The 71,410-nt window shown below is 35.7% G+C and overlaps 7 protein-coding genes across 7 annotated transcripts; 1 reads left to right on the plus strand and 6 right to left on the minus strand.

The window, feature by feature from the left end:
• Nucleotides 1-20,838: 20,838 nt before the first annotated feature.
• Nucleotides 20,839-23,942, minus strand: LOC116108641 (probable glycosyltransferase At5g25310). Its single transcript, XM_031394886.1, has 4 exons — nt 23,602-23,942; nt 23,025-23,197; nt 21,771-22,122; nt 20,839-21,510 (listed from the first exon to the last, which is right to left on the minus strand). The coding sequence occupies exons 1-4, from the start codon at nt 23,920-23,922 to the stop codon at nt 20,845-20,847; spliced, it is 1,512 nt and encodes a 503-aa protein (XP_031250746.1). The 5' UTR covers nt 23,923-23,942; the 3' UTR covers nt 20,839-20,844.
• A 2,086-nt stretch (nt 23,943-26,028) lies between these two features.
• Nucleotides 26,029-29,420, minus strand: LOC116108642 (probable LRR receptor-like serine/threonine-protein kinase At3g47570). Its single transcript, XM_031394888.1, has 5 exons — nt 28,550-29,420; nt 28,004-28,382; nt 27,097-27,316; nt 26,498-26,821; nt 26,029-26,175 (listed from the first exon to the last, which is right to left on the minus strand). Exons 1-5 carry the CDS (start codon nt 29,418-29,420, stop codon nt 26,029-26,031), a joined length of 1,941 nt encoding a protein of 646 aa, XP_031250748.1.
• Nucleotides 29,421-29,603: 183 nt separating this feature from the next.
• Nucleotides 29,604-31,041, minus strand: LOC116108643 (putative receptor-like protein kinase At3g47110). The gene is made up of 2 exons (XM_031394889.1): nt 30,938-31,041; nt 29,604-30,861 (listed from the first exon to the last, which is right to left on the minus strand). Exons 1-2 carry the CDS (start codon nt 31,039-31,041, stop codon nt 29,604-29,606), a joined length of 1,362 nt encoding a protein of 453 aa, XP_031250749.1.
• Nucleotides 31,042-32,467: 1,426 nt separating this feature from the next.
• LOC116108690 (LRR receptor-like serine/threonine-protein kinase EFR) lies at nt 32,468-35,849 on the minus strand. The gene is made up of 3 exons (XM_031394929.1): nt 35,076-35,849; nt 33,113-33,313; nt 32,468-32,945 (listed from the first exon to the last, which is right to left on the minus strand). The coding sequence occupies exons 1-3, from the start codon at nt 35,791-35,793 to the stop codon at nt 32,563-32,565; spliced, it is 1,302 nt and encodes a 433-aa protein (XP_031250789.1). The 5' UTR covers nt 35,794-35,849; the 3' UTR covers nt 32,468-32,562.
• Nucleotides 35,850-40,253: 4,404 nt separating this feature from the next.
• LOC116108644 (exosome complex component RRP41 homolog) lies at nt 40,254-45,724 on the plus strand. Its single transcript, XM_031394890.1, has 10 exons — nt 40,254-40,477; nt 40,572-40,618; nt 43,789-43,851; nt 43,936-43,982; nt 44,062-44,122; nt 44,217-44,255; nt 44,329-44,396; nt 44,822-44,900; nt 44,982-45,018; nt 45,657-45,724. Exons 3-10 carry the CDS (start codon nt 43,798-43,800, stop codon nt 45,722-45,724), a joined length of 453 nt encoding a protein of 150 aa, XP_031250750.1. The 5' UTR covers nt 40,254-40,477; nt 40,572-40,618; nt 43,789-43,797.
• Nucleotides 45,725-48,880: 3,156 nt separating this feature from the next.
• LOC116108645 (probable LRR receptor-like serine/threonine-protein kinase At3g47570) lies at nt 48,881-56,806 on the minus strand. The gene is given in 8 exon segments (XM_031394891.1): nt 48,881-48,976; nt 49,139-49,200; nt 49,203-49,247; nt 49,250-49,320; nt 49,322-49,399; nt 49,817-49,904; nt 49,907-52,134; nt 56,709-56,806. Coding segments are annotated over 8 exon segments (2,766 nt in total).
• An 11,498-nt stretch (nt 56,807-68,304) lies between these two features.
• On the minus strand, nt 68,305-71,038 carry LOC116108646 (probable LRR receptor-like serine/threonine-protein kinase At3g47570). Its single transcript, XM_031394892.1, has 4 exons — nt 70,710-71,038; nt 70,246-70,365; nt 68,970-69,076; nt 68,305-68,717 (listed from the first exon to the last, which is right to left on the minus strand). Exons 1-4 carry the CDS (start codon nt 71,036-71,038, stop codon nt 68,305-68,307), a joined length of 969 nt encoding a protein of 322 aa, XP_031250752.1.
• Between the last annotated feature and the right edge of the window lie 372 nt (nt 71,039-71,410).

A 71,410-nucleotide genomic window follows, 5' to 3' on the forward strand; every position in this document is an offset into this window, starting at 1 on the left:
CTTGCACTCGGTAGCCAGTCTACCTCACCAATCGGTCTCGTTCGGCTTGGTCATACACATCAGCACGAATGTATTCCTTTACCTACAAAACACAAAACTCTATACCCTATGGTAACCCTCCTGAGGCAAGCCTTAGCGAAATGGTTATCCAAGATAGAAGCCATGATCCAACACATCTCCTGCATGCCTACAACCCTCAAGAAGAGCAAACACCAAAGCTTTGTTAACTCACATTTCATCGACACCATAGCCTTCATAGAGATGTCGTGCAAGTTCACATTTTCTAACATGAAGCTCTATGATGGAACCGCTGACCCAAATGACCACATAGCCTCCTACAAGCAGAAGATGTTCGCTGCCACTATACCTTGCGATCTCCGCTAAGTGTGAATGTGTAAAAGCTTTGGCTCTAGACTTATGGGACCAGCCTTTAATGGTATATCAACCTCTCCATCAACTCCATCGCCTCATTCACTAAGCTCATAGACACCTTCGTTGAACAGTTCACCAATAGTAAGAGATTCGAGAAGCTATCTGACGACTTGCGTAGAGTTTATCAGTACCATAAAGAGCCACTTCAAGTAAGAGAAGATCTCCATCTCGTATTGCAATCAGGAGACAAATATCGATGCATTCATAAAGGGTCTCCTCCCCGACATGAGCTCTACAAGGAACTCACCAAGTTCAAATATACCATCATAGAAGACGTGCATGCTCGAGCATGGGTTGAGATCAGACGGGAGGAGGTTGATGTCCATCGACCTATATACACTTCATAGGATAATCGGTACGATGACCGATGCACCAGACAGTCGTAACCTCAACAACAACATTAGGGGACAAGCTGGCACTGGTTCATACCCTCTATCCCCTAGCTTAGTTGGGTCAATATCGAAAATTGATTCTACTTTATTATCTGGTCATATGTAAAAGGGTCTGATCTTAAGTCTTGCTATCAATCGACATATAAAGTTGTAACTTGATCTGACATTATATCAACACAATGTCTCTGTCAACTCTACATTGCAATAAAGAGTTTATTCAACATTCAAGCAATTGAGCCATGACCTTTACCTCGTTGTGATCGAAGTGCAAAAGTCATAAGTCGTACAATTCAACACTAACACTGGGGGGACAAGCTGACGTTGGTACCTACCCATCTATCCCTTATCCTAGCTGACTCTTCAACAAAGTCTGCCCCGCCCCGCCCCGCCCCGTTCCGCCCCGCCCCAACTCATCACCATGCCCACCACTCGTAGAAGTGACTCCAACTCAAAGGCTCATAGGTTCACTCTTGGACTCAGACTTAGAGTCATCACTTGAGCCTTCATTACTCGAGTCTCTATCACTCAACTTTGTACTCGATTCCCTCACTATTCGGGCTATATGGTAACATACACTTACGCTTTTAGTGGGAGTCGTGGTCTCACCCTTAGTTAACTTACTCGACTTAGCTGTTTAAAGCCAAGGTCACCAAGATACCCATGCCAAAAACAACACCGTACCAAGTCTCACCTAGCTCAACTCCCGCGCAAGCTTCACTCAACTCAGCCTTGAGACACTGTGCCTTGAGACATCGTACCAATATACCTTCCACTTGGCCTAAGAATGTACGTGGCCTTCCGCTTGGCCTGACCAGAGGACACTTAAGAAGGATCCACTCTTGGCCTTCCACTCAACTCTGCCCTACCGAGCGAATCTTAGTGAACCAACTCCTCAAACATCCTCTACGATATGGTCACTCATTCATATTCAGAAGATTCAAGACACTTACCTAGTACTCGGCCCACTCGACACGACCGACCTAGTGGGAATAAGTCTTGAATAAAATACATCAACTGCTATTTATCAACACATCCATTCAGCTCGGCTTATCAAGGGTAATCATATCATCAAGTTCTCATGTCGTCGTCCTCACCTTTTTCGACCATGTCTCCATTTGGCCTTAGCTTCATTCAGTCATGTCTCCATTTGGCCTTAGCTTCATTCAGTCATGTCTCCATTCGGCCTTCTCACCATAGGCCTTCTTACTTTTATTCAGCCTTATGTTTTCGTTTGACCTTATTTCTAGTCGGCGTAGCCTATTTCAGACTTGGTTCTACTCAGTCTTGCCTTTCCATTCAGCCTTGGTTCCACTCGGCCTCGCTTCTCCATTAGTCCTTGGTTCCACTCGGCCTCGCCTCTCCATTCGACCTTGGTTCCACTTAGCCTAACCTCTTTATTTGACGGTTCTACTCAGCCTCACCTCTCTATTCGGCCTTGGTTCCACTTGGCCTCGCTTCTCCATTCAACCCTGATTCTCACTCGGCCTCGCTTCTCTATTCGACCTCGGTTCTCACTTGGCCATGAGTATCCATTTGACCTCAATTCTCACTTGGCCATGACTCTCCATTCGACCTTAGTTCTCAATCGACCTTGAGTCCCCATTCGGCCTCAGTTCTCACTTGGCTATGAGTCTCCATTCGACCCCAGTTCTCACTTGGCTATGAGTCTCTATTCGGCCCTAGTTCTCACTTGCCCATAAGTCTCCATTCAACCTTAGTTCTCACTCGGCCAACATTCTCCGCTTAGCCATCCAAGTTGAGCTGACAACGATGTCAAGCTTAAAATGAGCTTTCCGTTGATATCTTATGGGCCCTGTAATTCCTCTTGGATGATGAGATATGTGGGTCAGGTCTCACTGCAGAAGCTCACAGTTTCAAATTCAAGGGAGACCATCGGGAAGCACTATTATTCTTGTACAGTAAACATTACTATCATTTGTACGAGGGAAGGAGAATGAAATAATGCATATGTTAATTATAAATATTTGAGTGATGAACATTTTAGTCTATTTTTCTTTTTTGTTTTATTTGTCAAAATGCCTGTGAAAGTACCTTTAGCCTTTAATATTAACAATATTTTTGATTTTTTTTTCTTGCATAATTGAATTTGACTCACTTTTATGTCAATGATTAGGGTTGTGGTGATATAACGTAAGTCAAGGATATTAGGGAGAAAAAGTGCAGTGGCGGGCTAGGAATGGTTAGTTTGTACTTTTATAACACGTGTTATTGTAGTTTTTTTTCCCCTTAATATATAATATTATTTTCTTCCATGGATTCATGTGGCCTAGGCTGGGGGTTGTAGCTTAGCTCTAGCTCATCATCAACTATTATTCCAACTTTAGTGGCGAGACGTAAACCTCTGGAGGCAGAGGCCCAAACTGTTACACAACAAAAGGATGCTTGTGAGGAGAGAGCTAAGATGCTTGAAGATGCATTGAATTATATTAACAATCTAAAATTAGGGGAAGATTGATATGGTTTTGCTCCTTTTGTTGATGTATTGAACTGGTTGCCATAAAATTTGGTGATTGTGATTACTATAGACTCACTGTTTACATCTTCTAGTATTTATTAATTTATTTATGTTCACAATGCTTTTGAAAGTGGGTATTTGTTTTGATTAATTCATTTGGGTTTTTTTCTTAGGTTCATGGTTACGAAAATTGGTACTTCATTGAAGAAAGTTCTTACAAAGTTCTCATTGAAAGCATTCTTGACTAATAGGAGGAGCAGAGGGTAAATTTTTTTACTTAATTCTTTCTTCATTTCTGTTGCACTGTTTGATTGATGAGAAGAGGTGGGAAAGTTTTGACTTTACTTTTAGTTTTAATTGTTTAGGTAATCGATCATCGTCTTCAACAAATCTTTTTTAATTGGGATTTCGGAATATCAAAATAAAATGAGACATGAAATCGAGAGTTTTTGCTTTGGTTATAGTGTAAGATTTCTCGTTCTGCTTAATTGCCATGGAACCAGTTGAGGACAATAAAAAGTAAAGTAGAGAGAGGAAATCTAGAGGAAATTTTTGCGGCAACAACCGAACAAAAATAGGCAGGCATGAAGACCAAAATTAGAAAAAAGTAAAAAACTAGGTTGGCTTTTTAAAGAAAATTATTGGCCGAAAGCCAATGAAATGAAGTAAAGTTTGTATAATTGAGAAAGGGTTGGTGTATATTATAGACCAAAACATTTTTTTTTCTTTTATTGTTTGAAAATTGAGAATTATTTGACAGTTATTCTTTGTCTAAATTAAAACGACCATGCAAATTTTGATTGGTGGTCTATTTAGTACGGCTTCTTAAATTCGAGACCAATTATAAAATTAATTTTGATGTAAAACTTCAAAAATTGTAACTTATATGAACAATTTTTAAAAGAGCATTTTAATTTTAAATAATTAAAACTGGTCTTAACTAATTAAGAAGTAAAATTCATAAAATAGTACGGGGATATTTTTAAAATTTTAATTTTTTTTTTTTTTTTTGTAAATTTATTGAACAAAAGTAAAATAATTTATTTAAAATCTTATAAACCCTTTTGAGAATTGAGATGAACTACAAAAGTTTGATAAAACAATGTCGGTAGATATGATTTTCTCCACAAAAATTTTTAGAAGCCTTTAGATTATTTTATGATTTTTGGACAGCCTAACACACACTGGCGGTTGTTTAATCAATGTCACACTCAACTCAGCAACATTTTCCAACAAAAAAACTACAGGTTTGCATGTTCTCTCTCAGCTATTTCTGCAAGTTTGCACATTGCTCTCTCAACCAAAAAACTACAGGTTTGCATGTCTAGCATTCATATAGCTCTTATTCATCCTATCTCTCTCTTCTTTTTCTTCTTTATCTTAGGCCTTTTCTTATCTTTTTTCATATAGCTCTTATGCAGTCAATTTATTTCATTTTTCTTAATTGGCCTTTTCTTATTATTATGTTGGTATCTTATTCATTTATTTGCTTTTGGTTTGTTTATTTGTTAGTGCCCAATGGGTATATACTCATTGTATTGGTTTTTTGGATTCCTGTTTGTTTTCTTTTTGGTAACAGCCATGCTTCACATATCGAAAGAGCAAGAGACGTTACTCCCGGTGAAACTCCCTCCTCTAACCCCCCGGCAAAAGCAGATACCAGTAAAGATTTTTTTATTGAAAAACCTGAAACCTAGTTTTGAATCAAGATGAAGTTTCAGGGAATGTACAGTAAAGGAATGAAGCAATGGTCTTGAATCTTTTCTTGTTACGAAAAAATTACAAAAACACTTTTCGATAATGTGTTTTTTAGTCTTTTCCTTTTTATTTTTGTTATAAGATGCTGACGATTTCCCTTTTAGTTTTTGTATCTGAATATTTATTTACATATGTAGTTTAATTCTCTTTATTTTTGGGTTAATTTTAATTTATTTGTGTTTTCTGTTGTGAGATAATTGTTTGCTCTATTTCGAACCATCGATAATTGATTTTTTGTTAATTTATTGAGTTGAGAACTACTAATTCGTTCCTGTCTCCATGTTGCCCTATGTCTTAGTGGCTTTGTTTTGCCTTTTGCTCGAAAACTTGGTACGTTTGTTGTCATCAGGTCATCATTTAATTAATTATTTCTATAATCTGTGCCATGTTTTAACTATGCTTTGATGAGTTGTTAAAAAGTGTTTAACCAGCCAATTCTTTTTAGGCATTTCATTACTTCTAATTCATCATCATTTTTCATTTACATTGATTCAGGTGTTTTTGATTTCATTTTGCTGCATGGAGAAAGTTCGTTGGCCTTACTTTGATCCCGATTTTGATAATCTCCCAGACAAAATATATGGCCCTACGTAAGTAGTCTTATTGCGGAGTCTCTTAGAAATTAATAATTAGATGACAATTGATGTTACTTAGACAAATGTTGTCGTTTTGGGTTGCAGGTGTAGGGTGGTCGCCATTGACAATGAAAGCTTGGAAGAATCCATTGTAGTGAAGGTGGATAGTGTGAATAAGCAGCAGGGCCTCCTTAAAGTGGTCCAAGTTTTGATTGACTTGAATCTCTCCATCACAAAGGGCTACATTTCCTCTAATGTAGGCTGGTTTATGGATGGTAATATATATATATATAATTTTTAAATATAATTGAATAATTATTCTATAAATTTTGAAGGGTTTAATCAAATTTCACTAAACCCTAGCTGATATCTTCTATTCACCCTAGCATTTTATCATCAGAACCTAATTGATCGTGTTTAACTTCTATTATTCAAGTGTTTCACGTCCAAGATCCACATGGCAATAAACTCAAAGACCAGAAACTCATCAATTATATCCAGCAGGCAAAAGAATATCTTTTGACTTACCTTTATGTTGGTGCTTGCTGTTCATAATTTAGGGCAAAGTTTTTTAAGTTGGAAATGAGAATTTTATGTGCATGCAGGCCATAAGTACAACAAGGGAGACGACAATAGGCTCGGCCATGCCAAAGACCTATGCCAATGAAGATGTTTACGAACCCCAACACCCTAGCAAGCACACAACCATTGAAATGTTTGGAACCGATCAATCGAGTCTTTTTTTTTAGATATCAACTGCTCTAGCTCAACATAAAGTTTTGAATTTGAAACCAATGGTCGATTTTTGTCTTTGGGAATATGTGGGTTGCTTCAACAAAGAGATGATCTCCATCCCGTATTGCAATAAGGAGACAACCGTTGACGCATTCAAAAAGGATCTCCTCCAAAATAGTGAGCTCTAAAAGGAACTCACCAAGTTCAAATGCACCACCATGGAAGACGTGCTTACTCAAGCATGGGTTGAGATTAGATGGGAGGATGACGATGTCCATCGACCTAGATACACTTCATAGGACAATCGGTGTGATGACTGATGCACCAGACAACCATAACCTCAACACCAACATTGGGGGACAAGCTAGCGCTGGTTCATGCTCATACATCCTTTAGCTTAGCCGGGTCAACGTCAATAACGATTTTACTTTGTTAGCCAGTCATATGTACAAGGGTTCGATCCTAAGCCTGACTATCAATCAGCATATAAAGTTGTAACTTGATTTGATAGTCCGTCAATAGAATGTCTCTGTCAACTCTACATTGCAATAAAAAGTTTATTCAACATTCAAGCAATTGAGCCATGACCTTTACCTCGCTGTGATCAAAGTGCAATAGTCATCAGTCGTATGACACGACACTAACACTGGGGAAAAGTTGACGCTAATACCTACCCGTCCATCACTCATCTTAGTTAACTCTTCAATGAAGTTCGGCCCACCCTAGCTCACACCTCATAGAAGTGACTCCAACTTGAAGGCTCACAGGTTCACTCTCAGACTTAAACTCATCACTTGAGCTTTCATTACTCGAGTCTCCATCACTTGGTTCTGCACTTGGTTCCTTCACAATTTGGATTACGTGGTAACATACATTTACGCCTTTAGTGGGAGTCATGGTCTCACCCTTAAGTAACATCATATCATACTCATTCCCCTTGGACATGGTTGCTCAGCTTGGCCCTACTGTCCAAGTGCTCCGATTTCTCCCACACCAGTATAATACTTACTCGGCTCAGCTATTTAAGACCCAAGTCACCAAGATACCCATGCCGAAAACAACATCGTACCAAACTTTACTCGGCTCAGCTCCCATGCAAGCTTCACACGGCTCGGCCATGAGACACCATACTAATATACCTTCCACTCAACCTAAGTACGTATGTGGCCCTCTGCTCGACTCGGCCAAAAGACACTTGAGGAGGATCCACTCTTGGCCTTCTATTCGGCTCGACCCTATCGAGTAAATCTTAGTGAACCAATTCCTCGAACATCTTCAGTGATATGGTCACTCATTCACATTCAGAATATTCAAGACACTTATCCAACACTCAGCCTCACTCAACACAGCCAACCGAGTGGGAATAAGTCACAAATAAAATACATCAAGTGTTATTCATCAACACATCCATTCGACTCGGCTTATTAAGGGTAATCATATCATCAAGTTCTCATGTCGTCATCCTCACCTTTATTAGGCCATGTCTCCATTTGGCCTTAACTTCATTCGGCCATGTCTCCATTCGACCTTATGTTTTCATTTGATCTTATCTCTAGTCGGCCTCGTCTCTCTATTCGACCTTGGTTCCACTCAGTCTCGCCTCCCCATTCAGCCTTGGTTCGACTCAGCCTCGCTTCTCCATTCGGCCTTGGTTCGACTCGACCTCGCATCTCCATTCGGCCTTGGTTCCACTCGACCTCACTTTTCCATTCGATCTCGGTTCTCACTTGGCCATGAGGTTCCATTTGACCTTAGTTCTTACTTGGTCATGAGTCTCCATTCGACCTTAGTTCTTAGTCGGCCTCAGTTCTCACTTGGCCATAAGTCTCCATTCGGCCTCAGTTGTCACCCAGCCAATATTCTCCGCTTAGCCATCTGAGCCGAGCCAAGCCAAGCCAATGACGTCAAGCTCAAAACGAGCTTTCTGTTGATATCTTATGGGCCCCGTAACTCCTATTGAATAAAAAATATCGCTATTTTAAGTTGACATGCCCATTTGGCTTGGCCAACATTCTCCACTCGACCATCCAAGGCAAGGTAATGACATCAAGCTCAAAATGAGTTTTTCGTTGATATCTTATGGGCCCTGTAACTCCTCTCTGATCAAAAGATATGACTGTTTTAAGTTGACATGCCCACTCGGCTTAGCCAACATTCTCCACTCAACCATTCGAGCCAAGTGGTCTTCACTCGACCAACATGAGTAAACGAGAGCATAGAAACAATCCAAGGCACAAGGGTTATTTTCTCTACTCGGCCAGATGAACCGAATGGGCTATTATGATTTAGGTCTATAGACATGTTGGTTGAAACAACACTAGACTCGGACGCATCGTGACAACTCAAAACAAATAAAGTTACCAATCTTCCTGGTAAGTTATTGTACCTTTACCTTTAGAAGCATTGGCCATTCAGCTCTACTTGGCATGGTCCATCGGGTGGAAAACCACGAATGCTTCTAGTAGCACCAGCACTTTCACTTGACTCGGCACGTCTCGTCCTCGGACATATCACTACAAGACAATCATCACAATGCCATTGCTAGGTAAACTAAAGACATTTCTCCAAACAAAAGACTCCCTACTCGGCTCCATTCGGTTTCACTAACCAAGTAAGAGTGATCATGAGGATAGGAGGGAGCATAAAGAGTTTGTCACCTTCAGTCGACACGGCCCGACTAGTGACATCAACAATCATTCCCAAGATGATTGAGTTGCCATCTTTAACAACACAATTTTAAGCACCTTGGCATCCCAGCCACTCGGCTCCACTCATTCAAGCCATGATTATCAGAGACCAAAATACTATTAGAGTAGGTGCCCTAGAGCCAATCAATTATTGTAGAACTGACTCTTTGTAATAATGTTCATTGATCAATAAAAGACATTTTATTCTATATCACATAAATCATCATTGTATGTATTGATATATGTCTTTAGAATGGTAGAACCGTGACGAGGGTATCAAGTGTTTCAAATCTTGATAGTGAGAACCCTATGAGCATTTAGCGTGGCCATTCTGGAAACGTTCGTAGCCCTAGTATTATTCTGAAGTAAGGGCACAGATAATACGGTAAGACTATTATAGTATTGAACGACCCTGTCAAAAGGCAGTGACTGATCTCACTTGTTAAGGTTGTTTGGTAACAACCCGGTGTAACACATGGGTGCTTGCTGTAGGCAAGTTCACTAGATTGACCCACCGGAGGAGTCCATATAGATGGTAATCTCAGTGTCTATAGAACAAATCCTCTAACAAATGGTGGTGCATGTGATCCTTAGACTTGAGATCACCAGAGCGCCTTGTGCACCGATTGGTGTAGTTTGACACTAGCCCAATGCAGTTCTATTCAAAGCTGTCAATACAGTAGTGATTGGTTGCATCAAGGAGTATATCAAGACTATGATGGATAGACAGAAGATTCATCACTCCCGGGTACGTGGGAAGTTATCTCACGGTGCAATTCAGTAAATGACAATGACACTAAAACTGTGGTCACAGTGGGATTGAGTTGTTGCTCTATCCAGTATATAATTCAGGTCATTGGTCCAGCAACTGAACACATAATATCGAGAGTAACCGAGGTTGACATTATTTATATGCCCTGGTCTCGTTGAGATAACGGATGATGAAAGGATTGGATTGTACGGTAACCATATCATTGACAGGTAGTTGCTTTGCTCAATCCGAATCTATCGGGTGGCCATGATGCCTTACTAGGGGCCAATCTTGGTCTGTGTGTAGTGAGACGATTAATTGGTGTTAATCGTGATACTACACACTACTGGTATGATGAGGAGCCTACGGGTTACACACATAGAAGATAATTTAAGAGTCAGTTTATAAGAAATGCGTTTTCGTCTTTTTAGGCAAAAATGGTATTTTGGTAATCTCACAGTGCGATTAAATTTGTTGAGGTCGTAGCCTTTACTTAATTTGATATTAAAATTAAATAAGTGAGATTACGTTTAAATATGTGTTCGCATATATTTAAATAAATTATCATTATTGTTAAATGTAATATATATAATATATATATATATATATATCTTATATCTCTCATATATATATATATATATATATATTAATTGAACTTAATTGAGATAATGATAATTAAAATTAAAATATCTAAATGGGGCTGTTTGGATACAAGGGGTGTTTGGGTTGGTGCCCAAGTCTATTCCATGATGGAATAGGGCAAAGTGTGCACTATATAAGTGCAACACTTTTTGAATTAAAGCATGAATTCATTTCAATCATTTGATAAAAAAAACCCAGCCCCCTTTTCTCTCCCACGCTAGTTTTTCCTTTTTGCTTGAAACAAAATTTGCTTGATTTTGTTCTTGGTTCTTAAGGCTAAGGAGGATCTAGAAAATCTCTCTTTAGTTCCTTAGGGTTATCTTCATGTGGACTAACGGTGATTCGATCCTACCCTTGGATCGGTAGCGAAACTTATTCGACGTTAAAGTTGGAGGAGCCTCTAAACGTGGGTATGGTTTCTTAACTTTAAATTGATTTCCTGTAGATTTGTATTTAATGTATAAACTGTTAAATTTATACCCTGATCTTGGTTCTAAGGAATGATCCATGATGTTTATGATTTTTGTTTCCACTGCCATAACTTGGTTGTTTCCTAACAGATACATCACTTGTCTCTACTCAGTCGTACACGGCCATAGTACAAAAGTAAATGATCCTTCACAGACCAGTCACAAGCGAACTTCTTACTTGGTTAGCATCTCCCACTAAGCAACATGAGCCGAAATGAGTGGTGTGGAACACAACATTCACAAGCATCAAACATCGAAAACTTCCCTACTCGACTAGCACCACCCATTCATCAATATGAGATAAGTCGAGTATGAAGCACATCACAAACGTGGAATGATGAGTTCACACAACCTCACCTCGTACTAGTGGTCAATTCGAGTCGATTCGCACTATAGCTAATGTTCAACACTCAAAGCTCACAAGCTACTTACTTTTCATACTCCTCCCAATGTCGTATGGTCAACCATGCTTCCATACCTACCCAACTCCAATTGGTTGATTAAGCTTCCTCCCTTTAACAGTAACTTAGCCTACACTAAGTTCACATACTGAGTCGAGGCATACCACCTCAAATGACTTGATGAACTTGTCTTGCTCAAGGCAAGAACAAACAAGGAATTTTGAAATTCGATACAAACGTCGAATGATTGAACACGACGGCGACACAACATTTCCAACACCAGTTTTGATGTAATGAGCCACTAGCATTGACCTGTCAGTTTGCACTTATATTTGACTCGATCTATTCTTTAAGCTAAGAACCCCTTAACTTAAAGAGTGGGGGACAAACTTTATGGGCCAAAAATCATATTGGGCTTGACGAGGTCCAATAACAAAATAAACTTATTACGGTCCAGTACCTTAACCCAATTATTGTTGGGCTTACGTTTAAATCCACCTTATGAACTGATCATTACATGAGTTAGACTATCCTACAAGTTAAGCTAAATCGAACTTTAGCCCATTAACCCACAACAATCCCAAAATATGAATTAGAATCCTATTTACTTTCTACTTCAGTCAAGATCCTGAATCTTACTTGAATTGGTCACCGGTAACCCTAATCTGGTAAAGGCAAGTAATAACACTTCCTTTCTAATTCAAACACCTTAACCAAGCAGGACTCAGAGTTCTTCTATGACTCCAACCTCTTTGGTTCACTATATAAACATAAGTCAGACCTCTCATTATTCATTCAGAAATCAGCCATAGCTTTAGCTCCTAATTCTTGCTCCCAAGAATCTCCATTTTCCTTGACGTAAAGCTTAGTTCTAACTAACTTTACCACCTTCAGCTATCGCAAAGCTGTGCTCCGACCCTTTTGTGTTAATCTAGTCTTAGCCACATTATGGTAAACCCTTTTTTCCATTGTCAGCTCTCACTAAAATACCTACAACCGTGCTGGCTTGAGCGTTGGAGTACCTACAGTAGACACCACATCGGTGTTACCCAAGCCTTCACATTCTCTTTCTCTCTTTGTGTAGGTCAATAGGTCAATTCGATTGTTAATGGCTCGCTTCTCACAAGATCTATCCCTTCCGAATCAACCGTATATTTTACCGTCTACAATTGGTTCCTATGTGTTGATTCCTAGTTTTTATTTTGAAACTTACTAGGAAGAGGTTTTAAAAGTTATACCTTGTTAATTATACTGGTATAATTGCCTTGTAAATTTTTAGTGAAATTTTGTGCAGGAAGACTGGTAGTAATTATTTTTGGGTTAAGATTGATCTTAGGCCTCGTTTGGATTGAAGGATTTTAAAATCCATGGATTTTGTACAATCCATGGATTCAAAATCCATGTATTTGATAAAATTCATTGTTTGGTTTAAATATAAAATTCATGGATTGTTGATTCAATTTTCCATGCACTCATGTATGGTTAAATGAATACAATTCATGGATTTGATAAATAATTTCCAACTTTACCCTCAATATTCAAAACCAACAAAAATTCAACTTTCATCTAATTGTATAGAAGTTAAATTATATTTGATAGAGAAGTCCAATTATAATAAATGATTTTTTTGTGATTTGGTATAAAAAAAAAAAAAAAAAATTCCAAGTTAATATAATATATTATCAACTATTTAATTCATGATAACTTCAATAGTTGAATAATTTCATATTAAAACATATAACATAACCATACCTATATAGAATATTAGTGTCAATATAATGCACTAACCTCATGTCCAAAAACATACGAAACTTGCTAGAATATTAGCAAGTTTCATTATAGCATATTGGTGTCACAAAGCACTAAGCATTACAAAATAATTAGTAGCAAAAAAACATAATCAATTGCTAGTCATGCATATGGAATCAAAAGAGCCAAAACATATGTCTTCTTTGCTTCATCATCTAAATTGAAGAAGAAATCAGTTTCAATTGGGCATTTGACTATCTTTCTTGCCACAACCAATCTTTGAATGTCAAAAATGTCATCAATCTTTTTCAGCTCCTCATATATCTTCATCGTTCTCGTAGCTGCATCTTGTTCATGTTGAAAACAATCAGTAAGTTTAGAGATATGCTCACTTGCACCTTTCAAGACACCTTCTAGTTTAGATATTTGACAAGAAAAAGATTCCATAAGCATCTCAGTATTAGAAATTTTTTGCTTCTTTTTGGCATTTGGTTGTTGAGAAGTAGATGGGCTAGCTTGGTTTGCACTTCGGTTGCATTCAAAATAAGCAACATGACTTGCCTTATGGTTATTTAGTGAATCATTAGTCATGAATTGTGATTGTATTGCCTTATGGTGTATGAGGAAACATTATGCATAGAATGTAGTCCTTTCATTTGTTCTCCTCTATATATTGTGTGATCCATTGCTTTGCAAAAGGACATATATATGACAAGCTTGAGGGCTATTTGCAATGACATTGCTGATTTAATATTTCATGAAAAACAAAAAGTCACCACCAATAAGTTCTTAACCAGATAATAAAAAGAATTACCATGAAAAATTGAAATAATAAAAAAGATTTTTGCAAACAAGAAATTGAAAATAATTAATTAAAGGAATGGAAACTCACAGGTAGATTATTTGTCTTGTATGCTTTGAAGATGCTACTGATGTAAAAGTGAAGAGCTCAAAAAGAGAGAACGACAAATATATTTCTTCTAATTAGGGTAAAGGGTAATTACTGGGATATTAAATTATTAACAAGGATAGTATTAGAAAATTAAAATATTAACAAAATCCCTCATTTTATAAAAACTGATGGATTTGGCAAAATCCCATCTACCAGGTAAGATTTTAAAACCCTAAAAAAGGAAGGATTCTAGAGGGTGGTGGATTTTCCAAAATCTGTGGATTTCAACTTTGTGAAAAAAAAAAAAAAAACCAAATGAAGGATTTTACCAAATCTATGGATTTAACGAAATCATTCATTTAGAATCCTTTAATCCAAATGAGGCCTTAAGCTAGTTGGAATTTAATACTATTGCACATTCTAACTTTTATTCAATGATTAAGTAAGTGAGTTATTTATATGGGTAGCTCTTCGATGAAGTATTTTGATTATTCATTATTGTCACTTGTTTGCATAAAGTACTTTGTGTTATAATAGTTTTACTTTATTCATATATTAAAAGTAACGAGTTTAAGCAACTTGAACCTAGGTTAAAAAAAAAAAAAAAAAAAAAAACTCATTTGATTATAATAAATGAATGTTAATCCTGTTTGTTTGAAGAATTTGATATTTCAATTCATTGATTTTGCGCTAAAAGTTACAGGCCTTATAAAGGGAGAATACAATCTATGAAATCTCATAATTATGTTGTTCAAGTGAAGCTTAAACGGTGCCGTTGGATACTAATCCAAACACTGCCGTTTCAAGCCAATTCAAGAGTCAATCCTAGCCATTGCTTTAAACCTGATCTGATGGTCTTTATCAACCAAACAGGTCAACCTATTTAAGCAACAAAAATTGCGCAGATTTGAGTTCTTCTTCGATTCTTCACAATAGAGCTTTTGCTAGGGTTATTCAAATCAGCTAAAATTCTTGTAATCTTTTGCGATTTGTGTAATCGTGTGTTGGGGGGTTTTGTTGTCCTTCAATGGTTGAGAAACAGGGTTAGATTTCTCATAGGAAAGGGATTATAATTAAGATTTGAGGGAGTTAGCAGAGTGTGTGATTATTGTGTAATTTGGAGAAGTTGTACATCTTGAATCTCTTGATCTTTAGTGCAGCAAACCCTAAGTTTACTGGAGCTCAACGTGGATGTAGTCCATCCAACATTGGATAGGTGAACCACGGTAAAATTTTGTGTGTGTTGTTTGTGCCCTTTTTCGTTCTTGATTCTTGATTTGCGGTTGTGTGGTTTATTTTGTTGGTTTAGGAAGTTGATAATATCAGGTTTAACATAACAGTGGTATCAGAGCCCGTGTTTGGGGGTTTGTCAATCTTAGGGTTTTTGTTCTTCAAATCTAAGGTTGTCAATTTTTTGGGGTTTCTTATTAATTAGCCTCGGGGTAGTTTAGGGACAGTAAATCCTTAAATTAGCGTTATCAATTTCTTAGATATAGAAATCAATCTTGATTTCTTGTGAGTCTTCTTGGTTTCTTTGGTTAATCAAGAACTCAGACACTTTAAATCACCATGAGTACTACTCGAGTCGAGATCGCCCAATAAGATGGGAAGATTGACTTTAACAGTTGGAAAAAGAAGATGAAGGAGTTGTTATCCCACAATAAGGTGGCACTCGCACTGGAAAAAGACGCGACTAAATGGTCTGAGGAGAAATTGAAGAAGAAGATAGAGATTGATAAGGAAGCTTACAACTTCATCATAATGAATCTCTCCAACAACGTTTTGAGAAAGGTAGATGGTATTAAGACATCGATTGCTTGAATCCCTTTATTCTTTACAGTCTCATCTAATTTACCATATTTGAAAGGTGTGTTATTTCCATATATAATGAATAGTTCTAGGACTGTGGAGGAAAATCTGGACGAGTTCTTGAAAATGACCCTAATTCTGAAGGGTATTGATAAAGAACTCAGTGAATCTAGTTTAGCAATGATCCTGTTGAACTCACTTACAGAAGAATATCAGGTTGTAAAAACTGCGTTGCAATACACTGGTACATTCCCTAGCATTAATTTAATTGTCTTGGGTCTAAAAGCTAGAGAACTAGGACTTAGGGTTCAAAAAAGGAATGGGAATAACTTGTTTGTAAAAGCAAAGGCAGAATCGAGTCAGATGGGTAATAGCACTCACTATAACACTGGTCCTAGGAATAAAAAGAAGGGTAAAAGCACACACAAACCAAAAAGGGAAAGTAGGAAGTGTTTCTATTGCAACAAGATAGGGCACTTAAAAAAGAACTGTTTTGAGTGGATTAAAAAACAGAAACAAAATAATAAAGAGAGTAATTTGGCCACCACTAAAAGCAATATTGAGGAATTTGAAGTTCTAGCTGTGTCTAAGTTTGATAGTGTGCAGGAGTGAGTTCTAGATTCTGGCTCTTAATTCCATATGAGCCTTAACAAAGAGTGGTTCCAGGATTTTGAGACTAATCAGCTTGAGACTCTGTACATTGGAAACAATAATGGTTGTAAGGTCTAGGGGATTGGGAGTATCACTTTAAGGCTTAACAATGGGAAATTGGTCAAACTAACTAGGGTTAGGTATATTCCAAAACTGAAGAGGAACTTGATTTCACTAGGAACTCTAGACGAGTCTGGGTGCTATTACTGGGCTGAAAAGGGCTGCCTTAATGTGTATAAAAATAATAACATTGTTCTAAAGGGAGTAAAGAGTAATGGTCTATACATCCTTTGTAGGAACTATGCCCAGATTACTTTAATTCTGCACTGTTTTCTACTAACTTTACTATTACAGAAAAGTGGCATCTTAGGTTGGGCCACATGAGCCGGAAAGGATTAGATATCCTAAGCAAGCAAGGTTTGTTTGTTAAGGATTCTATTGACACTCTTAATTTCTATTAAACATGCATTATGGGTAAGCAACACAGGGTGAGTTTCCAAATGAGAACTCACCTTGCTACAAACTGTTTAGAATACCTTCTTGCTAACTTGTGGGGTCCTGAAAAGGTGAAATCACATGTGGGAAGTAGCTATTTCCTTTCCATGGTAGATGATTTTAGTAGAAAAGTGTGGGTATGCACCCTCAAGATAAAGGATGAGGCCCTAGATAGGTTTAAGTACTGGAAGTTACTTGTAGAGAACCAGATAGATAAAAAAGTAAAGGCCCTTAGGATTGACAATGGGTTAGAATTCTACAATTCAGAGTTTGATCAATTCTGTAGCAATCATGGGATTCTTAGGCATAGAACTATTAAGAAAACCCCTAAGAAGAATGTAGTTGCTGAGAGGATGAACAATACCTTACTAGAGAAGGTTAGATGCCTACGGTTCACATCAGGGCTACCAAAAACATTTTGGGGGGAAGCTTTGAATACTACTGCATACCTAATCAATAGGAGTTCCTCTAGTGCCATAGCCTTTGTTTGCCCCGAAGAGAAATGGTCTAATAGAAAGCTAAACCTAAGTCACCTTAGGACTTTTGGGTGTGCTGCCTATGCACACACAAATGAAGGGAAATTAGAACCAAGATCTATCAAATATGTGTTCCTAGGATATCAAGAAGGGACAAAGGGGTATAGGTTATGGAATAGAAATGCACCAGGGATAAAAATTATCATTAGTAAAGATGTTATCTTTAATGAAAATTTGTTTCCTTGCAAGTCAACTAACCAGGATGCAGGCACCTCAAGCAATGCTCCTATGAGTTAAGATCAATTAGTTGGTACACAAATTAAGGTGGAGCCTTTAGTAGCTCAATCTGAAGCAAAAGACCCTGATGCAAAGACTAGTACAATAGCCTTGGAACCTGATTATGAAGATGAACTAGTAGAAAACCCTCCAGAACCTTAAGATGGTTCACTAGCTCAGTATCAACTAACCAGAGATAGGACCAAAAGAGAAATCAGACCTCCAGCCAGATACTCTTATGTTGATCTAATATATACTGCACTGGTGGCTAGTTCTGAAGTCCAAAGAACAAAACCAGATAGTTATAAGGAGGCAATTAGATCAAAGGGCAGAGATAAGTGGCATGCTGCCATGGAAGAAGAGATGCACTCCTTGAAGCTGAATGAGACCTAGTCCTTGGTTCCAAATCCTAAAGATTAGAAACTGGTGGAGTGTAGATGGCTTTACAAGGTAAAAGAAGGTATAAATCTCTCTGGCCCTCCTAGGTATAAGGTGAGATTAGTAGCCAAGGGCTACACCCAAAGGGAAGGTATAGATTTTAATGAAATATTTTCCCCTATAGTTAAGTATAAAACTATTAGACTCATGTTATCTGTGGTAGCTCATCAGAATTTAGAATTTGAGTAACTTGATGTTAAGACTGCCTTTTTGCATAGTAACTTAGAGGAGAAAATTTTCATGAGACAACCGGCTGGGTTTATAAATCATAACCTTCCCAATCATGTTTGTTTGTTGCATAAGTCCTTATATGGACTTAAATAGTCCCCTAGGCAGTGGTATAAAAGATTTGATGCTTTTATTGTAAGTGTTGGGTTTAGTAGGAGTAAAAATGATAATTGTTTTTATTATGCCTTGGATAATGACATGCATATATATATATGCTTTTGTAAGTGGATGATATGTTGTTAATTAGCAAATCTAAGTCTAGGATTAATGAACTAAAAGCAAGACTTAATTCTGAGTTTGATATGAAAGACTAAGGATGTGCTAAAAGAATCCTAGGGATGATGATAGAGAGAAATAGAAACGACTATGAGCTGAAAATTCATCAGTCTTCTTACTTACAAAAATTGATCCTGAAATTTGGTATGTTTGGTTCTAAGTTAGTTTTTATGCCCTTAGATGGTCATTTTTTGTTAAGTATATCCTAGGCCCCTTAATCTGATGCTGAAGTAATTAAAATGGAACATGCACCCTATGCCAATGCTATAGGGTCTATTGGTACATGCCAATGCTATGGGGTCTATTATGTATGCAATGATTAGTATCAGACCTGATCTGTCCTTTTCCATTTCACTCCTTAGTAGATTTATGTCAAATCCTAGCACAAAACACTAGTATGCTTTAAAATGGGTATTAAGATATATCAATAGCACTTCACATGTTGGTTTGGAGTATTGTAAAAGAGGAAATTCACTTGATCTTGTGGGATTTGTAGACTCTGATTTTGCATGTGACAGGGACACTAAGAAGTCAACCACTTCCTACTTTTTCATGTTGGGTGGGAATTGTGTAAGCTAGAAATACCAGCTTCAATCAATTGTGGCACTCTTCTCAACTGAGGCAGAGTATCTTGCCGTAGCTAATGCATTCAAGGAAGCTCTTTGGCTTCAAGGAATCTCCTAATTATGTTGTTGAAGTGAAGCTTAAACAGTGTCGTTGGATACTAATCCAAACACTACCGTTTCAAGCCAATTCAAGATTCAATCCTGGCCATTGCTTTCAACCTAATCTGATGGTCTTTATCAACCAAACAGGTCAACCTATTTAAGCAGCAAAAATTGGGTAGATTTGAGTTCTTCTTCGATTCTTCACAATAGAGCTTTTGCTAGGGTTATTCAAATCAGCTAAAATTCTTGTAATCTTTTGCGATCTGTGTAATCGTGTGTTAGGGGGTTTTGTTGTCCTTCAATGGTTGAGAAACAGGGTTAGATTTCTCATAGGAAAGAGATTACAATTAGGATTTGAGGAAGTTAGCAAAGTGTGTAATTATTGTGTAATTTGGAGAAGTTGTACATCTTGAATCTCTTGATCTTTAGTGCAGCGAGCCCCAAGTTTACTGGAGCTCAACGTAGATGTAGTCTATCCAACATTGAATAGGTGAACCACGGTAAAATTTGGTGTGTGTTGTTTGTGCCCTTTTTCGTTCTTGATTCTTGATCTATGGTTGTGTGGTTTATTTTGTTGGGTTAGGAAGTTGATAATATCAGGTTTAACATAACATATGTCAATTACAATATACTAACATAATTATGAGATTATAAGATATAAAAAACATTATGAGTATCCTAAAACTGACAAAATTAGGAGATTATGAAATATTCAAGAAATCTCAACAAACCCAATCATAGAATCGGTTAGAGCTCTCCTAGGATTAAANTTAATAAAGATTATGATGCTTACCAAATTCCAAATTAATCTATATATATGTTCTCGCTTGCTGATGATTAGAGTTGGGCGTGGTTTTAAAATCTAGTAAATTTAATTTCTTTATTTCATTTGTAATTCTATAAAACATCTTTATAGTCGTAACGGTGTAACTAAACTAATTTTATGATTATAGAAATGTTATAACTTAATAGAAGTGTAGTTACAAAAATTATTATTTTAACTTAGCCATTCATAATGCAAGTGATATAAAGATAAAATATGTACTATATTAATAATTAATTAATACAGCATATCAAATTCAATATATAGATATCGATAAAAGGTATAGACATATTTAAAAAAATAGTATATATCTTTTTCTAACTATGTTATTAGATTATAATCTTCTCATAGTTAATAATAACTTTAGACTATAAGCTGAATAGGCCAGCTTTTTGTCAAATTCTTTTTTTTTTTTTTAAAAAAAGAAAGATCAAATAAATCAGCCATTCTTCATATTAAAATTTACATGTTGACAGTTTAATTACAAAGTGATCATTAAAGTATTAGTCTTTTCTATAACTATAAATACTAAAAGAAAAGAATTCATTATCAAATTCCAATAATAAATAAATGGGTATATATATATAGAGTAATAGTTTAATTGCCTTATCAGAAATTAGACCTAACCTAGTATGAGTCTGACAACTTGAAAGCATCAAGTAATGTGAAGAAAAAAGTATATCATAAATTTTGACTAATTTCAAAAGTACAAAAAAAAAAATCTAATTAAGTGGAAGTTAATCGTCAGCTAAGTCTCATATTTAGCCTTCTAAGCCATATGGAATGTAAGATCATATGAAACGCATCAAATCTCTGAGCAGGTTTGTTTAACATAAAATGTTTCCTAACAGCTCTTAAATTCTCCTTCAGTTTCATGTACTTCTCCTCAGAAATTGACGTCAACACCTCCTTCAGTCTTGGAATATCTGATACTTTTACCTGTACCGAGAAAGACTCCCATCTCAAAACATCACTTAATGGCAGCACAAATTTTTTTGACAAAATCACTGGTATACATTCTGCATATATAGACTCCACAACTCTAGGGCTGGCCACTTCATACCCACTTGGACACAGGCAATACTTTGATTGGAGCATAAAGGAATAGTAATCCACTCCTTCGGGGAGGTACTCATAAACCTTCATATCATTGTCACGGCCTTTCCAGTTATCCAAAAGGATGGGGCGGATTGGGCCGTGGACTCCGCCGGCAAAGAATGCCAGATGAGGTCTTGGTTCAGTTAAGGGTGGTGGGTTTTGAAGCTTGGTTGGTAGGTAGCCACCGAAGAGGTGGATTTCGGGGATGCTTACATCTTTTTGAGGGTTAAAACCTTCGGAGGAGTTGGCATTGCAGAGGCCTCGGATGGATCTGCTGTAGAGTTGAGGGTTGGCTTCAGATACCAGAGGACCCTGCAATGTATGTGAATTAAGCTAAGGTAAAATAATGCAAGTCTCTGATCAAGATCATCATTCTTCGACAAAAGGTAAATACTAATGCTAATAATCATGAATACTGGTCTGCCATTCTACTATACAAGGCCATTCATGTTAGCTTGGAAGCTAATTTACTTTAGACATTTATGTAACCAGCAATCTACAAACTTAGAAAAAGAGCTGTTCTAGCCCTAAAAGGAAAGTTTTGATAGAGGGGATGGATGATAGAAACTCACCCAATCATGACAGGCAAGCATGAAGTGATCAGCCCCACTAGTTCTATTCCAAAAGGGATGTCTAGTAGACACAACTTTCACATAATCTGCTACATACTGCTTAAGTGGAACAAGATCATACGTAAGAGGGCGGTATAGGTACTCCACCATTGAAGTCACACTGAAAGGCAAAAAGTAAATGTGAGCACGCTCAGGATCACTTGTCCTGAACCTCGTAGTACCATGCTCCAGCTCGTTTATGAACCTTCCTTCTATTGAGTACATTTCCTTGCATGGCCCATCGTGGGCCATGGGGGGTTCTCCTTCTTTATACACATAAACCTTGAATTTCCTCTCCATCTCCGCATAGCTTCTACAAATTTTAAAAGAAAACGTGTACAAAATAGATGTTACAAAGTGTCGATGTATACTAAGTGACATAATTATTGGCAAAGAGCAAAGGATTTAGCACTCATTTTGCTAATTAAATGCATTTTCATAAAGCTACCGAGGGTCCTCTTTGGGGCACATCTACTCTCTGATTGCATCAGAATTAATTAAAGTCTAAAACTTCTTGCTTTAAGATCATGATAAACGACAAACCCGTTAAAAGTATAGGTTATGGTGAACCAATCAGTCAAATGGCTGACCATTTGATTGGCAGCGAGGAACACCTGTTTGATGTTACAAGTTTCTTGTTTATATTCTCGACAATTCATAATTTTAAACGTGACATTTAATGTGTTAACATACTTTTGAAATTTAAATACTGTAAATTAAAATTTTAATGTTATCTATATGTTACACGTACAGTACAGATAAAGAAATGACACGACTTTCTAAGGACACTTTTGTGGCACGGCAATATGCACCATTAATAAAGACATTGAGAGTAAAGAACGGCCGCTTTTATGCAGTAGCTATGATTCAAACATGGGACTATGGAAGTAATTAATTGACTGTCAAAGTTAATGATAAAGAATATAAAATGAGTGAATGCGCACTATATATCACGCATCATGCTTCTTCAGATCCAAGAAATATTTCATTGCACACCCCAAAAAGGTATACGAGATCTATATAGTTGGCATATACGTGTAACTAATAGCAATAGTGCTGGTAACTTAAATAAAGCAGGTATATACGTGTAACTAATTGCAATATTGGTGGTAACTTAGAAATAAAGCATGTACTCATGTTTTTATTATTGGTTAATTAACTAAACTTTTTTTTTTAGATTAAATAATATTAAATCTAATTAAAGTCTAAACTTACTGATAAAATGCTCCGGGGTTACGATAGATGGCCCTTTGAGGAACAATATCTTCGTTTTTGATAATTGACGGAAACTTTTGCGTCAGCGCTGCTTTACGAATCGAAGCTCGTGATCTTGCAAGCCCTTGATTCAGCTCCTTTCTTTTATCTATCTCGCTCGGTGATGATTTTTTCTGTAATAATAATAATAGTAATAATAATAATTAATATATATGAAAACACGTTGATCATCCTGATTATTCGACAATTTTCAAATTTAAACGAACTGGTTTCTCTGTTGTTTAATTTAGTGAACACTAAACATGAAATATATAGAAAAGCTCAAATAAACTTTGAAAGAGAATATAATTCATTCATCGTACTGATTCATCGGGAGTTTCATTGAGATTCAACTAGCAGTTTTATCTGTGTTAAAACTATTTACATTAACAGTGAAATAAAATAACGCAAACAAATCAACTTATAAGAAAATTAAATTGATCGTCCGGATGCAGTAAAACGGGAGTTTCATTGAGATTCAACAAATCAGTTTTATCCGGATCATATTTCATTGATTCGGTGATGGTTAGAAACTTACTTTAACAGTAGTTGAGTTTGTGAAATGATTCACGGTTACGCTGTCGCTAGATGCAGTTGAGTTTGTGAAATGATTCACGGTTACGCCGTCGCTAGCTGCAGTTGAGTTTGTGAAACGATTCACGATTACACCGTCGCTAGATTCAGTCAAAAGAGCTGCTCGGTTTTGAAGATCAGATAATGAACCGACTCTACGAAATTGACGCATATCGAAAGATGAGTGGCTCACGAAGGAGCTAAGATAGTCAGCTGAAAGCATCAAAACAATGACGATCAACGCCAGCGTACAGATTGAGGGGACGAACGCCGTGAAGGAACCCATTCTACATACAAAATTAGATTGGCCTTTGGTGTTTGGTTGGTGAGAAATTGTTTTTTCCGAGAGGGAAAATTATTTTGAGAGAGAGCTTCTAAGTTCTAAGGGCGGGGAGTAGCAGAAAGAAAATTTAAGCAGAAAATGTGTGAGGGAAGCGTAAATTGACGGGTTTGACCTTGTGATAATTTTTGTGGTCTGCCGATATTTTTGTTACCCTCTCCAATTGGAAAAACCACTCCCACTTAATTTAATCAACCCAAATAGCTAGCTTCAATATCCATTGACCAACACAATTTCGAAAATAATTTTTAAAACCTAAAATAACCTTAATGGAAGTCTTAAGGCCCATTTGGTATAGCTTGAATTTATAGAAGAAAAGCTTATTAGAGTAGAACTTATTTTGTTTTGTTAAGAAAATGTAAAAAAAAATTTAATATAAATTTACCAAAAAGGGTAATAAGGGATATTTTCGAAATTTCAACGTTGTAAACAAGTTCTTTCTAAGCTCAAAAAGAGTTACGAAAAAACTCGAAATTTAAGCTTCTCCTATAAACGGTAAAATAGTTTAATTCTAAATTCTATCAACACTTATGAAATACATTATACGACCAAACAACTTAAACAAATTTAAAAAATATTTATTGCTTTAAATAAACTCTTTGGTCAGTAAATAAGTCCAACCAAACAGAGTCTTAACATAAAATAGCATGAGAATAAGTCTCAAGTGTACCTAAAACTGTAGTGTATGCAAATGACCATATCAGTGTTGACTGTAAAAGGGCTGTGTGGATCTTTAATTAGGACCATACATTAGTCCTCACATCCTAAGGAGTGTCAACCAAGCTATGAGACTAAAATGTAAACGTTCATTATAAGCTAAACGGTCACATTCAATTACAATTCTTCTTATTATTTCAATTATATTTTGGCTCCGATTGTTACGCCATTGGAAATACTATAAAGTTAAACAGTAAAATATCTCAAAATATTATTTTATATTTTTCAATTTCGTTTAAACTCCCTTAAATTTGTTAATTTAATAAACACCCCCAAATATTTTTTTTTAGAAATTGTAAAAACATCCCAGCAACTCATATATACCAGATTCCGACCATCACTGCTGGAATCTAGTATAATGGTGCAATGTCGGCTGAATCTCACCGATAGTGCCCCGATCTAGCCTTTTCCTATCAGATCTACGACCAAAGATCTGACTGTCAACGGCCAAGATATGGTTGTCGTTGACCATCAACGATGGCCATATCTTTGGTCATCATTGATGACCAACTACAGCTAGATCTAACCGTCAATGGCCGGATCTAACCGTAGATTTGGCCAAAAAAGGTCATATCAATGCACGACCGATAAGATCCAGCCGGCCATGCATCGATGCGGCGACTTCGGCCACCCTCCGACGGTGGTGGCTGGTTGTTCGTATTTAATAGGTGAGTTGAGGGTGTTTTTGTTGACTTTTAATATTTTATTATAGGGGTGTTTAGTAAATAAATAAATATAGGGGGTATTTATGTTAATTTTCAAATCCTACATCGTAATGCCCACTCAATTTAACTTTTTTCAAAATATTATTCTAAAAACTATCAGAATAATGAACCAAACCGATCCGTTATTATTAACATATAAAATTACCAAAATCTCCATCAACTTTTTTTATAACAAATCAATAGTATTGAGTATTAAACTCACCACATGATAATTACTTGTAAGTTCAAGAGCATGTCAACTAAACCAAATTTGAGCTTAAAACAAGGACTTGACTCATTGTATATTTAGAACTTTAGTAAAAACTTTCTTGCCGTGTTATATGGTGAGGAAAATTTATTGGTGTCTTTGGTCTACAATTTAAAATCTAATTTTGAGTTTTTTGCCGTGAATGATACTTGGGTCCAACTCGAGAGCCAAACTTGGATTTTACGGGGAGGAGCAAAACAGAATAAAATTAGTATATTTTTTTTATAATTTTGAAATTCTTAATTTCTTGAAGAAAGAAATCTCATAAAATGTAATAAGACTTGACTCATTGTATATTTAGAACTTTAGTAAAAACTTCCTTGCCGTGTTATATGGTGAGGAAAATTTTATTGGTGTCTTGGTCTACAATTTCGAATCCAATTTTGAGTTTCTTGCAGTGAANGTAATGCTTCTACTCACAGGATTCCACAACTTGTATCCCTTGATGCCATCCTTGAACCCCACAAACTTGCACTTCTCAGATTTACTGTCAAGCTTGCTTCTCTTCTCCTTTGGCACATGCACATACGCATCACAACCAAAAACTCTAATAAAAGACAGATTAGGTTTCTTACCATACAAAGCTTCATATGGCGTCATGTCTTTAACAGAAGAAGTGGGACCCCCGAGTGCGTCTCCGTTACCCATTAATGCTGAAGTAGTCGACAACTCCAACACTGAAGCTGCCTGAACCAATCAGATTTGCAGGGAAGAATCTATCAGTTGCTCTATAAAGACTTTGGTATGACACCTTTAAGAGTGCATTTATAGAAATGCTTGGATCAGGAACCTTTCTTCTTTTCTTCGCCCAACAAAGAAACAAAGATGGTACCAAACCAAGTCCTAGAAACTCGGAAAGAATTGCAATAATTAATTTCAGTACAAGGGTCAATCTCCTCCTTTCAGATTTGTTAAGCCTACACGTTGGCATCTGAAATTCAGCTATGCCACCACAGAGCTTCTTGTTTCCCATAAGCAAAGTAGCAGTTGCATTCTTTAGAGTGGTAGAGAAGTTGTTGATGCGTTCAGGTAATACCCCTCCAAAATTGTTGTCATTTATAGCAGATTCCTCTAATCTAGTTGCATTGGACAAAGAGCAGAGAAAGTTCAAGTCATTGCGTCCCCCACTTCCGAGACGGTTTGACGTGACAACAACCTAATAAAGTTTATATAGCTTTCCCAAAGAAGGAACTTCCCAGTGAGTGTGTTTTGTGGGGCTTGAAATTGTTCCAAGTTTGAGGAATTGGACAGAGAAGGTGGAATAGAACCAGTTATATCGTAACATGAAGCAATGCTGAATTCATGGAGATTTGGGAGACTGATGCCTAAATCCTAGCGAAGACTCCCATGGAATTGTTTGTGTCAGTGTCCCGCATCAAAAGATGCGATGGAAGAGATATTGAAGATGAAGAAGGTATAGTGCTAGACAACCAGAAACATCACAGCAAGATTCTTCAACTGGCCTAATGTATCAGGAATACCGCCTCCCAAGTTGTTAAAAGACAACGATAATGTATTAATGGATGATAAGTTGCCAAAAGAAGAAGGTATACTTCCTGTCAGTTGATTATCATTTGCAGCAAAAAAATCAAGCTTTGACAAGGATCCAGGTTCGGTTGGAATATTTCCCACCAACTGGTTGTAGAAAAGACTGATAAGAATAAGGTTTGAGCAACTAGATATATTGGCAGGAATTTCCCCACCAAATGAGTTATAGGACCGACATAATATCTCCAATTGCTGCTTCAATTATGAGAAATTGCCTTCTCTAAGTTGCAATGACTTGTATAAACTACCTCCTTTGAAATGTTTTGATCTACTATTATGAATCTAATAAAGGTTAATAAAACTGACTAAAGTAGAATTTATTTTTATTTTATTTTATTTTTTATCCTTTTAAGATGGTACAAGAAAATCAAAACAGTTCGAAATCAGTATATTTTCATAATTTTGAAATTCTCAATTTCTTGAAGAATATTTTTTTTTTTCATAAAATATAAATGATTTTTTATCGTTCAATGGGTCTAATGCAAATCTGACTTAAGACAAAGACTTGACTTTATTAATATTTGTTGTCGTGTCCGTGGAGAAATTTGGTTTATTGGTCGTTAATTCATTCAAAGATTGCATTCAAAGACTACAGTCCTTGATATAAATTTGAACTGTTACCTTTTAAAGGGCAAACAATGACTGCGTAGATTTATTTATTATATGAGTAAAAGATAAAATTACATCCATTTACAACGTATTGCAGGTTGAATATTGTCTCACAAACTTTATTCTGAAGTTATATGGGACATTTAATTATAAAACAAAAGAAAATTACTCATACAATTACAGTAGTCTCTCACCCTGTCTTGGAGTTTGAAGAAGTTTGTTCTTGATAAAATGCAACTGGGCTGTAACATCATCCATGTTCGTCCTTTCACTCAGTGACTTTGAAGAACAAGTAACTCCAATTCCAAATATCGAAATCAAGCACTCCCGAACACTGTGACTTCTCAGGCTTGTCTGTCCTTCTTCTGTTTCTTGAAGAAGAATTGGATCCACTATTTCAATGACTCGTTCAGGGATAGCTACCTTCACAAACTTATGAAGATTCAGATCGCCATTGAACAGCTCATCAGTTGGCCTCTTCCCGGTAAACGTCTCCAATAAGAATATGCCATAACTATACACATCACCATGAGTTGAAACCTCGCTTCCCATACCGTACTCTGCAATTGGAAATATCATATATTTGTACCAAGAACCTCCTTATAAATAATATAGCTTGTATAACCACATTTTCTAAGGAATTTTTTAGGAGGTAAAAATGAGAAAAGAAATACAAGAGTCATATGAATGAATTTTGAGGAATGATAAAATAGTTTAAAGTATTTACCTGGAGCAGCATAACCAACAGTGCTTCTTACACCAACGGAGCTTGTTTGGTTACTTGAAAGGCTATCAGTGCCCTGTGGAAGGAATCTTGCCAATCCAAAGTCACCTACATGTCCTGTCAACTCATTGTCAAGAAGAACATTGCTTGGCTTGAGATCGCAGTGAGCCATTGGTGTTTGGCCATGGTTATGAAGATAATCCATTATACAAGCAACATTAATGGCAATATCAAGTCTCTGTAGAAAATTTAGATTCCTGGGCACCACTTGCAACACATCTGTAGTTAGATTGGGATGCAACCAGTCCTTTAAGCCCCCATTAACCATAAACTCATAGACCAAAGCCTTGAAATCATTTCCTTGGAAATCGATACTTGCACAAACAGTTATTATTTTGACAAGATTTCGATGTTTGATACTTCTCAAGGCTTCACATTTAGCCAAGAAACTCCTGGAAGCTCCTCGATGTTGAAGGTTAAGAACTTTCACTGCCACTACCATTTCGTTATGGTCTAGGATCCCCTTATACACATAACCAAAACTCCCGGAACCGATCAAATTTTCAAAAGAGAACACAGCAGTTGCTTTCAGTAGATTCTCATAGGTTACTTGCGGTAGTGAAGCCAACAATGGTGATGTAGAAGAGGAATTCCTTTTCGTTCTTCTCCACCAATGAATAATTATCAAACATAACATCATAGTTAGCAACATAATTCCAACAACTATAGTAATTATCACTGTTTTTGAAATAGACCGAGTTTGCTTTGATCCTTTGGTGGGATAGTTGGATAAATGTAACTCAGTTATGCCACCATAAAGTTTATCGTTTCCCGAAAGTGAAATAGCATTTGCGTTGCTGAAGACTCCTCCCATTGGTACTTCACCCTCGAAGTCATTGTTAGATAAATTTAAGTTCATCAAAAAGGGAAAATTCTCTAAATATTTGGGTATTTGGCCAAACAAGTTGTTGGATGAAAAATCAAGATATTCAATACCTCTCAAAGAACTCAAGGATGATGGAATATTCCCTTGAAAGAAATTACCATTTATGGATAGTCATTGCAACCTAACGCAAGTGCCTAAACTATCAGGAATTTCACCAGACAATTTATTCTCAGATATACATAGACCTTCTAGATTTTTAAAGTTACCAACATTGGAGGGTAGGGAACCAAACAATTGGTTTCGAGATAGATCAAGATCAATTGACAAGGACGAGAGACCAGTTACTTTAGGGGGTATGCTACCACTTAGACTGTTATCAGAGAGATTTAATACTTCTAAATTAGTGCATCTCCCAAGACTTGATGGAATGGTCCCCTGTAAGTTGTTTCTATCTAGTCTAAGTCTGGTTAACAGTGTTAGATTGCCTAGAGAAGACGGTATATCCCCAGACAACCTGTTCTCATTGACTTGCAAAATGTGTAGCTTTTGAAGATTCCCAATATTGCTGGAAATATGGCCTGTAAATCGGTTCAACCTTAGATCTAAAGCCCACAAGTTAACAAGATTGCCTACTCCTGTTGGGATTTTTCCAAACATTGTATTGTTTGCAACTGATAGTATTCTAAGTTGGGTCGACAAATTTCCATTAACTTTTGGCAACATACCTCCAAATCTGTTATGACCAATAACCAGTATCTCTAAGCTCGTAGCATTTTGCAAAGAACTGAGAAACTTCAAGTCATCTTCTTCCCCATATCCTAATTCATTCAGAGAAATTACAACCTCCGGTAGTTTATGTAGGTTCTCCAACGTGGGCACCTTTCCGCTAAATCTATTTTGTGAAATTCTAAGTGTCAATAGATTTGAGGCATTGGCTATTGAAGGAGAAATGGGTCCGGTAAATTGGTTGGCACGAACACTTAGCACTTTAAGGTTAGGAAGAGTGAAGCCTAGGTCTATGGGTAGACCCCCTTTAAGTTGGTTATGCTGAAAAGCGATTTCCTCAAGCGAAGATATGTTGTAGATTGAGGGTGGAATCGTACCTGATAGCTTATTTGATGCAAATGCAATCACTTGAATCCTCTTCAACCGACCAAGTGTTGCTGGAATTCTTCCTTCAAATTGATTTCTAGTTGCTATAAGTATCTCAAGAGATGACAAATTGCCAATGGAAGGTGGCACTTCTCCTGACAGATTGCTGCAGGTTACATAGAGTTCATGGAGCTTAGATAAAGATCCAAGCTCCCCTGGAATTGTCCCTTCAAGCTTATTGTAGGAAATGTCAAGAACTTCAAGGTTGACACAACTTGATAAGTTTCTAGGAATTTCCCCTCCAAATAAATTATTTTCAAGGCGTAAAAACTGTAACCTGAACAAATAACCAATCTCGCAAGGGATTTCATTGCGAAAGCTATTATTTTGGAGATTTAGAACTCTAAGAAAACTCAGATTTCCAATAGATGGTAATAGAGACCCCTCCAATTTTGAATGAGGAAGATATAACGTTGTGACCCTTTGGTGACGCCGGCTGCATGTAACACCCTCCCATTGGCAAAAGTGAATGGGAATGTTGAAAATAGAGAATTAGGTGATATGATTATAAATGGCTAACAGGTTGAATGTTTCTACTAAGCAGGTAATTTATTCCTGGATTCTGTAGACTGGCCTAGTCATTCTTGGACTTGGAATCACATCATTTTTACAGGGTGATATCAAATCATATATGGATTGCAGAAGTGATCTGTCTCCATAATTCAACGTTCGTCCCTTGCATGCACAGTGGGATCATAGCATTTTCCGTGCACCCATATTTCTTAATGGAAATCGTTTAGTTCATACTATTCTGTGGTTAAATTAATACCAGCAGATCAGAAATTGTGCAAAACTGATTTTTTAAGGGACTTAGAATAGCAATTTTTATAATGTTATAACTATTCATTTGAAGATGTTAGTTCTTTTTCTCTCTTTTCTCAGCTTTTGTATGAAGAGGATCATGAATAACTTTCTCCTTGAATTCAAGCAATGCAAGTCAATCAGTTGCATTGCGTTTGAGCACAGAATTGGCAGAAGCAAAGAAACCATAAGCTTGCAGGCTTGAAAAGCATAAAAGCAAGAGACAAAAACTAACTGAGTAGAAACCTATTGGACTCATCATTCAATTGTGAAATTAAGAAACTCAACTGGACAAGATTTCTTCACAGGCCCAGAACTTAGTGGCAGTTAGGAAATGCTACAAGTCATGTCATGTGCATAGAGAATTAAGGATGTGGGCTGCTACTAGGCAGACTTCTAGTTACTTTCATTTTTCATTGTAAAAGGCTTGGGGATCTTTAATTAAGACCCCACTCCGGTCTGGTCATCAGTCATTCGATTATGTGTGTTGGAAACTCGGAATTCGTCCACCCGTTCACACTTACCTACCGAACATAAATGTTCATTTAAAAGGGCTTTGCATTTGTGCCAATTCAGGATTTTGTGAAACTCTTAAAGATGGATTGTGCGGTTTATTTGACTATGAATACGGAAACCTATGGAAATTTTAGACCCAATTGCTGTTTCAATTATGAGAAATCGTAGCCAGTGGTAAAGCAATTTTGAGTGGCATGTTAACTAAACCAAATCTGAGCATAAAACGAGGACTTGACTTACTTTGTATTCATAACTTTAATAAATGAGAAATGTGGTTTATTGGTGCAGGTTCATTCAAAGTTTGCGTCCAAAATGGCCTCACTTGACCCATAAATTTATATTTCCACAACAAAATTCCAATTCAAAGTCTTATCATATGCCGTATGTGATACTTAATTTGAATCCAACAATAAAGCAGTACTGAAGCTGCTTATTTTAGACAAACTTTAATGTTGTAGCTAAGATCGAGAAATGTTCAAGAAAATGAATATTATATTGAAAAGATTATTTTTATTATAAATAATTATTTATTTCAAAACTTGGTAAAAAATAAAATTACATCCATTTATAACATATTGAGAGTTGAACATTATTTAACAAACCTTATTCTGAAGTTGCATAGGACATTTAATTGTAAAACGCAAGAAAATTACTCATACAATTACAGTAGCTTCTGACCCCGTCTTGGAGTTTGTAGAACTTTGTTCTTGATAGAATGCAGTTGAGATGTAACATCATCCATGTTCGTCCTTTCACTTGGCGACCTTGAAGAGCAAGTGACTCCAATTCCAAATATCGAAATCAAGCTCTCCTGAACACTGTGACTTCTTAGGCTTGTCTGTCCTCCTTCATTTTCTTGAAGAAGAATTGGATCCACTATTTCAATGACTCGTTCAGGGATAGCTGCCTTGACAAAATCATGAAGATTCAGATCACCATTAAACATCTCATCGGTTGGCCTCTTCCCTGTAAACATCTCCAATAAGAGTATTCCATAACTGTACACATCACCATGAGTTGAAACCTCACTTCCCATACCGTACTCTGCAATTGGAAATATCATATATTTGTACAAAGAACTTCTCTATAAATAATATAGTTTTTATAACAACATTTTCTAAGGAATTTTTTATGAGGTAAAAATGAGAAAAGAAATACATGAGTCATATGAATTTCAAGGAATGATAAAATATATAGTTCAAAGTATTTACCTGGAGCAGCATAACCAACAGTTCCTCTTACACCAATGGAGCTTGTTTGATTACTTGAAAGACTATGGGTGCCCTCTGGAAGGAATCTTGCCAATCCAAAGTCACCTACATGTGCTGTCAACTCATCATCAAGAAGAACATTGCTTGGCTTGAGATCACAGTGAACCATTGGTGTTTGGCCATGATTGTGAAGATAATCCACTGCACAAGCAACATTGATAACAATATCAAGTCTCTGTAGAAAATTTAGATTCCTAGGCGCCGCTTGCAACACATTTGTAGTTCGATTGGGATGCAACCACTCCTCCAAGCTCCCATTAACCATAAACTCGTAGATCAAAGCCTTGAAATCATTTCCTTGGAAATCAATACTTGCACAAGCAGTTATTATTTTGACAAGATTTCGATGTCTGATACGTCTCAAGGCTTCACATTCAGCCAGGAAACTCCTAGAAGCTCCTCGATGTTGAAGGTTAAGAACTTTCACTGCCACTAACATTTCGTTATGGTCTAGGATGCCCTTATACACATAACCAAAACTCCCCGAACCAATCAAATTTTCTGAAGAGAACCCAGCAGTTGCTTTCAGCAAATTATCATAGGACACTTGTTGAAGTGAAGCCAACAATGGTGATGCAATAGAAGAATTCCTTTTTGTTTGTCTCCACCAACGAATAATTATCAAACATAGCATCATAGTCAACAACCACATTCCAACAACTATAGGAATTATCACTTTTTTTGAAACAGGTCGAGTTGGCGTTGATCTTTTGATGGAACAATTGGATAAATGTAACTCAGTTATGCCACCACAAAGTTTTTCATTTCCCGAAAGTGAAATTGTACTTGTGTTGTTGAAGACTCCTGCAATTGGTACTTCACCCTCGAAGTCGTTGTTAGATAAATTTAAGTACATCAAAAAGGGAAAGGTCAAACAAGTTGTTGGATGAAAGATCAAGATAGTCAATGCCTTTCAAAGAACTCAAGGAGGGTGGAATATTCCCTTGAAAGAAATTACCATCCATGACTAGTTGTCGCAAGGAAACGCAACTGCCTAAACTCTTAGGAATCTCACCAGACAATTTATTCTTAGATATATCTAGACCAGCCAAATTTATTAACTTACCGACATTTGAGGGCAGGGAACCAGTCAATTGGTTTCGAGATAGATTAAGATGAATTGACAAGGATGAGAGACCAGTTACTTCAGGGGGTATGGTACCACTTAGATTGTTATCAGAGAGATCTAAATCTTCTAAATTAGTGCATCTCCCAAGACTTGATGGAATGGTCCCCTGTAAGTTGTTTCTTGCTAATGTAAGCGAGTTTAACAATGTTAGATTGCCTAGAGAAGATGGTATATCCCCAAAGAATCTGTTCCCCTGGACCTGCAAAACATGTAGCTTCAGAAGATTCCCAACATTGCTGGGAATATGGCCCGTGAATCGATTCCTCCATAGATCTAAAATTTCCAAGTTAACAAGATTGCCTACTCCTGTCGGGATTTTTCCGAACATTTGATTGTTTGAAACTATTAGTAATCTGAGTTTGGTCGACAAATTTCCTATAACGTCTGGCAACATACCTCCAAATTTGTTATAACTAATTTCCAGTACCTCTAAGCTCGTCGCATTTTGCAAAGAATTGAGAAACTTCAAGTCATCTTCTTCCCCATATCCTAATTCATTTGCAGCAATGAGAACAATCTGTAGTTTATGTAGGTTCTCCAATGTGGGCACCTTTCCACTAAATCTATTTTGTAAAATCGAAAGTCTCATTAGATTTGAGGCATTGGATATTGAAGGAGGAATGAATCCGGTAAATTGGTTCATGCCAACACTTAGCACTTCAAGGTTAGGAAGAGTGGAGCCTAGGTCTATGGGTAAACTCCCCTGAAGTTGGTTCAACTGAAAACCAATTCTCACAAGCGAAGATATATTGTAGATTGAGGGAGGAATAGTACCTGATAGCTTATTTTCTCCAAATGCAATTATTTGAATCCTCTTCAATCGACCAAGTGTTGCTGGAATTCTTCCTTCAAATTGATTTTTACTTGCTGAAAGTACCACAAGAGATGACAAATTTCCCAAGGAAGGTGGCACTTCTCCTGACAGATTGTTGAGGAGTAAATAAAGTCCACGAAGCTTTGCCAAAGAGCCAAGCTCCCCTGGAACTTTCCCTACCATCTTATTATTGCCAACAGTAAACCATTCGAGGTTGGCACAGCCTGATAAGTTGCTAGGAATTTCCCCTCCAAATGAATTATTTTCCAGGCCTAAAAATTGTAACCTGAACAAATGGCCAATCTCGTGAAGGATTTCATTGTGGAAGCTGTTGTTATTGAGTTGCAAAACTCTAAGAAAACTCAGATTTCCAATAGATGGTAATAGAGATCCCTCCAACTTTGAATCAGGAAGAACTAATCTGTTAACCCTTTGGTGACGCCGACTACATGTAACACCCTCCCATTGGCAAAAGTGATTGGAATCATTCCATGAGCTCAAAACCTGAAGAGGATCATGAGTAACTTTAGCCTTGAATTCAAGCAATGCAAGTCTATCGGTTTCATTGCCTTTGAACACAGAACTGGCAAAAGCAACTGAACCATAAGATAGCAGGCTTGACCAAAATAAAAGCAGGAGATGAAAGCTAACTGAGCAAAAAACTATTCGACTCATCATTGAACTATGAAATTAAGAAAACCCAACTTGACAAGATAGGTTCACAGGGTAGGAACTTATAGGCACTCATGAAAGGCGACAAGTCATGTAGTGTGCATAGAATATTGAAGCAGTCTTATGCAAATGGCAAGACTGCTACCCACCGTATTAGTGCTGATTGTAAAAGGGCTTTAATTTGTGGATTTTTAGTCCACGCGTTAGTCCTCACATTCTAAGGAGTGTTTGAACTAAATTTTGTTCTCGTTATAGTTTTCGTGAACTCTTAAAGATTTGGAAACTTATGGAACTTTGAGGACCACTTGCTTCAGCCTTTTCTAAGTTGCAATGACTTGTATTAACGTGTTAGTCCAAGTCATCTCCTTTGAAAATATTGTCATAAGCCACACTAACAATCACCGTCAACCAAGCTATTACACTAGAATATAAACGTTTATTATAAGCTAAATGAAATGGTCATATTCGATCACAATTCTCCATTTATGTATGTGTGTATAAAGTGATAAAATTGATAACAAGTGTACAAATAAGACATTTGGGTTCCTTGCATGCAAGAACAATACAGAAGAATAAATCTCATGAGTTTTTATTTGGAATATTTTTGCTTGTCTTCTTGTATTAAACCGTAATTACAACAAATTGTAATGTAATAAACATATTTGCAATAACAAAGATAAAATTTTCAATGGAAAATACAAATTAGTTTTTTCTTAAATAATAATACTATGATGAGTAAATTTGAAAAATCAACTTAATAAATACTTCATTAATATAAATAAGTGAGAACAATTTACATTCATAACTGTTATATATGAATATAAAAACTTAAATTATAAACCACAATAACTCGAGTTGGTAGAACTCTTACGACTATTCAAACTTCAGAGGCATGTCAATTAAACCAAATTTGAGCTTAAAACGAGGACTTGACTCATTGTATATTTAGAACTTTAGTAAAAACTTCCTTGCTGTGTTATATGGTGAGGAAAATTGGTGTCTTAGTCTACAATTATGAATCTAATTTTGAGTTTTCTGCCATGAATGATTCTTGGGTCCAACACAAGAGCCAAACTTGGATGTTACAAGGAAGAGCAAAGGTTAATAAAATTGTATAAAGTAGAATTATTTTATTTTATTATCCTTTTAAGATGCTACATGAAAATAAAAACAGAATAAAATCGGTATATAATTTTGAAATTCTTAATTTCTTGAAGAAAAAAAAAAGCTCATAAATTAGAATACGATTTTTAATTGTTCAATGGCTCTAGTCAATGCAAATTTGACTTAAGACTTGACTCGTTGTACATGACTTTATTAATATTTCGTGTCGTGTTTGTGGAGATATATAGTTTATTGGTCTAAGTTCATTCAAAGTTGGCAACCAATTAAATGAACCCAATTGACTCATTGAAATGAGTTTTCTCATTAAAGAGATTCATTTTTATAGAGTGTAAACAATTATTTTTTGATAATCATAAATTTTCGAATCATGTTAGATATGGTATAGGATTAGAAATGGTATTATTTAAGTAGCATGAGCATACATTCTCCTTGAATCATGGAAAATACAGTCCATTTTTTTTTTTTTTTTTTTAAATGATACTCCACACATAGTTATCGGTATTTGTCAGATATAATCCTATTTAATGGAACACTAAGATAAAAATTACATACATTATTAAAAATTTAAAAAGCAGATAATTAAATCTAAGGAAAATATTTTGTCATACTTCTAATATGAAATGTAGATTTTATAATTAATATTACAAGAAGTTATGATAATATTATACCCCCAAAATCTTGTATTGTATAAATTTAAATTAAATCTTCGGACATTCACGGTATTTCTCTAGAAGTTTTAATTTATTATTTCTTGTTTGGAAGCAAAAACTGGTAAAAAGACTGTTGTATAGAAATACTACACTCCTATTACACGATTGCAATTAATTGATTCCTAAATAAGATTTAAACACTGATTCTCTCTCTTTAATTTATTTCATTTGTATTATCATAAGCACAGGGGCTTAATAAAATTTAATGCTCCATGTTATGCAAACTTACTTGGGCAGTTGAAATTGAGATTCTTGTGGGGGATAAACACATTTTATGCCCATTTCTATCATCATTTTGCTAGATCTAAATTTCCACTAAGATTAATTTTTATTTTATTTTATAGAACCACTGAAGAACTCATGAAGTTAAAATGTATTAGCTAAATTTGTTGGAGTTGTCGACTACTTCAGCATTAATGGGTAATGGAGACGCACTCGGGGGTCCCGCTAACCGGTGAGCGGGCGGGGGTCGCGGGGGCAGCGCCCCCGAGCCCGTAAGTGGTTTTGGGCTTTTCCATTTATAACCGCTGTAGGATTTCTTTTAAGTTACTAATTCCTTTTTGGGTTGGACTTAGGAATAGGAATCTTTGTAAAACTAAGTTTAATCTCTTAAACCTAGTATATAAACATACTTTTCTCTTGTTATGTGTGTGAGAGTAATTCATTCATTGTAAACGAGAGAGGTGAGGCATATTGCAATAATATTGACTCAGCTGGACGTAACCCACATTGGGTGAACTAAGGTAAATCGCACGTATTATTTTCTTTATTTACTGTTTGATTTGTTTTACTATTATATTTTATTCCTGATGTTGTCTCTATTTCGTTCAAAATCAACTATCTAAATGCGGAGTGGACTAGTCAGAGATCAGTCATGGCTAGAATTTGCATCCTTGTGTTTCATGGATAGCTTCCGAAACTGGTCTCTGTTGCAAGAGCGTCGATGACTAGAGCATGGGGGTGGTTGCTGTTGCTCATGTTGCTGCTGCCGGTACAAGGCTCGTAGCCTTTCAATCTCGATTTGGGTTCCTTGCAAGTAAGAACAATGCGGAAAAATAAATTTCAGTGTTTTTATTTGGAATATTGTTGCTTGTCTTCTCGTATTAAACATATCTACAATAACAAAGATCAAATTTTCAATGGAAAATACAAATTAGATTTTGTTAAATATTAATAATACTAGAATGAGTAAATTTGAAAAATCAACTCAATAAATACTCCATTAATATAAATAATTGAGAACAATTTGTATTCATAATTATTATACATGAAGTTAAAAACTTAAATTATAAACCACAATAACTCGATTTTTGTGCACCGGTAAAACTCTTATGACTATTCAAAAGCATCTAAACTAAACCAAATTTGAGCTTAGAACAAGGACTTGACTCATTATATATTTAGAACTTTAGTAAAAACTTCCTTGCCGTGCTATATGTTGAGGAAAATTTTATTGGTGCCTTGGTCTACAATTTCGAATCTAATTTTGAGTTTTTTTGCCGTGAATGATACTTGGGTCCAACTCATAAAATGTAATAAGATTTTTGATTGTTCAATGGCTCTAATCAATGCAAATTTGACTAAGGACAAAGACTTGGCCTCATTTAGTTTATTGGTCTCAATTCCTTCAAAGTTGGCAACCAATTAAAATACCCCAATTGACTCATTGAAATTAGTTTTCTCATTAGACAGTTCCATTTTTATAGAGTGTAAGCAATTATTTCTTAGTGATCATAAATTTTTGAATCATGTTAGATTTAGTATAGGATTATAATACTCTAAGATAAAAATTACAAACATTATTAAAAATTTAACAAGTAGATAATTAAATTTAAGGAAAATGTTTAGCCATACTTTTAACATGAAACGTAAAAATACTTAAAATGGGAAAATTTTGTATTGTATAAATCTAAATTAAATCTTTGGACATTTACGATACTTCTTTAGAAATTTTAGTTTCTTATTTATTGTTTGGAAACAAAGAGTAATAGGACTTTTGTATAGAAATAATTCACTCATGCTACATGATTGCAATTAATTGATTCCTGAATAAGATTTAAGCACAAATCGAAGGTGCTTGGGCGGCGGTGGGCAAAAATTGGCCTCCCATATGTTAACCTTCTTACAAGTGATATTTCAAATAAAAATATTCCTATGTGTGTGTGAATGATATTTAATATATGAAAATCAATATAAATATGATACTCTTTTACTTTTGATGATGAACTAATACGTGAAATAAAAATAAAAGTATTGATTAGTATTTATTTTATTTCTCTTAATTATATTTTTGTTCAATTATATAAATTGTATCTAAACCAAGCTTTAATGAAGTTGCATAAATCTTTCTCGTACTTATTTCAAAGAATAAATACATTGTTGCCCTTGAGATTTTGAAAATATATCACTTTGCTCCAGTAAAATCTGAAAAGGTCATTATAATCCTCGTCAGACTAGTGTGCTAATGCTTCGAAAACTGAAATATCTATTTAACCCCTTTTTTTTATTAGGAATATAATTATAGTCTATAGAATAGAAACACTGTTAATGATAGAATTACAATGACAAATGAATAAAATTTTATTAAAGGGGGCGCTGAAAATTTTACAGTATTCAAAATTGACAAATCCACCCCTGTTGCAAAATCGTAAAAATCAAATTGAAAAAACCCTAACTAAAAGCTTTCTCCTTTCTGACTGTGTGTTCTCCAACTGCCCACGTCGACGTTTGCCGTTCCCGATCTCGTCGCCGTCGTCTCAGTCTTGCGTCGTCTTCGTCTTGTGTTGAAATGTGTTGTCTCGTGCTGTCTCAACGCACTCTAGCCGTTCTTCTTCGTCTTCGAATTTTATCAGGAGGTAAAAATTTTGATGTTTTGTCTATTTGTTTAAGTCTGAAGTCTGAACCAGTTCCTCTGTTTATTAACAAGTGTTTTCTCTTTATGCGTTTCAGCATCCTGAGAATCTAAGACTCACCGGCCATCGCTAATTTAATCCTCGGTGAGTTTCTGGTTTTTCTTTCTGGGTTTATTTATGTAATCTTTTCAAGTCCTCACTTGTGTTTGTTAAAATTGCCGCTGTGAATGGATTTGTTTAGCTTCACTTGATTATTTTGAATGACTTTGCATGAGTTGTATATTCTTCTTCATCCAAAAACAGTAATTGTGGAGTGGCGTGGATGACACTTCAGCGTATAGTTAAGTTAGATACCCAGGAATATTAACCCAAATAGCCAAATAATATGCTGGAATACTAACCAATTTTATAGATCGATTTGCTAATTCATTCGGACCCTGAACATTGAATGGCACCTGAAAAATGAAGTTGTCCACTACCCACTTATTTCCTTTTCAAAAATTTTAATGGGGAATCCACTTTCAAGGCTTCGATAATCTATAATTGATCTTCAGACTATTCCATGGTAGGTATAACATTGTATCAGGTTAGGCAGAAGTGAGAAAAAATAAATGGTTCTTGGTTGGTTTATATATATGAAATTTACAAAAGAAGAAAACTCTGTCACTATTAGATTTAATGATATGTTATGCATGTGGGTGTGTTCATTGCTAGTGTTATCATTTCCAGTAAAGCCAACACTTTGTTAAGAGATTCAGCTTCCTAAGTTTTCTACTCTGTACATGCGTGTTTTGAAATGATATCAACTCAACTTTACAAATTATGAAACCTTTAAACCATGTGAAAATTAGTGGATGATTATTTGGTGAAAATTAGTGGCATGATTGGTGAGCGTAGGTAAGGGGTTGTTGCATTGAAATGGAGTAAAATAACTGAATCATATTCTCAATTATAAAAGAAATGTGACTGAGTTTTAATTAATCCTTTGTTAAAACCTTTAAGATAATCTTTTGTTAATGATCATTATTAATTAATATATGAAATGTGTTCCACAAAATATATATAAATCCATAAGTTATGTGAATGTGACTGAGATTTAAACATCAAATAAACAAATTTCAGATTAGTTCAGGTTTTGTTTAGACTTTGCTATTTGGCAACCCATCTCACACTATCCTAATAAATCCAAGCTTGTTTAATTTAATCCACTCTCTCATTATCTTCCAAATCTCATGTGGGTAGTTAATTTTTAATGCTAAAAATGTCTAAACATTAAAAACTTAAGCTCCACCACATTATTATTAAGTCTAAGATATTGGCAGAATTGTGCAGAATTGAACTCATGAAGGAAAAATGTACTAGCTAAATCAACTATCTAAAGAACTCATGAAGGAAAAATGTAATAGCTAAATCAACTATTTAAAATGCGGAGTGGACTAGTCACAGAGTCATGGCCAGAATTTTCATCCTTGTGTTTCAAGGATAGCTTCGCAAACTGGTCTGTGCTGCTAGAGCGTCAATGACTAGTAAGGTGGTGGTGGTTGCTGTTGCTGCTGCTGGTACAAGGCTCGTAGCCTTCCAATCTCCCTCTGCAATACCTCCTGTTCCACTGAACACAGTCCTCACGTGATTTCACCTTCAGACAAGTAAATATTTCAAGCAAAAAGATTCCCAAAAACTAATGGTTGGACTGGTGTTACTGTAGCCAACACCGGTCCAACCGGTTTTAACCCAAAACAGGGTGAATTCTTATTCCCCTTCTCCAATTCTAATTTTCTAAATTCCTTTACCATTTTCAATCGACGAACGAATCCCTCTCTTCCAGTGTCGAGTTCTTCGATCGACCACCGTCGCCGGCAGCACTGCAGTCGCTGTCAGACGAGGTACTCATCTCATTTCATCTTCACTTCGTCTGCTTTTGAATCTCAATCTACAAAACTCTTCGTCTTTGCACGATTCTTGAATCCTAATTTACTAAACGTTGAGTAAAATTAACAAAACAGAATCCTTTCGATTCTTAATCTTCGAAATCCTTAGTCTCTGCTTAATACCGGCAACCTGTTGTGACGTTTGTCGCCTCCACAAGTTGGTTTAACGAGGTAATCTTTTGGTTTTGTTTTTTAATAAAATTACTGCGATGACGTTGAGTATGATTTCATATTGTTGATGAATGATGATATTAATTTTTTTTTTCTAGAATCTTTTAGAGTTATAGCAAACAGAAAAGTAATTGAGTCCAAGTTTAAAGAAAAACGAGTTTAGGATCAATACAATCAGACATTATTTGGATGATTTGCCTCTCCATGTGAAAATTTTGTAATTCAATTTCATTAAACAGTAAAGCAGAGTAAAGGAACGAGGCCAAGGAGCAATTGACCAAATTTATCATCGGATGCTGTTGAATTGGTTAGTCATTGGAGTTGCTCTGTTTCTGTGGTTTTTTGTGTGTATTTGTTTTGTTGATTTTGATTAGTAAATCACTATTAAGGTGGAGACTAACTTTTGTAATCAAGCCGCCAATGAATACTTTATGAAAATGCTAATAGTTGTTGGGATTCATGTGCCGATAAGAATGTATATTGTGTGTAGGTGGAGGAGAATGGACTGCTGGTTAGAATAGTGTTGTGAGTGAAGCTGTTAGAATTGTGGAATGGAAGAGAGACTTTAATGCAGAGAAATTGTGTTGGATATTCGTTTTTCTTATGGCTATTTAGATGGTTTTACTATTATTCTTTCCAACAAAAATTTAATAAATAAATAAATTGCTATTAGAAAACATGTCCAAGTAAATATGTGCATCAGAATCATAGATGTTGAGTGTTACAACAGTGTTCAAGTTTGTAACGCAATTTTTGTAAGTTTGCAATGCATAAGAATGATGGTTATTGGTTTTTGTAAGTTTGTAAATATGTACGGTTTGCAGCAAAGTTTGCAAGACTGCAATCTGCATTTTTTTTTCATGTTGAAATGAGCTACAATCTGCATTATTTTTATTTTCTCATAGGATTATTATTTTTTTTTTTTTCCATTTTTTCCTGTTGGATGACGTCCTCAGGCTGATGTCAGCATGACATCATCATGCTGACATCAGTATGATGATGTCACCGGTCTGACATGCCGGTCAGACCGGTTCAATCAGTCAACTCTCAACTCGGCCACTTTGCCGGGTTTCATCCGGGGCCAGTTATTAAAGAATTTTCATTTGTATCATATAGCGGTCTTCAAGCTTCTATTGTAACAATTCAGATGAAGGTTTTTTTGGTGAAGTGGAAACTAACCCTCAATTGTTCTATCCTGTCTCCACTTTCACATAGTTGATAGAGATGGAATATGTAAGCCCTGAAGGACTTCGATTGGATGGTCGCCGCCCTATGGAAGTATAAATCTCTTCTCTCGTTATTTGGTTCCTTTTATACTCATTTCTCCAATATTAAATCGTGTATTTGTTTTCACAATCCTAGATGAGGCAACTACGAGCTGAGATTGGTGTCATTGCCAAAGCAGATGGGTAATTTACCACCTTTTCTTTTAATTATTTGTTTGCAGATTAGTTTCAATTTTAATTTACTTTGCCTTGCGGTTTGTAGTTCTGCTATGTTTGAGATGGGTAACACAAAAGTCATTGCTGCTGTCTATGGCCCAAGAGAGGTACCCTTCTCTGTGTGTGTGTGTGTGTGTGTGTGTGTGTGTGAATAGGTCAAAAGTGATGCTCATTCTGTAAGCAATTTACTGTGTTTTTCAGGTTCAAAATAGGAGCCAGCAAATTACTGACCAAGCACTGGTAACATTCTCAATAAAACTTCTTATGTCTTAATTTAAATAACTCTGATCATCAGTGTTTGTATACTTCTCAGGTGCGCTGTGAGTACAGCATGGCTAATTTTAGTACTGGAGATCGTATGAGAAAACCGAAGGGTGACAGGTTGGAACATATTCTTTATAGTCTGTAATATGTTTTAAAACTTAATTTACAAGTATTCACATCAGTATACAAATTGCTTACATGTATTGAATTGAGTGGAAAATTGACTGTACATGCACCAGGATATGGATAAAGTTTGGGTTGTAATTTTTTAATCTGAGGTTCACTGGGTTATGCCTAAATGATGGTTGATTTTCAGGGTTTTGGGAAAAAATATTCTAAAAAGAGTGAATTGTTACTCATGGAGGAATTGACATTCGTGTTTGTTTTGGAACTTGTTGTTAGCAATAAGTTTTAGAGCCTTTAGATGTATCTGTGATTTGTTTTGAACAATTACTTTGCTTTTGGTACATCTTAATTGATGATTATTATTTTAGGAGTATATTTTGTTGTTTAATACATGACTATTTTCATGGTACACCTAGGCGATCAACAGAGATATCTCTTGTTATTCGTCAGACAATGGAAGCATGCATATTGACCAATTTAATGCCTCGTTCTCAGGTATGTTACAGATTATTGGGAACCCTTTCTAGTTTCTAAACAGGATTGGTTTTTTCTAAATACTTCTTTGCTGATCTGCAGATAGATATTTTTGTACAAGTTCTACAAGCAGATGGAGGTAACTCATACCTCAGTATATGACCATGCATTTATATAATTTGAGCTATTGGAATGGAAACTGGAAAAAATAATTTCAGATTTCTTGTACTTGGTTTGTTAGTGAACTAGTGTGCATTTCATTAGTTAAAGGGGTAGTGTGGTTGCTCCATATAGACTTTCTATGAGGTTACCCTTGCCTCGCAATTGGTGATGGTCAACTTGCAGACTTCCATTTCTTTTACTTTTGTTTGTTCATTGAAGAAGAAACATAAGCGGACATAAGAGCTGATCTATGTATATGAAAGAGGTCGAAGAGACTAATAGAAAGTACAATTGACATATTCTCCTCAAGTTCTAAACTGGAGTAAATCTTTCATATGTCTTACCCTGTCTCACCGTGCCCTCTTTCTTTGGGTCTCTCAAGTTCTTTGTCCCTTTTTTGCCACCCTTAACTGTATTAACCCAAACTTGATCAGTCTTGGGGTGGCATTGATTATGTGAACATTGTTTGCTACCCTATTCATAGGCAGCATAAATCGCTTAGGACTAGCAGTTTCATTTAATTCTAAATGGCTGCTAAAGTGTTAAGTGTTAGGGCTCATTTTCTATGAAAAAGAAGAAAGAATTTCTTGTTGATTTGGGACTTGTTGTCTGCAGGAACTCGATCTGCATGTATTCATGCTTGCGACATTAGCGCTTGCAGATGCTGGGATTCCAATGCGTGATATTGTTACTTCTGTAGTGCTGGATACCTCATAGTACTCCTTTTCTTGGTATAGTCATTTTCCTCATCTTTTTCTTGAAGCAGTATGATTTGTTTTTCAATTAGATATTATGGTATGGTATTAATTTTGTACACTTGATTACCATACTGAAGATTTGTGATGTGGGCAGATTTGAATTATGTGAAGATAGTGCTGGAGGTCCTGATGTCACTGTAGGCATTCTACCTACATTGGACAAAGTTACTCTCCTTCAGGTTTTTGTCTAAAATTCTGCTTTCTTGTTTATGACTGTGCTCATGAAAATTACATGTTGCATTATAGCTTCAAATCTCAGATGTATGGAGTTGGTTCATGTATTGTCTTCATAAACATTGCCTTTTGGTTTATATGAATTGTTGGTTTCATTTATACAGTAGTGGTTGCAAAGAAGTGAATGTTGATCCTGGTTCACATGGTAATCAAATAAAAGAAAGAAGGTGCTGCTTTTGCTACAGTGGTTAAAACCGTACCAGTTATTAGCATTTGATCTTTTTCAGATGGCATGAAATTAAGTCTCTCTGCTAGAATTTTTTCTCTTCTTTTCTCTGTAATGCTGAATCTCTTTAGCCAGGTTTAGGCCAAACCCTTCTCTCAGGCTGTCATGTTATCATTTAGGAATTTGGTATCCTTTGATGAATGGTTGATGTTGTGTTGCTAGCTGGTTGAAATAATTTCAAACTAAACAGGCATGCTTCTATTAATCACAATTAGTTGAACAAGATATATCGGTTTGGTTCAGGTTCTTTTGAACACTTTTGTCATTCTAGTTTCTGGCACAGTTTTTAATGTTTTTGAAGTGTGGAATGTAATCTTAACTGTTGACATTATATCCTTTGTTTTTTGTACCGTTATTACCTCATCATTGAGGTTTATGCATATGTTGATTATCAGAGTTTCAAGTTATTTGGAAAAAATTTACTCCTAGAGCTCTCATTTCTGACATTTTCTGGACAGATGGATGCTAAGTACCAACTACATTTGAAGATGTCATGCAACTTGCTACTGAAGGCTGCAGGCAGTAGCAAATTATATCGAGAAGTAAAAACTTCTTTTTTCTGTCATAATTTTCCTTGTCTTGATTTTGTGAATTTAGTTTGATTGTCTTCTGGACCTATGTGTATAATTATTCCAATGGTATTCATTTGTTTATTTATCATTAATTCCCTAACAACATACTTGATTATTGCTTGCATGAATTGTTAGGATCATTGATTGAATTGCTTGGCAGGTACTACTAGAGATACCAAGCAGCTGGGTGTCACGAGGTTCATAATTGCTAATTACAGTGGGTAAGTTAAAACCCCTTCGTTATTTATTATTTATTTATTTTTATTTTGGTGGGGGGAATTTTTTGATAACCAGAAAGCTCAAATGGAATTAAAAAAACAAGCTACTCATTGATGCTGATGCTTGGTGTGAGATGGCTGAATCTCATTCCAACATGTTGGATAAAGGAATGTATAAAGAAAGAAAAAGAACACATTTCATTCCTTTCTTTAGATGCAGCTTCTTTGGTACTAGTATTTTCTCAATACCTGCTTTTTCTTTCCAAAACAGAATCTATTAGGGAATCCGTTGCAGTTTAACTTTCATCTCTGTGAATGGGAATGTTGAAATAGAGACTTAGGGGATATGATATTATAAATGGCTAACAAGTTGAAAGTTTCTACAAAGCAGGTAATTAATTCCTGGATTCCGTAGAACTGGCCTAGTCATTCTTGGACTTGGAATCGTATCATTTTTATAGGGTGATATCAAATCATTTATGATTGCAAAAGTGATATGTCTCCTTAATTCAACATTCGTCCCTTGCATATGCACAGTGGGATCATAGCATTTTCCGTGCATCCACCAGCAGCTAGAATTGTGCAAAACTGATTTTTAAGGGACTTAGATAGCAAGTACTGAGACCCAAAAAAAAAAAAAAAATTTGTAATGTTAAGATATTCATTAGAAGATGTTATTTCTCTCTTTTCTCTGCTTTTGTATGCATATTTTCGAAGAAAGAAGAAAAAATAGATGCCATGAATAGGATCATGAATAACTTTCTCCTGAATTCAAGCAATGCAAGTCAGATCAGTTTCCTTGCGTTTGAGCGCAGAATTGGCAGAAGCGATATATAAGCTTGTAGGCTTGAAAAACATAAAAGCTAACTGAGCAGAAACCCATTGGACTCATCGGTTCAATTGTGAAATTAAAAAACCCGACAAGATTTCTTCACAGGCTGAGAACTTATAGAAATGGTCTTCTCTAAGTTGCAATGACTTGTGTTAACTACCTCCTTTGAAATGTGTGTCAAAGGCAAGTTATGACACTAAATATGGTTCATGATTGTTGAATTAAATTTCTTTAATTCTTCTTGTTATTTCAATTATTGATCTTATGTTTTTTAAAATTAACAAAATCTCTATCGACTTCTATATCACAAATCAAAGTTAATTCTTGTAAGATTCGTCACAATCAAACCATGCAAATCAATCATTACATTTGAAGGTGACCCCATTTCAAAAATCAAACTTTTATCTCCAAACAAATAAATTTTATCATACATAGTACAGTTAATTTCATTTAAAGTTTGCATCCACAATGGCCCCAATTGACTCGTAAATATTTTCCACAATATAAAATTCAAATTCAAAGTTTTATCATACACTACACTGGTTTGATATAATTTGAACACTTACCTTCTAAGGGCAAACAATGGTGCACAGATTTATTTATTATATGAGTGAAAAAAAAAAAAATACACCCATTTATAACATATTGCGAGTTGAACATTGTTTAACAAACCTTATTCTAAAGTTGTATAGCATTTAATTATGAAACGCAAGAAAATTACTTATATAGTTACAGTAGCCTTGACCCCGTCTTGGAGTTGTAGAAGTTTTTTTGATAGAATGCAGTTGGGTTGTAACATCATCCATGTATCCTTTCACGGCAACCTGAGAGCAAGTGACTCCAATTCCAAATATCGCAATCAAGCACTCCGAACACTGTGAATTCTCAAGCTTGTTTGTCCTTCTTCTGTTTCCTGAAGAAGAATTGGATCCACTATTTCAATGACTCGTAGAGATGCTGCCTTGACAAACATTGAAGTTCATATCACCATTAAATATCTCATCGGTCGGCCTCTTCCCTGTAAACATCTCCAATAAGAGTATCCATAACTGTACACATCACCTTGAGTTGAAACCTCACTTCCCATGCCGTACTCTGCAATTGGAAATATCATATATTTGTACAAAGAACTTCTCTATAAATAATATAGTTTGTATAACACATTTTCTAAGGAATTTTTATGAGGTAAAAATAAGAAAAAAAATACATGAGTCATATGAATTTCAAGAAATGATAAAATAAAGTTCACAGTTTTACCTGGAGCAGCATACCAACAGTTCCTCTTACACCAATGGAGCTTGTTTGATTACTTGAAGACTATGGGTGCCCTCTGGAAGGAATCTTGCCAATCCAAAGTCACCTACAGTGCCGTCAACTCATCGTCAAGAAGAACATTGCTTGGCTTGAGATCGCAATGAACCATTGGTGTTTGGCATCGTTATGAAGATAACCACTGCACAAGCAACATTGATAGCAATATCAAGTCTTTGTAGAAAGTTTAGGGCTCCGTTTGTTGCCAATTGGAATACTATTTTAGTATTCCAAAAAAGTTAAACAGTAAAATACCCAAAAACTCACAATATTTCAACTTTATTCAACATTTTTTAAACCCCCTAAATTGTTAATTCAATTAAATACCCTAAATATTTTAATGTTTTTGTTACAGCAACTCCGGCCACCCTCCGGCGGTAGTGGCCGGCTGTCCGTATTGACATGGGTGGGGGTTTTTTGTAACTTTTAAGATTTTATTATAGGGGGTGTTTTGTAAAGACACAATATGGGGGTATTTTATTAATTTATAAATCCTACATCGTAATACCCACCAATTCAACTTTTTTTTTACTTTTTTCAAAAAACTTTTCCCAAAAACACCCAATTGTGAACCAAACGGAGCTAGATTCCTCGGCGCCTTTGTAAGACATCTGTAGTTACATGGGATGCAACCACTCCTCCAAGCTCCCATTAACCATAAACTCGTAGATCAAAGCCTTGAAATCATTTCCTTGGAAATCAACACTTGCACTCTGACACTTCTCAAGGCTTCACATTCAGCCAAGAAATCTGGAAGTCCTCGATGTTGAAGTTTAAGAACCTTCACTGCCACTACCATTTCGTTATGGTCTAGGATTCCCTTATACACATAACCAAAACTCCCCGAACCGATCAAATTTTCTGAAGAGAACCCAGCAGTTGCTTTCAACAGATTCTCATAGGACACTTGCAGAAGTGAAGCCAACAATGGTGATGCAGAAGAGGAATCCCTTTTCATTCTTCTCCACCAGCGAATAATTATCAAACATAACATTATAGTCAGCAACAAAATTCCGACAATGATGGGAAATATCACTGTTTTTGAAATAGACCGAGTTTGCTTTGATCCTTTGATGGGACACTTGGATAAATGTAACTCGGTTATGCCACCACAAAGCTTATCATTTCCCGAAAGTGAAATAGCACTTGCATTGTTGAAGATTCCTCCAGTTGGTACTTCACCCTCAAAGTCGTTGTTAGATAAATTCAAGTTCATCAAAAAGGGAAAGCTCACTAAAAATTTGGGTATTTGGCCAGACAAGTTATTGGATGAAAGATCAAGACATTCAATGCCTCTCAAAGAACTCATGGATGATGGAATACTCCCTTGAAAGAAATTACCATTTATGACTAGTTGTTGCAAGCTAATGCAACTGCCTAAACTATAAGGAATTTCACCAAACAATTTATTCTCAGATATAGCTAGAAAACCCAAATTTGTAAGGTTACCAACATTTAAGGGTAGAGAACCAGTCAATTGGTTTCGAGACAGATCAAGAGTAATTGACAAGGATGAGAGATCAGTTACTTCAGGGGGTATGGTACCACTTAGATTGTTATCAGCTAGATCTAATACTACTAAATTTGTGCATCTCCCAAGGCTTGATGGAATGGTCCCCTGTAAGTTGTTTCTCTCCATGGTTAGCTCACTTAACAATGTTAGATTACCAAGGGAAGATGGAATTTTCCCCGAGAACCTATTCCCATGGAATTGCAAATCTTGTAGCTTATGTAGGTTCCCAATACTGCTGGGAATATGGCCCGTGAATCGGTTCATCCCTAGTTGTAATGTATCCAAGTTAACAAGATTTGTTATTCCCGTTGGGATGCTTCCAAACATCTGATTTTTCGTAACTGATAGGATTCTGAGTTGGGTTGACAAATTTCCTATAACTTCTGGCAACATACCTCCAAATCTGTTATCACTAATAGCCAGTATCTCTAAGCTCGTAGCATTTTGCAAAGAATTGAGAAACTTCAAGTCATCTTCTTTCCCATATCCTAATTCATTCAGAGAAATACTAACCACGTGTAGTTTATGTAGGTTCTCCAAAGTAGGCACCGTTCCACTAAATCTATTTAGTGGAATCAGAAGTCCCATTAGATTTGAGGCATTGGATATTGAAGGAGGAATGGGTCCCGTCAATTGGTTATCAGTAAAACTTAGCACTTCAAGGTTAGGAAGATTGAAGCCAAAGTCTAAGGGAAGACTCCCATTAAGCTGGTTCTCCTCAAATCCAATTTTCACAAGCGAAGATATGTTATAAATTGAGGGAGGAATCATACCTGATAGCTTATTGCTTCCTAATCCAATAAGTCGAACCCTATTCAACCGACCAAGTGTTGCTGGAATTCTTCCTTCAAATTGATTCATTGAGCCCGAAAGTATCTCAAGGGATGACAAATTTCCGAAGGAAGGTGGCACTTCTCCTGACAGATTGTTGCGAAGTACATAGAGTCCACGGAGCTTTGCCAAAGAGCCAAGCTCCCCTGGAACTTTCCCTACCATCTTATTATTGCCAACAGTAAACCATTCAAGGTTGACACAAGCCGATAAGTTGCTAGGAATTTCCCCTCCAATTGAATTGTTTTCCAGGCCTAAAAACTGTAACCTGAACAAATGACTAATCTCGTGAGGGATTTCACCGCGGAAGTCATTATTTCTGAGATCCAAAACTCTAAGAAAACTTAGATTTCCAATAGATGGTAATAGAGACCCCTGCAATTTTGAACGAGAAAAAAGCAATCTGGTCACCCTTTGGTGACGCCGACTGCATGTAACACCCTCCCATTGGCAAAAGTGATTGGAATCATTCCATGAGCTCAAAACCTGAAGAGGATCATGAGTTACTTTAGCCTTGAATTCAAGAAGTGCAAGTCTATCAGTTTCATTGCCTTTGAGCACAGAACTGGCAGAAGCAACTGAACCATAAGATAGCAGGCTTGACCAAAATAAAAGCAGCAGATAAAAGCTAATAGAGCAAAAAACTATTCGACTCAACATTGAACTATAAGATTAAGAAAACTCAACTTGACAAGATAGCTTCAAAGGCTAGGAACATATAGGCACTCAGGAAAGGCGACAAGTGCATAGAAATATTGAAGCAGTCTGATGCAAATGGCCAGTCTGAGTGCTGGTTGTAAAAGGGCTCCGTGGATTTTTTTTTTTTTTCAATGGATCTAATGACTTAGGACAAAGACTTGACTTATTGACTCATTGTATATCTATAACTTTAATAAAAACTTCCTTGCCGTGTTATATGGTGAGGAAAATTGGTGTCTTGGTCTATGCCGTGAATGATACTTGGGTCCAACACAAGAGCTAAACTTGGATGTTGCAGTACAGGGGAGAGCAAAGGTCAATAAAATTGTATAAAGTAGAATTTTTTATTATTTTATTTTTTAAATTTTATCCTTTTAAGATGCTACACGGAAATAAAAACAGAATAACCACACTATAACACAACATCCTGGTTGAAGAAAGTTTTGGTTAATCAATTCATGCAGAAATTAGGTCTATTCAGTGGCATTAATTAGGGGATATTTGTCTGAGCTTATGAAAATTAGCTTAATATAAGTTTAAATTAGCTTATAAACATTTGAAATTTTAAGCAATTACGTTTTTTGTTAAAATACTTATAAGTGACTAATAAGTAATTGACGTGTTTGGTAAAATGTGACTTATAAGTACATTTTATTATAAAATGACTAAAAAATGTACTACATTAAATAATGGTATACTATGAAATTTTAAAATTAAACAAGGATAATGTGGTAATATACTTGGTCAAACTAACTTATAAGCAGAGTGTTTATAAGAAAAAAAAAAAAAAAAAAAGTATCACCCCCCAACTTATTATTTTTTTTTTTTTTTTGCTTATAAGCTCAACTTATAAGCTCAAAAAAGTTATAAACAAACATATCAATTGCTGCACTTTCCGAATACCCATATTTAACGGCTAAAATTAATGCAATCTTGGTCAATTCGGTTGCCTTTTTCTTAATTTTAAGCGGAAACAAAATAGTCAAGGTCGTAAAAGGTATCCAGGACTTAGATTTTCATGTCTAAAGGAATGAAGAGCTTGAGTTCACAATTATCTTCTTTCTTTACTAGTTTATGCATCCACACTTGCTCATAAAATATTTATCCGTCGATCCATTTTTCAAAACACTTTCGAGTGCTTCGTGCTACACACACGAAATTAGTCAATTTAGAAGTCCATTTTTTTATTTCCAGTGGAACCAACTCTCATATTCTTCTCAGACTGGGTATTATAATTATTCAGGATCGTGAATCTCATTTATAATGGAGTTCTTTTTTCAATTGTTGATTATAGGTGGAGTTCACTATACACTCCTTTCTCAGGAAATCGTATTGTATGTGCCTGTGTGAATTCAATCCTCAATTAATGCTAAATTAACTAAGACAAAGACTTGACTTATTGACTCATTGTATATTTATAACTTTAATAAAAACTTCCTTGCCGTGTTATATGGTGAGGAAAATTGGTGTCTTGGTCTATAATTACCAATCTAATTTTGGATTTTCTGCCGTGAATGACACTCGGGTCCAACACAACAACCAAACTTGGATGTTACAGCCTTACAGGTAAGAGCAAAGGTTAATAAAATTGAATAAAGTATAATTTATTTTTATTTTATTTTATTTTTTTATCCTTTTAAGATGCTACACGAAAATCAAAACAGACTAAAATTAGTATATTTTTGTATAGAAGGTGTTTGGATAATTATAATGTTTTATTAGAAAGAGATATTATATTAACAGAAAGAAAGATCATCTTAAAAATTATTGGGAATGTTTAAAAAACGTGTTTGGTTGGTTCGAATATATTGGTAAATAATATGTTTGGTTGGGAGGATAAACGGGTGAGTATGTTATATAAATTACTAAATTACCCTCCTTTTTAAATATTAATATAATAGTATTTATTATTACTATTTTTTAAATCATTTCTTTTAATCCCTCTACATTTGAAATTTTGCTAAACCACCACAGCCGTGAAACGGCCAGATCTTTGGCTGTGCCATTTCACAACCACATCTTTGGTAATGAAACGACCATAGAAACCCCGATCTGTCCGTTTTTCGACCATGGATCTATGATATATGGCCAGAAAAGACCTTATTAATGCACGACTGATCAGATCCTGCCGCTTGTGCACCATTATAGCGACTGACATTGGCGGGCGGGGTGATGAGTCACGGCGACGGTGGTCTTGGGTGGCTGAGGGTATTTTGTTAACTTTTAAACTTTTTGTGGCTATGACGTTTTAACTAATTTCTCAAATATAACGGGGCTGGGTAATTGTTATTTGGTAGATATTTGAGGGCAATTGTGTTCGAAATTGTTTTTAATTAAGGCAAAATAGGTAGAAAAATCATATTACCCCTTTAATATTTTAAAAACACTCCTTAACAAGGTAATCGGATTACCCCTTACATTACCGACAGTAAACATTATTTACAATAAAAGATTCTCATAATATTTTATTACTTACAAACTAAACACCAGAATCTTACAAAATAAATAAAGATTACCTCTGTTATTTATATACCCCTGATCCAAACACCCTTATAGTGTAAGCAATTATTTCTTAGTGATCATAAATTTTTGAATCATGTTAGATCTTGTTTATAGGATTATAAATGGTATTATTTAAAAGAAAATAGGAACTTATAATTTTCTTTAACTAGTGTTCGTACATTCTCATTGAATCATGGAAAATATTGTTTTCTTTATTATAATACTCCACATATAGTTATTAATATTTGTCAGATATATGAACTCCTATTCAGTGGCTGATCAGGATTTTTGTCTGGGCCTCAGCTCTGCCATTATTTGTCAAATAATTAGTAAAAAATTTCAAAAATCACCGAACCTTAATAGAAAAGAAAATACAATATTAAGAACCTAAGAAAAAAGAATATACAATAACACAATATTTTTTTATTTAAATAAATATATGAGAAGCAAAATTTTAAGTAAAAGTGTTGAGTAAACCTTGAACAAAACCTTCTTTTAATATTTTTATTTTTGGTTTTCAAAGATTATAGTATAAATTTTTACAACGTTGATCAAACCTATCTTAATTAAGCTAAAGTCAACCAAAACTTAAATCAAGTCAACGTTGCGTTGACTTTTAATATGAATTAATAAAATAAGGGAATTTTTTTTAGTATAAACATAGATGGTAACTCAAATTTCTTTAATAATTTTGAACAATTGAACGGTGATGTTTAAAATGTAGAAAAGTGGTGGGTGAAGGGTGAATAATAACGTCCTTTAAAATATAGTTAAAGGTTTAATCTGAGAACGCAGATTCATTCTTAGACAAAAAATACAAAATAAACTCACAAGATTAATATATTTTTCTCTCAAATTAGAATAAAAAACCTCAAAAAGAAAAAAAAATGATTCAATCCTTAAATAAACTAAAATAAAATGAACAATACATATACCTAAAATCGATAAAATAGAAAACAGAGCAAATTATGACACCTTAAGTAGTAAAAATTTAACAATTTCAGTCTTCAAAAAATTTAAGAGCGAATAACATGAGCAAAAGAAAGAGAGAGTAAAGAATTTGAGGATAAAATCATAAAAAAAAAAAAAAGATAAAGCCGTGTAGAAAAACACTGGAGAGAGTTTTAAACTTTTAATATGACGTGGGTTTAAAATATATATATTTTAATAACAAGTTTTTTTGTACACCTAGATATACAGTATGTATAATAATTCTTATTTTTTAAAAATGGTATGTATAATAATTCTTACTTTTTAAAATATGAAGGTGTGTTTGGTTATATGTGTTAATTAACAATTTTTTATGACATGTATATTAATAAAATTTTTTTCCTAATATGAGGGTAGACCCAGGCCTGCCCCCAAAGGGGCTGAATTCGCCCCTACTCCTATTTAATGGAACATTAAGATAAAAATTACAGATGTTATTAAAAAATTAAAAGCAGATAATTAAATCTAAGGAAAATATTTTGTCATAATTCTAACATGAAATATAGACTTTATAATTAATATTACGAGAAGTTATTATGATATTATATCCCCAAAATCTTGTATTTTATAAAATCTAAATTAAATCTTTGGACATGCACGGTACTTCTATGAAGTTTTAGTTTATTATTTATTGTTTGAAAACAAAGAGTAATAAGACTGTTGTATAGAAATACTTCACTCCTCCTATTACGTGATTGTAATTAATTAACGGGTAATGCTATCCTTATTAACGGAACTTATTAACCGTCTTTACCAATTGAGGGTTCAATATGCTCCATCACTCCCCCAAAACTTAAAAAAATAAATAAATAAATAAAAATCTTTTCAAACCAAATTGGAAATATACAACAAATCAAATTCCCTCCCAAATTGTTCAATCCCTAAATCATACTCTCTCCCAAATTTTACAAACCTTAACAATCAAAATTTCTCTAATCATATCTCTCTTTGTCAAAGCCTATTCAACCTTAACCACCACACCAGCCGCGCCTTCTAACAGACCACCACCAGCCAGCTGCGCATTCCAATGCACGACCACCAGCAGTCAACCGCGTCTTCAAAACGACGACCACCTCCATCGTGCCTTTCAAAGGGTATTTTTTGTTTTTTTGTTTGTTGTTCTACTGATTTCTTATTATCAAAAGCTGTTTACTTTGTGTCTGTGATTTGGTTGTTAGATTTGATTTGTAAACTTTGTTGGTATAATTTTTTTTTGATTAGCTCGATAAGTTGTTGGGGGGTGTGTTTGGGTTTTTATTGTTAGGGGGAACGACTTACACATACCCAGAATTTGCTTTAAAGACATTGGTACCCAAAAGGTTTGGAAATGACAAATACCCACTTTCCGTCCAAACCAGTTAGTAAATCTGTTAACTAAAATGGTATTATCGACATTCTATCATTTTTTGTGGGGGTAATTTTGACTTTTTGTGTTTTAAGGTTTGTACTTAAAAAAAAAAAGTTAAAAAAATTGCATTATCTCCCTTCTCTTTCTTCCCTTCCTTCTCCCTCTTTTTCCTCCAGTCACTAGGCAAGAACCCAGCAGCGGAATATGGCCAGATCGAAAGCCTCTCTCCTCTCTCTCTTCCCGTCTCCATCTGTAACATCTACTGAAAACTAGTACAATGCATGCATATTAACAATGTAAAATTGGGCCCAAAGTTTTCTTTTCATTAATAATACATATGTCTTTTATACACAAATAGTACTGTTTACAAAAATGCATTTTAAAAGACAAAACAGGGGAAACAGTGTATCTATTCCTCTTCGCTTGCCGACGCCCCTCCGACTGCGTCATCACCTAGAACCTGCATCCACAAAGGAAAATAACGGGGTGAGCACAAAATAATGCTCAGTAAGTAAACCCTCTAACTGTCTGTCCCCGTATATAACTCTTAACTCTTTCCTTTTCTAATTCTGTTTCTGTTTCTACTAAATACCATGTCCTCATCTTACCGGAGGTACGGCCGGATGGCGTTCACACAGCACCATCTCACTCTCCATAACTTCGGGTGGAATTCACATAGTACCAACGTTCTTAGTGACTACCAAGTGGGATCACAAAGCTCCTACTCGGTTTTCCTAACTATCGGGTGGAGCCACTTAGCGCCTACCCGTTCCTCATGACCTTTGGATAACGATCACCAAGCATTAACTCGTCTCTAGTCACTGTCGGTGATGATCACAAGCATCAACCCGCTTCTACTAACTGTTGGATGATGATCACAAAGCATCAAGCCACTTATCTAATAACTAATTGGGTAGTGATCACAAACCACCTACCCATTTCTATTACTCATGGGTGCGATCACAAAGATCGACCCATCTCTAGGGCTATTCGGATGATGATCACAAAGCATCAATCGATTCCATAACGGTTGGGTGATGATCCAAAAGCATCATCCCAACTATACTACTCTTCTAATTCATTCTATTGTAGTATTTCTCAATGCTCTCTACCCTTAGAGTAGTTGTACCCACCAAGCTCTCTAATAGGGTATTTGCACACACAATTCTCTTACACTTTCTTAGGTCACTTTTCCATGTACAACTGTGCCTGGATGGTTCAACTTCATCAATGCACTTATGAGATGCCAACATGCAATGTTGCAAGAATTAAGGTTCATATCACCACTCAAACCTCTATTAGGCATTTCATAAACAACTCATGTGCACTATAAAACTCTATTATAGCATGATTCTAACATTTTCTTAACCATCCAAAATGGGGAAAAACCCCTTCCCAAAGCCATGAAAACCTGTCAAACAAGACACTTCAAAAAGGGTTCATAACACCCTTCAAATCCATCTCAACTACCTTGTCAACCCAACAACCCATTTCTCATATTTGCAAGGTATTAACATTCACAAAGCAAGAAATCTCCATTTAATACTCCATACATGGATATTACATGCACCTCACATACATACATCATTTCTATCAAAACCCTAATCAGAAATTTCATGAATCTCAACTTGGGTTGGGTCTTACTTACCTTGTTATGGAGAGACTTCACAAACTCTTCTTTCCACTGTTTAGTTGACTTTCCCTATAAACTTAACAAAAGAATGAAAACCCTCAAACTTCAATATGGGTTAAAACTCCCAAATCACACAACTTAAGTAGAGATTCTTACCTTAGGGAGCCTTAGGTTGCTTTTCCACCTCAAATTACTTCAAAAACCCCTTGGAATTCCTTGATCAAAAGAGAAGAGAAGTTGAGAGGAAGAAGAATGAAGAGTTGCGTTTGAGAAGAAGAAATGAGGGGTTTCTTTGATTCTAATTCCTTTTAATGAAATAAAAACACAATCATTCCCATTTTGCCCTTACTCTTCTTTGGGAATTCCATCTATATCCTTTGATTCATTACAAACTCACCCCCATATCAACACATTCTCCATGAAAAATCCTTACAATTAACTCCCCACTCTTCCTGCTAATTAGGGGTAGAATGGTCAAATTGCCCTTAGGGAAGGAAATATCTAAAACTTGACCAACATTAAAATCGGCCCGTCGCCGCGGCGAAACCGTCCAGAGAGTTTCCGGTGGTTTCAACATATCTTCGCCGCGGCGAAGATTCTTCTTCGCCCCAGCGAAGCTCGGCAACAACACTTCTTCCATTTTTAACCCATTTCAAGGCTATTAATCCACACAACACTCATACTAATGTCAATCAAACAATATTAACAAAAACCAACTCGATTAAGGGCGAAAGAGGAAACAATAACAATACCTCAAGCGGGGCGTTACACCATCTTCTTCATCTCTCTCATAAAAGGGCAAAAAAATGGGGTTTTTTGCAAAGCTGTCGCACTTCCCCACCCATTTTCCGGAAGCCCCGTCACCGAAAACCTTTCCTCTCCCCGCCAATCGTCTTTTCAGTGTGCCCTCTCCAAAACCCCCATTTTTCCCGTCGTCGTTTGCTCACATTTCACCGCCCATTGAATTCCTAGGGTTTTTGTTGTTTGTTGAATTGGGATTGATTGGTGTTTTTCGGAGTTTTTGATGAGAAATTGATGTTGGAGATTAATTGGGAGTGTTTTTTTCTGTGTTTTTGTTTGATTTTTGGGGATTTCTGATCGGTTTTGGCATTGATGACTGATTTTCCAAGTTTTGGCACACAACTTGTTTGAGGTTTTGCCCCAAACCTTCTGTGCCTTGCGTGTTCTGGTTCTTTTTAGTGTTTGAGAGTGATTCTTTGGGATTTTTTGCATTGAATCTTTTGGTGATTTGAGTGAGGTTTTTTTGGGGCTTTGGTCGTTTTTGCTGCTGGTTGTCCTGTGGTTCTGGCGAGAGATGAAGACAAGATTTTAATTCAAAATTAATTATAAAAATAAAATAATTAAAATTGAGAAGAAATATTTTTATAAAATTAATATTAAAGAGAGAAATTGGGCAGAATGTTATATTTTTTTGTTGGATATAAAATTACCATATTATCCTTTTTTAAACTAACTTTACTAACAGATTTGGACAGAAGGTAGGTAATTGACGTTTTCAAACTTTTTGGATACCACATTGTCTAGCAAACTATGGGTGGGTGCATGTGGTTCGGCCTTTATTGTTATGTAAAGTTTTTGTGATGATGGTTTATTCATGTACCACCATCACCAAAACTTCTACGGGATGCCCAGCTAATGGGAGCTCAAATTAATAAATAAATGCCTTAATGGGACCCTGCTACGGTCCTCCAGTTCCAACTTCTAATCAAATGTAAATGCTTTCTTTGGAGTCACTTTTATAAAGCTTTTGTTTTTGCCTTTGTCTATTTTATTAGTTTTTGACTTGTTCATGACGTTACTAGAAGGTTTTTCTATCTGGGTAATTTGATTATTTGAATCATGTGGTTGCTAATGGAGTATAATAGCATTTCTAGTTTTATTTGAGAATTGTTTGTCCAGTGTCTGTGTTTGCTGCTTTTTCAGGAGATGTTTTATGCTTTCTGCAGTGTGTGTTTGCTGCAGTTTGTATAGGCTGTCCAGTGTGTGTGTTTGCTGCTGATTTTGGTTGTTGGTTACAGGATGGTGGGACTGGTAATGCTGTTTTTTGCTCCCTTTTGCTGCAATTGTGTTGTTGCCGAGGAAGTGATATAGCTTGGTTGAAGATGCAGCAGCTTTTAGCAATTTTTGTTTGCTGGCAGCAGGACCTTGGTGATGGAGATGCTCATGCAAGTTGTCCTATCCCACTCTTTTCTATCATCATTTTGCTAGATCTAAATTTCCACTAAGGTTAATTTTTATTTCATTTTATAAACTACTAAAGAACTCATGAAGGAAAAATGTATTAGCTAAATCAACTATCTAAATGCGGAGTGAACCAGTCACAGTCACAGAGTCATGGCCAGAATTTGCATCCTTTTGTTTCAAGGATAGAAGATGGTGGTGGGCTGATGTTGCTGTTGCTGGTTCCAATACCTCCTGCTCCACTGAACACACTCTTCACATGAGTTCACCTTCTTACAAGTAATATTTCAAGCAAAAAGATTCCCGAAAACTAATTCTGATAAATATATGTGTGTGAATGATACTAAATATATGAAAATTAATATAAATATGAGATTCTTTTACTTTTGATAATAAACTAGTATATAAAATAACAATAATGGTAGGGACACCAAAAATTTTACACCGAAAATGTATACCGGCCTACGTGTAACACGCATCTGATTTGTTTTACAAATTTTTTCTAGTGAACGGCCGTCCATCAAATTTGGACGGCCGTTCACTCACATGAACGCCCGTCCATATTATATGGACGGGCATTCATATACAAAAGACGGGCATCCTCATTTAAAGGACGCCCGTCCATAAATAAAATATGAAATTATAAAAAAAAAAAAAAAAAACTTTGGGGACGGCCGTCCCTTATGTTTGGACGGGCGTCCATTCCGTCCATACTTATAAAAAAAAAAAAGTTTGGACGGGCGACCATTCCACACTTTAAGAAAAAAAAAAAACATTTGGACACTTTAAAAAGAAAAAAAAAAATTCGTCTTCTTCATCTTCATTCCCCAGCTCCTGGGTTCTCATGTTAGTTCTTCGTCTGATCATTTTGTTGTACAAGAAATTATAAGAATTGAAGGTGCTCATCTTTCGGGTACTAGCCAAAATCCTGATGATGCCAAGTGTAGGAAGCTAGGTTTGCAAGTTGTATCTGGTTTAAGCTCAGAGCTCACCAGTGTGAAGAAATCTGCTGCCATGGATTCTGACGTGCTCAGCAGTGATGTGTCCTAGCTTTCTAGAGCAAAATTGGATATATCCCTCTCATGGCCTTTTCAATTTTCCTCCTGGGGTTCGTTCTGTGCCTCTAGAAATACATATTCAGGGAGTAGATATATCCAATTTTGATGCAAGGATGCAAGCCAAGACGAAACCCATATATACTGCAATTGTCCAACATGCCAAGAATGGAAAACCTGTGCTTGTATTTGTCCCTTCAAGAAAATATGTGCAATATCTATAGAAACCAAAATAATGGACAGTAATGGACGCCCGTCCAAAGGTTTTTTTTTTTTTAAGTATGGAAGGTCCAAACATAAGGAACGGCCGTCCAAAATTTATGGACGGCCGTCCCCAAAGTTTTTTTTTTTTTTTTTTATTTGCATATTTTATTTATGGACGGGCGTCCTTTAAATGGGGACGCCCGTCCATATAATATGATGGCGTCCATGTGAGTGAACGGCCGTCCAAATTTGATGGACGGCCGTTCACTAGAAAAAATTGTTAAACAAATCAGATGCGTGTTACACGTAGGCCGGTACACATTTTCGGTGTAAATTTTCGGTGTCCTTAGTATTATTATAAAATAAAGTCGGGCTGGTTAGGGTGAAAAACCGAGAATAAGAGTGCATCCACTTTCAACGAGTAAATGACATTTTTGCCCTGATTTTTGAAAACGTTTACTTTGGTCCAGTAAAATTAATATAAATTTTATTATCCTCTGCTGTTTTATTTTTATTAAATTTTATTTTATATTTTTTGAATTAAAAAGGTTTATTTTTTTTAATTCATTTTATTATCTTGCAAAATATAAATTGCAATCACAGGCATTATACTCTTTATTTTTTTTTTTTTTAACTCAGTAGTCTAATGTCTAGGGTGAGAGTCAAGCGGAGTGGCTCGAGATCGACTCGTTAAATTCTCAACTCGGCTTGATAATATTTGAATTGAGTTTGAGCTCGACTACAGTGTCGAGTCAAGTTAGAATACGGTGCTGATCGTCAAAAAGCTCACGAGCTTTAATGAGCTTGAGGGTGCGTTTGATAGTGTCGAAACTAATATGGGGCAATAAATTTATAGTTTTTAAAATTGTAAATCCACGAATATTCAAATTATGAAAATCGAATTGGATTTGGGTTAAAAATTAAAAGAAACCCTAAAATTTAAAAACTTTCTCCTTCGCCGTTCGCAGTGTCCTTCTCCGTTTGCCGTTGGGTCGCCGGTCACGGTTCTGCGTTCTCCTTCGTCTTGTCTCAGGCTCTCAGCGCAGGTACTTTGAAAACGAACTCTACTATTGTTTTTATGATTCATCTCGGTTTCAGTTCTTCTAGATTCAATGTTCACATACTTCATCAACACTCTCTTTATAATTGTTTCTTCTGGATCCTATAAAACATTTTTGATGAATAGCATCTTCCTTCTGATCTCTGTTACTGTCTCTTATTTATCTGTTTGTGCCTCCTTAAACACTGTTTCAAATACTTATAAACAGGAAATGGGATTCTACAAACTTTGATTTCAAGCAAGTGTGCAATGTAGCAAAATAATTAATTTGTTTCTGGCTGTAATGTGAATGTTTGTGTTCATTGAGCATTAGTTCACATTTTTGAATCTAGTCTACGTGTTCTTGCTACGCTTTCTGGTCATTTTGCCAGTATCTTCAAATTGTAAAGGAAGGTCTGTTTTCCTGTTAAATTCTTTTAGCTGGCTATTTTCCAGCATTTTTTTCATTCTTCAATCTCAATGTAATCAAAATATATATGTAATTTCTTTTCAAAATGTTGTAATTTTATTTGGGTAATTTTATTACCAAAGATTTGAGTATTGTTGGTGTATATAATAGAGTTTTAATTATTTGGATCGTGAGAGATTAAAGGCGTAATTTTCTTGCTAATAAATATGATGTGTGTGTGGGCGGGTGGGCGGGTGGTGTGTGATTTGATCATTTATTTATAGTTTTTGGTAGGGTTTGTGCAGTTTTATATCTTAATATGGAAAAATCAAGCCCTAAATTATGTTAAATTTGGATTTGCTCTTTATCTAATTATGACTAGCATGAGCTCGACTCGAAAGCTCGATTAATTGACTTGAGTATCCCTTTAAGGTATCGACCAGACTCGAACTTGAACTCAAACTCTGTACTGTACATTGAGTCGAGTTCGAGTAGTCAGATACTCAACTCGGTTTCACCCCTAGTCTGACAGGGATTGTATTGACTTTTTTCAGATTTTGTTGGACCAAAGGTATTTTCTCCAAACCTCAGGGATGAAAATGCCAGTAAACTCTTATTCAAATGATACAATCAACCCAAAAGAGTTCATCAACTCAACTCAAGTAACTCAACTGACTCAACAGTGACATAGGCGCAGGCAGGTGAACAAAACTTCCTGAACTTAGGGTTTTTGCCCCATCTCCTTACCGCTTCACTAAACCTTTGAGCAATGTAAGTTACTCCTTTCTTCCTTTTGTTTTACTGGTTTCACTTTTTTTGTTTGATAGTTGTGTTAGGGTTCAAAGAGTTAGGGCTTTGTTTATTTTGTCAAATATTGCCAGAACACATTTTGTCAAATATGGACACTGTATTATATAAGCAGTGAAATAGGAAGTGAGTATTTGGTATTTATAGTTTTAGTTTGGAAAGATGTTGTTTTCTTCTGTTCAGTGGTGAAAGATTGCATTTTGGTATTTTGGCTCCCTCGCTTTAAAACGCCAATAAACGCAGACACAGAGACAGCCACCTGAGGCTGAAAATTGTTATTTTATTTTTTTAAATTTTTTTGATTTATATCTCTGCTTTTGTATGGTTTTTTTATTCTGTGAATGAAAAATTGTTACAGAAATTGCCGCAAGAAAATGCTTTTTTACTTTTTTATGGTTTTTGTCTTTGTGAATTAGATGACAAACAAATTAATATTGCTGGGGAATTGTATTTATTGTATCCATGTTCGGTATAAAGAATTTTCAATCATCAATTTTGTCCCGTTAAGGTATTAAATTAATTGATTGTTTGTATGGTTCCCTTAAGACATTATTTATTTTTGTATTAAAGAATTTCAATCGTAAGTGTTAATCCCAAAAAATCATTTGCACACCGTTTGGATCATATAGCGGTCTTCAAGCTTCTTTGTGACAACTCAGATAAAGAGCTTGTTTTGTGAAGGAAACTACCCCTCAATTGTTCTATCCTGTCTGCACTTTCACATAGTTGATAGAGATGGAATATGTAAGCCCTGAAGACTTAGATTGATGGTCGCGACCCTATGGAAGTATAAATCTCTTCTCTCGTTATTGGTTCCTTTTATACCCATTTTTCCAATATTAAATTCATATTTGTTTTCACATCCATCCTAGATGAGTCAACTACAAGCCAAGATTGGTGTGTTGCCAAGCAGATGAGTAATTTACACCTTTTTCTTTAATTACTTTATTTCCAGATTAATTTCAATTTTTATTTACTTTGCCGTGCGTTTCTAGTTCTGCTATGTTTGAGATGGGGAACACAAAGTCACTGCTGCTGTCTATGGCCCCAAGAGCTATCTCTCTCTCTCCCCCTCTGTCTTGTGTGTGTGTCGGTGTGAATAGGTCAAAAGTGATGCTCATTCTGTAAGCAATTTACTGTGTTTTTCAGTTTCAGAATGAGAGCCAGCAAATTACTGACCAAGCACTGGTAACATTCTCAGTAAAACTTCTAATGTCTTAATTTAAATAACTCTGATCTTCTGTATTTGTATGTTTCTCAGTGTGCTGTGAGTACAGCATGGCTAATTTTAGTACTGGAGATCATATGAGAAAACCGAAGGGTGACAGTTGAACATATTTTTTATAGTCTTTTCATATGTTTTAAAACTTAATTTACAAGTATTCCATCAGTATACAAATTGCTTACACGATTGAAATGGGTGGAAAGTGACTATAAAAAGAGTGAATTGTTACTCATGGAGGAATTGACATTTGTGTTTATTTTGGAACTTGTTAGCAATAAGTTTTAGAGCTTTTAGATGTATCTGGTGATTTGTTTGTGAACAATTACTTCGCTTTTTGTACATTACTCTCCTTCAGGTTTTTGTCTAAAATTCTGCTTTTCTTGTTTTTGACTGTCTCAGAGTATGGAGTTGGGTTCATGTGTTGTTCTTTATAAACATTGCTCTTTTGGTTTATATGAACAGTTGGGTTTCATTTATACAGCGTGTGGTTGCAAAGACTGAATGTTGTACTTTCTTGAAAGTTGTTTGACAACTTTCAATCACAAACCCTGGTTCACAGGGTGATCAAATTAAGATAGAAGGTGCTTGCATTATGCTACAGTGGTTTAAAAACCGTACCAGTTATTAGCATTTTTTATCTTTTTCAGATGGCATGAAATTAAGTTTCTGTGCTAGAATCTTTCCTCTTTCATATGTCTGTAATTGCTTAATCTCTTTTAGCCTGGTTTAGGCCAAAACCTTCTCTCTGGCTGTCATGTTAGATCTTTAGAATTTGGTACTGTTGATGAATGATTGATGTTGTGTTCTCTAGCTGATTGTAAAATAATTCAAACTAAAACAGAAACATACTTCTATTAATCACAATTAGTTGAACAAGATATATTGGTTCTGGTACTGGTTTCTTTTGACACACTTTGTCATTCTAGTTTCTGGCACAGTTTTGTAATGTTTTTGAAGTGTGGAATGTAATCTTAACTATTGACATTGTATCCTTTGTTTTTTGTACCGTTATTACCTCATCATTAAGGTTTATGCATATGATGATTATCAGAGGTTTCAAGTTTTTGGAAAAAAATTTCTTCCTAGAGCTCTCATTTCTGATGCTTTCCTGACACAGATGGATGCTAGTTACCAACCGGTACATTTGAAGATGTCATGCAACTTGCTACTGAAGCAAATTATATTCGAGCAGTAAAATTATTTTTTCTGTTCATAACTTTCCTTGTCCTTATTTGTAAATTTAGTTTGATTTTCATCTGGGACTATGTGTTTTAATAATTGCTATGGTATCCATATGTTTATTTGCTTCATTAATTCCCTAAACAAGATTTGATTATTATTGCGTGAATTTTTAGGATTATTGATTAGGATGTGGGCTGCTACTAGGTAGACTTCTAGCTACTTTCATTTTTCATTGTAAAAGGCTTGTGGATCTTTAATTAAGACCCCACTCCGGTCTGGTCATCAGTCCTTCGTTATGTGTGTTGGAAACTCAGAATTCTTCCACCAGTTCACACTTATCTACCTAACATAAATGTTCACTTAAAAGGGCTTTGCATTTGTAGATCCTTAATTGGGACCATACTTTAGTCCTCAGATTCCAGGGAAAGTGGTTCTAATCTCTCTATAAATATAATTGAAGGTTTTAGAACTAAATTTTGTGCCAATCAGGATTTTGTGAAACTCTTAAAGATGGATTGTACGGTTTATTTGAGTATGAATATGGAAACCTACGGAATTTTTAGACCCAATTGCTGTTTCAATTATGAGAAATCGCCTTGCAATGACTTGTATAAACTACCTCCTTTGAAAATGTTTGTCAAAAGCCAGACAGACACACACCACACCATCAATCAAGTTATGACACTAATTATTGGTTCATGATTGTTTGAATTGAATTTTCTTTTTTTGAGAAAGATAGTTCAGAATTTCAACTAAAATAAACGTTTCATTATAAGCTAAGGATCATTTTCAATTACAATTCTTCTTGTTATTTCAATTATATGATATTATGTATATATAAAATTATCACAAATCATAGCTTGATTATCAAACCACACTAACCTCATCATCATACATTTGAATTGATCTCTTCAGGGTGCACCCCATTTCAAAATCAAACTTTTATCTCCAAACAAATAAATTTTATATGTAGAATAATGCAGTAAACCTTCACTGCCTACGTTGTACGCCTGGTAAGCAATTTTGAGTGGCATGTTAATTAAACCAATCCACCTCATAAAACGAGGACTTGACTTACTTTATATTTATAACTTTATAAAAATTTCCTTGCCGTGTTATGTGACGAGAAATTCGTTTTACTGGTGCGGTTCATTCAAAGTTTGCATCCAAAATGGCCCCAATTGACTCTAAATTTATATTTCCACAATAAATTCTAATTCAAAGTCTTATCATTGCCGTATGTGATACTTATTTGAATCCAACAATGAAGCAGTACTGAAGCTGCTTATTTTAGACAAACTTTAATGTTGTAGGCTAAGATCGAAAATTGTTCTAGAATGAATATTATGTTGAAAAGATTATTTTATTATAGATAATCATTTATTTCAGAACTTGTAAAAAATAAATACATCCATTTATAACATATTGTAGTTGACATTGTTTAACAAACTTTATTCTGAAGTTTATAGGACATTAATTATAAAACGCAAGAAAATTACTCATATAGTTACAGTAGCCTCGACCCAGTCTGGAGTTTGTAGAAGTCTGTTCTTGATAGAATGCAGTTGAGCGTAACATCATCCATGTTCGTCCTTCCACTCGGCGACCTGAAGAGCAAGTGACTCCAATTCCAAATATCGAAATCAAGCCACTCCCGAACACTGTGACTTTCAAGCTTGTCTGTCCTTCTTCTATTTCCTGAAGAAGAACTGGATCCACTATTTCAATGACTCGTTCGAGGATAGCTGTCTTAACAAAATCATGAAGATTCATGTCACCATTAAACATCTCATCGGTCGGCCTCTTCCCTGTAAACATCTCCAATAAGAGTATTCCATAACTGTACACATCACCTTGAGTTGAAACCTCACTTCCCATGCTGTACTCTGCAATTGGAAATATTATATATTTGTACAAAGAACTTCTCTATAAATAATATAGTTTGTATAACCACATTTTTAAGGAATTTTTTACGAGGTAAAATGAAAAAAGAAATACATGAGTCATATGAATTTCAGAAATGATAAAATATAAAGTTCAAAGTATTTACCAGAGCAGCATAACCAACAGTTCCTCTTACACCAATGGAGCTTGTTTGATTACTTGAAAGCTTGGGTGCCCTCTGGAAGGAATCTTACCAATCCAGTCACCTACATGTGCTGTCAACTCATCGTCAAGAAGAACATTGCTTGGCTTGAGATCGCAATGAACCATTGGTGTTTGGCCATGGTATGAAGATAATCCACTGCACAAGCACCATTGATAGCAATATCAGTCTTGTAGAAAGTTTAGATTCCTCGCCGCCTCTTGTAAGACATCTGTAGTTACATTGGGATGCAACCACTCCTCCAAGCTTCCATTAACCATAAACTCATAGATCAAAGCCTTGAATCATTTCCTTGGAAATCAACACTTGCACAAGCGGTTATTATTTTGACAAGATTTCGATTCTGATACTTCTCAAGGCTTCACATTCAGCCAAGAACTCCTGGAAGCTCCTCGATGTTGAAGTTTAGAACTTTCACTGCCACTACCATTTCGTTATGGCTAGGATTCCCTTATACACATAACCAAAACTCCCCGAACCATCAAATTTTCTGAAGAGAACCCAGCAGTTGCTTTCAATAGATTCTCATAGGACACTTGCAGAAATGAAGCTACATGGTGATGCAGAAGAGGATTCTTTTCGTTCTTCTCCACCAGCGAATAATTATCAAACATAACATCATAGTCAACAATAAATTCCAACAACTATAGAATATCACTGTTTTGAAACAGACCGAGTTTGCTTTGATCCTTTGATGGGACACTCTGGATAATGTAACTCGGTTATGCCACCACAAAGTTTTATTGTTTCCCGAAAGTGAAATTGCACTTGCGTTGTTGAAGACTCCACCGATGGTACTTCACCCTCAAAGTCGTTGTCAGATAAATTTAGGTTCATCAAAAAGGAAAGTTCACTAAATATTTGGGTATTTGGCCAGACAGTTATTGATGAAAGATCAATATATCAATGCCTCTCAAGAAACTCAAGAGGATGGGATATTCCCTTCAAGAAATTACCATCCATGGCTAGTTGTCGCAACTAACGCAACTGCCTAAACTATCAGGAATTTTACCAGACAATTTGTTCTTATATAGCTAGAACAGCTAGATTTATTAAGTTACCAACATTTGAGGGCAAGGAACCAGTCAGTTGGTTTAGAGATAGATCAAGATAAATTGACAAAGATGAGAGACCAGTTACTTCAGGGGGTATAGTACCACTTAGATTGTTATGAGAGAGATCTAAATCTTCTAATTTGTGCTTCTCCCAAGGCTCGATGGAATGGTCCCCTGTAACTTGTTTCTGTCTAATCTAAGCCAACTTAACAATGTTAGATTGCCTAGAGAAGATGGTATATACCCAGAAACCTGTTCCCATGGACCTGCAAAATCTGTAGCTTCTGAAGATTCCCAATATTGCTGGGAATATGGCCGCGTGAATCGGTTCCTCCTAGCTCTAAAACCTCCAAGTTACAAGATTGCCACCTCCTGTTGGGTTTTTTCAAACATTTGATTGTTTTCAACTGATGTGGATGTGAGTTGGGTTGAAAAATTTCCTATAATGTCTGGCAACATACCTCCAAATCTTTGACTAATATCATTCCTCTAAGCTTGTAGCATTTTGCAAAGAATTGAGAAACTTCAAGTCATCTTCTTCCCCATGTCCTAATTGATTAGAAAAAATGTCAATGATTTGTAGTTTATGTAGGTTCTCCATGTGGCAACTTTCCACTAAATCTATTGTCTGAAATAGCAAGTATTGTTAGACTTGAGGCATTTGATATGAATGAGGAATGGTCCGGTCAATTGTTGGTAGCAACACTTAGTATTACAAGGCTAGGAAAGTGAAGCCTAAGTCTAAGGGAAGACTCCCTTTAAGTTGGTTCACCTCAAAATCGATTCCCTCAAGCGAAGTTATATTGTTGATTGAGGGAGGAATAGTACCTGATAGCTTATTTCCTCCAAACTCCATAACCTTGATCCTTTTCAACCGACCAAGTGTTGCTGGAATTCTTCCTTCAAATTGATTTATGCTTGCTGAAAGTATCTCAAGAGATGACATTGCCAAGGAATAGGCACTTCTCCTGTAGATTGTTGTTGAATACATAGAGTCCACGAGCTTTGATAAAGATCCAAGCTCCCCTGGAAGTTTCCCTACCATCTTATTATTGCCACCACTAAACCATTCAAGGTTGGCACAACCTGATAAGTTGTTAGGAATTTCCCCTCCGAATGAATTATTTTGTAGGTTTAAATATTGTAACCTAAACAAATAGCCAATCTCGTGAGGGATTTCATTGCGGAAGCTATTGTTCTTGAGATTCAAAACCCTAAGAAAACTCGATTCCAATAGACGGTAATAGAGACCCCTCCAATTTTGAATGAGGAAGGCGTAATATGGTCACCCTTTGGTGACGTCGACCACATACACCCTTCCATCGGCAAAAGTGTTGGAATCATTCCATGAGCTCAAACCTGATGAGGATCATGAGTTACTTTAGCCTTGAATTCAAAGTGCAGTCTATCAGTTTCA

Source organism: Pistacia vera, unplaced genomic scaffold (assembly GCF_008641045.1).
Source record: "Pistacia vera cultivar Batoury unplaced genomic scaffold, PisVer_v2 Contig567, whole genome shotgun sequence".
Classification (NCBI taxonomy): Eukaryota; Viridiplantae; Streptophyta; class Magnoliopsida; order Sapindales; family Anacardiaceae; genus Pistacia; species Pistacia vera.

Excerpts from the sequence above, each read along its gene's own strand:
- LOC116108641 (XM_031394886.1), bottom strand. The coding sequence starts at position 23,922 with ATGGGTTCCTTCACGGCGTTCGTCCCCTCAATCTGTACGCTGGCGTTG. Across the intron at positions 22,123-23,024 it reads AACCCCGGAGCATTTTATCA|AAGCTATGCGGAGATGGAGA; the intron begins GTAAGTTTAGAC and ends TAAAATTTGTAG. Across the intron at positions 21,511-21,770 it reads TGCTTGCCTGTCATGATTGG|GGTCCTCTGGTATCTGAAGC; the intron begins GTGAGTTTCTAT and ends CATACATTGCAG.
- LOC116108643 (XM_031394889.1), bottom strand. The coding sequence starts at position 31,041 with ATGGGAGGGTGTTACATGCAGCCGGCGTCACCAAAGGGTCACAACGTT. Across the intron at positions 30,862-30,937 it reads ACCATCTATTGGAAATCTGA|GTTACAGTTTTTACGCCTTG; the intron begins GTTTTCTTAGAG and ends TTATTTGTTCAG.
- LOC116108690 (XM_031394929.1), bottom strand. The coding sequence starts at position 35,793 with ATGATGAGTCGAATAGTTTTTTGCTCAGTTAGCTTTCATCTCCTGCTT. Across the intron at positions 33,314-35,075 it reads TGGAGAAAATAAGCTATCAG|TGGATTATCTTCACAATCAT; the intron begins GTACTATTCCTC and ends TTGCTTGTGCAG. Across the intron at positions 32,946-33,112 it reads TGTTGGTTATGCTGCTCCAG|AGTACGGTATGGGAAGTGAG; the intron begins GTAAATACTTTG and ends TTCCAATTGCAG.
- LOC116108644 (XM_031394890.1), top strand. The coding sequence starts at position 43,798 with ATGGAATATGTAAGCCCTGAAGGACTTCGATTGGATGGTCGCCGCCCT. Across the intron at positions 44,123-44,216 it reads CTGTCTATGGCCCAAGAGAG|GTTCAAAATAGGAGCCAGCA; the intron begins GTACCCTTCTCT and ends TGTGTTTTTCAG. Across the intron at positions 44,901-44,981 it reads ATTTAATGCCTCGTTCTCAG|ATAGATATTTTTGTACAAGT; the intron begins GTATGTTACAGA and ends GCTGATCTGCAG.
- LOC116108646 (XM_031394892.1), bottom strand. The coding sequence starts at position 71,038 with ATGGTAGGGAAACTTCCAGGGGAGCTTGGATCTTTATCAAAGCTCGTG. Across the intron at positions 69,077-70,245 it reads TTGCAGGTCCATGGGAACAG|TGGATTATCTTCATACCATG; the intron begins GTTTCTGGGTAT and ends GTGCTTGTGCAG. Across the intron at positions 68,718-68,969 it reads ACATGTAGGTGACTGGATTG|AGTACAGCATGGGAAGTGAG; the intron begins GTAAGATTCCTT and ends TTCCAATTGCAG.